At 37.9% G+C, this 72,089-nt stretch overlaps 1 protein-coding gene across 2 annotated transcripts; it reads right to left on the bottom strand.

Annotated features, from left to right (window-relative positions):
• Nucleotides 1–16,274: 16,274 nt before the first annotated feature.
• On the bottom strand, nucleotides 16,275–49,831 carry CD163 (CD163 molecule). 2 transcript variants are annotated; one of them, XM_066357783.1, is made up of 17 exons: nucleotides 49,698–49,831; nucleotides 48,470–48,556; nucleotides 46,700–47,020; nucleotides 43,083–43,397; nucleotides 38,163–38,483; nucleotides 37,332–37,655; nucleotides 34,658–34,972; nucleotides 34,231–34,545; nucleotides 33,757–33,849; nucleotides 33,361–33,675; nucleotides 32,485–32,805; nucleotides 24,137–24,445; nucleotides 23,642–23,674; nucleotides 23,328–23,435; nucleotides 21,545–21,655; nucleotides 20,600–20,652; nucleotides 16,275–16,475 (listed from the first exon to the last, which is right to left on the bottom strand). In XM_066357783.1, exons 1-16 carry the CDS (start codon nucleotides 49,726–49,728, stop codon nucleotides 20,630–20,632), a joined length of 3,342 nt encoding a protein of 1,113 aa, XP_066213880.1. In that variant the 5' UTR covers nucleotides 49,729–49,831; the 3' UTR covers nucleotides 16,275–16,475; nucleotides 20,600–20,629. The 2 variants fall into 2 exon arrangements, with proteins under 2 accessions (XP_066213880.1, XP_066213886.1); XM_066357789.1 differs by having other exon boundaries at nucleotides 21,545–21,640.
• Nucleotides 49,832–72,089: the final 22,258 nt, after the last annotated feature.

Here is a 72,089-nt window from a genome sequence, read left to right as displayed (position 1 = left end):
CATCACTTTTTCTGCTGCACAATGGGGTGGGAGCACCATCAGTCCTAGAGGTGGGAAGGGAAAACAGCACAGGCAGAAAAACAAAGTTCTGCCAAGTACCCAATTCTGGGGAAAACCACAGTAAAGCAGAAAAACATCTGAGCTGTGGATTGGTGGGGAAGATAAACTCAAAGTCAGGTTTAGACTGCAGGGTTATCTGGGGGTGTAATTATAGTTTATATTGGGAGGGCCTTCTTTATAGGCAGGAAGGTTTCCATATCTACCCTCATCTTATGCACACGCACAGTATCACCACCACTACGACCATTTCTACCACCAACTCAAGCAGTCTGGCTTAGAGAGTGTGAGTTCTATGGACTCCTGTATAAAAGGTTGATTTTCCCTAGGCAGATATATATATATAACATGCGCATACACATATACATATATATACACACACACACACATATATATCTCTATATATATTTTGGAGAGAGAGTGAGAGACAGAGAGTGTGAAGCATCAACTTATAGTTGCTTTCAATTTAGAACCTCAAGCTCAAGCCCAGCCAGTGACCGCTTGTTTAAGCCAGCGACCTTTCAGCTCAAGCCAGCAACCTTGGGCTTTTCATATCAGCGACCTTTGGGTTCATGTCATTGATCTCATGCTTAAGCCAGAGATCCTGAGCCCCACTCAAGGCCTGTGACCTTGGGGTTCTGAACCAGCAATCTCAGCATTCTGGGTCAATGTTCTATCCACTGCGCCACCACCAGTTTGGCTGGGCAGACATATTCTTGCTTACACAATTAGCCTTCACATACTCTTCAAACTGCCCCTCATTTATTTCTCACTCTGTATCTCTCCCATATACACATTTACACACAAATGCACACACACACACTCACTCTCTCTCTTTCTCTCTCTCTATTGGCTAAAAAAAGCAGAAACACCAAAATACAAGAAGGAGAGAAATAATACAAAATACAGGAAGAACAGATCAGAGACCCGGCCTGGGGTAGACCCTCAGCCATAATCCATGACAGAAGGCGATTTGAGCTTTTAGGTGTTGGAGACCAAAACACAGATTCAGGTGAATATGAGAACAAAGTTTACATTTCTGCAACATCTCACTTTTGCATTTGAAAAACAGAGTCCCCACAGGAGAAAAATCAACACTGACTGTCACTAAAGATGACATTTGGTGAAAGCCAAATGGTCAATAGAGGTGCATTGTCATTATAGTCCCAAGGATCATCTCTCCAGACTTTTAGAGCTAATTCAGTATCACTGATGATTTAAGAAGTGGGGCTATGCTTACCTTGAGTACTTGCTAGGACACTGAAGAGGAAAAAAGCAAGTCTTTGGAGGAAACAGTGCCCTTTCATGGTCGTTTTGATCCTCCTGTCTACAAGTAACAGTCTCACCATGCAAGGAATCCTCCTGGTTCTTAATAGGGGCTCCCTACAGTGGGAAGAGGATTATATTGTCGCATTCCCTGATTTTGCCATCTTCCAGAAGCCATTAGTAACCCTGCTTTACATCTTCCCTGCCATCAGAGACAATATAAAAGGAAACTTTCTGAAGTTCAAATACCAATTAGATGCCAAATCTTAAGTATCTCCTTATATGAGATACAAGGTTTTCTGACGTCAGATATTGCTCTGCCCCTCACCCCACAGGTCTGGCCCAATGGCTGGTTCAGTGTAGCTGGTGAGATCAGCCAGATGTACTGTTTCTGGAACAGTTCTAACATGCCACGGGATAAATAAATATGTTTTTAGTTAGGTCTAGATCTTCAATGTCACGCGTTGTGTCTGCAAAGAAAGAAGCATCTAACAGTAATGAAAAAAAAATTTAAGATTAGAAAGATAAAAACTCTCAGACAAATGATAAAAATGTGAGACAGACATCCACGGGACGTGATTATTGCCTTCTCACGGTGGGCCTGCCTTTCATTTTATTCCTCTTAAAGATACGGAGCTTCTGGTGACAGTAAGTAGAAAGTCTGTCTTTCCTTTCCTTCCTTCATATTGTGAAGGATTAACTAGTAACATTTCTTAGAAAGAAAAATAACCTGTCCCATAGAATTTAATCTTTGCTTTATGTCCTTCAAGGCATTAGTGCTCTGTAGATAAAGTTGAGGATATCTACAAGGCCATCACTGACGTCAAGCAAGTATACCTGGAGGGCATATCTGCATATCAGATCCTGACCACCTACACCCTACTATGCGACTAACTGCATGCTCAATAATAAATCACTAACCTTTCCAAAGATACATAAACCGGCCAGTCAGCTGAGACTCTTAAGGTAGTTTTTCAGACCTGAATTCCCCAGCCTTCTCAGGTTTTTGACAATTTGAATGAAAAACACTCTTTTTTCTTTTTTTAATGTTTTAATTCATTAATTGGAGAGAGGAAGGGAGAGAGGAAGGGAGAGAGGAAGGGAGAGAGTGAGAGACAGACAAAAACATTGATCTGTTTCTGCATGTGCCCTGATTGGGATTGAACCAGCAACCTGTGTGCTTGAGGACAATGCTCTATAACCAACTGAGCTATCCAGCTAGGGTTGAAAGACACTCGTATCCCTACTTGGTTCCTGTCTCTCATGAATTGGGCTTGAAGGGCGACAAGCAACACGAATCCTGGCTTGTTCCAGTAACAATATCACAGAGAATTTTCTGCCCCCAACACTACCATAAATCAGAATAAATACTTCACTTAGGAATAATTATAGTTTCCTGGAACATGGTGGGAGTACAGATTACAAATTAGTTAAAATATTAATTCCCACTTTATAATGTGGCAATCTGCACCTGACAGTCCAGTCTTTAGTAGTTAGAAAGTGCATGCCCTCCTACTTCTGGGTCCTTTTTTCAACATTTCTGTTCCTATGCATTCCCTTCTCCTGTTCATTTTAATAAAAAGCAGTTAGTCCATTTTCACATTCTTTTCAGGCCTCTTTGAATAAATAAATAAAGTGGATCTCATTAAAATGCTTGGAAACGGAATCAATTTTTACACAAATTGATTATCTCACCCTTGGTATCAGTAAACCAAGTACTGATGTTATCACTTAAAAATATTTTTTAAAGATATAATTGATATTTAACACTATGTAAATTTAAGGTGTACAATATGTTGATTTGATATATTTATATATTGTAAAATCCACCATAGCATTAACGAACACCTCTATCATGCCACATTATTATTGTTTCTTTTTTTGTGGTGGGAAAATGTAAGATGTAGTCTCTTAGCAACCTTGAGGTTTATAATACATTATTGTTGTCTGTAACCACCATGCTGTGAATTAGATATCCAGGATTTATTTATCTACTGGCTGCAAGTTTGTTCCTTTAAACAACATCTCCCAGTTCACCCAACCTAGCCCTTGGTAACTGCCTTTCTATTTCCTGTTTTGATTTTTTTTTATTTCACGTGTAGGTGATACCATACTGTATTTGTCTTTCTCTGTCTGATTTATCTCATCTAGCATAATCCCACTTAACATAATGTCATCCTACTTTGGGTAGAATGGACATTTTAACAATATTATGATAATTCTTTTAATACATGAACTTTGGGTATTTTCCTATTTTTATCTTTAATTTCTTTTTCAAAATTCTTGTAGTTTTTATTATATAGATATAATTTTGATTCATTTACACCATACAGGTGTTTATATGTTGTCTGTTATCATTTTTTAATTGGACAACCTAAGGGTAAAGTGCCCCTGACTAAATAGTCTGGTATTGCATGTTTTAAATATTCTTGCAGCACACTGGTTAAAAATTGCTGGTCTAATGTGTGGTTTAAGTCTAACATTTTCTTTCTGATTTTCTTTCTAGATGATCTATCCATTGCTGAAAGAGGGGAATTAAGTTTTCTTATTATTATTGTATTGCCTATTTTCCCTTTCAGATCAGTTAGTATTTGCTTAATATATTTAGTTGCTCCAGTGTTAGGTGTGTATGTTTATGATCATTATATCTTCTTAATAATCTTATGAAGTGATTACCCCAATAACTCCAGTATCCACCTGGCACCATAAATAGACATTACAATATTATTGACTATATTCCCTGTTCTGTACTTTACATCCCCACGACTGTTTTTATAACTGACAATTTGTATATCTTAATTCCTCCTCCAAAAATTGTAAACCTTTAGGGTAGGAGAGATATAATCTTACTGAAATATTTTGAGATTTGGTAAACATTTTCATGTTTTATGGGGATGATGTTACCAATTACCCAGAATACCTTTAATTATAGATTCTAGGATTTGCTACTTGACGGGATCACAGAGATTATATATGGTCAAATATTATTCCATAAATAAAGTAACTGAAAGTATATAACGTGACTTTTTCAGAAGTTTTTTTTTTTTTTTTTTCTGTATTTTTCTGAAGCCAGAAACGGGGAGAGACAGTCAGACAGACTCCCGCATGCGCCCAACCGGGATCCACCCGGCACGCCCACCAGGGGCGACGCTCTGCCCACCAGGGGGCGACGCTCTGCCCTTCCCTGGCGTCGCTCTGCCACGACCAGAGCCACTCCAGCGCCTGGGGCAGAGGCCAAGGAGCCATCCCCAGCGCCTGGGCCATCCCTGCTCCAATGGAGCCCTGGCTGGGGGAGGGGAAGAGAGAGACAGAGAGGAAGGGGGGGGGGAGAAGCAAATGGGCGCCTCCCCCATGCGCCCTGGCCAGGAATCGAACCTGGGTCCCCCGCACGCCAGGCCAACGCTCCACCGCTGAGCCAACCGGCCAGGGCCAACATGTGACTTTTTCAAAGCCACACAAAAAAGTCACTGTTAGATTTAGGATGACCCTTTCCTCATTCTCAGGGATGTACCTACTTTACCTAGGTACCTTCTATCTGAGAAAGATATTGCTGATAAAAGCAGAAGATAGGTGATCTAGAATGCAATTACAAAATGCAGGGTTTTCTGTGCCTGAAAGTCTTCCTGAAGTTGTTTTTATGTGAAATGGATGAGATGGACATGCTGAGGGCCATTTTCATAGGAAGGAGACCTGTGCAATTGCGACAGGTCCTCATGCTAATAAGGACTCAACTTCACACTTGGTTTATTGCTCTCCTGTCGCATCTTGAGCTTCTTGATAGTTTTTTGAACAAGAGACTTTGCATTTTATTTTGCACCAGACCCCATAAATTGTTTAGTCCACAAGTAGAGAAGTTTAATCTCTTGTAGTCTTAGTTTTATTTCCTGGGAAATAATTATATTTATTATATATTATATTTACTTTATATATGATATTTAAAATTTTTATGTACTATATTTTTAAAATTTAATTTTATATATGTTTAAATATAAAGAAATATCCTTATTTCCTACAAATCCTTCCTGCAAAGAAATTTTTTGAGTGGGTCCATATTTCTTAATTACAACCAGTATTTTCTGGTTTTTACAGAAATGTAAAAAATTATTTATGGTTTTTGTAGGTATCTTTAGGGAGAATGGGAATAACTAGATTTTGGGATCGGTACATTACTGCAGTTATAGCCACACATATATTTTTGATGCTGTGGCCTTATTTTCCCAATCACAACATACATTATTAAAAGATTTTTTTGGGGGGGTTACTTTAAGGTGCAACAAAGTGAGAAATATACTTAAAGTGACAAAACATTGATATCTATATATATATTAAAAAAATTAAATTCAGTGAGAAGAGAGGAAGCAGAGACAGACTCCCACACATGCCCCAACCAGAATCCACCAGGCAAGCCCACTAGGGGGTGATGCTCTCACCATTTGGGGCCATTGATATCTTGCTCCAATTGAGCTTTTCTTAGTGCCTGAGGCAGAGGCCATGGAGATGGAGCCATCCTCAGCACCTGGGGCCAACTTGCTCTAATTGAGCCATGGCTGCAGACGGGGGAGAGAGAGAGAGAGAGAGAGAGAGAGAGAGAGAGAGAGAGGCAAGAGGAGGAGGGATGGAGAATCAGATGAGTGCTTCTCTTGTGTGCCCTGATGGGGAATCAAACCTGGGACATCCACATACCTGGCTGATGCTCTACCACTGAGCCAATTGGCCAGGGCCTAGGCTATATTTTGATACTGTATAGTTACTAATATATTAAAATTACTCTGATAAATATATGTTCTCATGGGGACAGGTTTGGGGTGAAGGGTGAGATTATTTCATATATCCTTAAGATCCATAGAATGGACTAGTTTCATAATTTTCAAGGCTCAATGCAAAATGAAAACGTGGGTTCCTTGTTCAAAAATTATTAAGACTTTGAAGATGGTGACAGCATGAGTTTTGACCAACTGCATGAGTTGCATGTCCATGAGTCTGGCCCCAATCTACAGAATTTCAGAGTTGGAAGGCCCAATAAAACATCTGCTGCCATAGCCCATGTAAGGGGGGTGGGTCCCTTCGAGGAGAAAAACTATAGAAACTGAGGCAGCTATATCCATTTAAGGTTGTTAAGAACAGGCTGGGATTATTTTTGTAAAACATCCGAGAAGTCAGGATCTGGTCCTTAAGTGTCCTCATGGAATAGATAGTAATGGAATTATATCTTCCTGTCACAAAATTCCTATGATTTAGCCTAATCTTATTGGGAAAAATAGGATGTTTATAATTATTTCTTCCTCCAGTTTTATGTCCCTGCTGCTTGGATAGACTGCAAAATAGCTCTTCACAGAAGTTTTTAGTCTCTATTATAGGTATTTTCTAGACAATCATCTGAGACCAACGTTTTGTATCTAAATATAATTTTCCTGATGTGTTTTATGTTGTGCAGAAATGATCTCAATCTGGGGCCCTAGGAATGCTGTTTTCTCCTTGCTTAGGATTGTGATGCTTCTAGAGGACTCTGATTCATCTTCAAGTTCTAACCAAGCCCCGAATTTTCTATTGCAGTTTGGTTTTCACATTCCTCAAAGAAAGAAGATCTTGGAAAGGAGAAACTCCTGAAAGAGGAAGATGAGGTTGACTGTGAGGATTCTGAGCTTGGAGACAGAGGGATGACGTCTGAACAAATATGCCTCTACTGAAGCTTCTGTTACATTTTGGTTCATATTAGAGTTTTAGAAAATATCATTGTATATATTCAGATAGAATAAAGCTCTTTAAAAAAATTTGTTTTATATTTTATTTATTCATTTTTAGAGAGAGAGAAGGAGGAGGAGCAGGAAGCATCAACTCCCATATGTGCCTTGACCAGGCAAGCCCAGGGTTTCAAACCAGCAACCTCAGCATTCCATGCTTTATCTACTGCACCACCACAGGTCAGGTGGATAATGCTGTCTTGTGTTCCATATTCATATAAATTGTTCAACAATGGATACTTTGGCCCTTAAGACAAGTTCTGTGTTATTGAGAGAAATCTTTGTGACGAACTAAAGACAAACTGTTCTATAGACACAGTTTGTGTATGTGTCTGCAGTCCTAGACACTGTAACTCAAAGTGTATGTTTTCTTACCTGGGTGAAACCCTCGGTGAGTGATCTATCATCAGACTCAGAGAGATGGTGGGTCCAGATCCAGAGTTGAGATGTCTTTCCTCCCAAGATGACCTCACAGTAAAACACTTGAATATTTCAGAAATGTTCTTTTCTACCTACATCATCTTTCCTTACATAATTTTGGCTCTTTTTCTTATACATTCTGGAATTTGATTTCATGGACATAGATGTAAATGTGGCAGAACTTTCTTAAGACAAATAAACCTTTAAACTTTTCAGAGGCACATTCGGAATAAGGAAGTACAGAGTTACTTGGAAGCAGAATGATTTTATGTTAACTTTGTGGCTTTGGCTGTGAACATTCTTAGTCTTCAACTTATTTCAAAATCCAATTCTGTCTTTTCATGGTTGAGTTACTGGGTGTGGCACATAATGTATGCTGGGTGGTTACTTAATATGAAAATAATTTCTTATACCCTCAAGTACAGTGGTTTTTTGTTGTTGTTGCAGAGACAGAGAGCGAGATAGAGAGAGAGAGAGACAGGGACAGACAGACAGGAAGGGAGAGAGATGAGAAGCATTGATTCTTTGTTGCGGCACATTTATTGTTCATTGATTGCTTTCTCATATGTGCCTTGGTGGGGAGGGCTACAGCAGAACAAGTGGCCCCTTCCTTAAGACAGCGACCTTTGGGCTCAAGCCAGCGACCATAGCATCATGTCTATCATCCTACGCTCAAGCTGGTGACCTCAGGGTTTCAAACCTTGGTCCTCTGTGTCCCAGTCCGATGCTCTATCCACTGTGCCACCGCCTGGTCAGGCAAGTACAGTGATCTTTTAAAATAAATTATTTCAGGTTAGCCTATATTAGGGCTAGATTTTAGTTGGAAAAACAATTTTCGGCTTCTTGTTCTCCTTTGCTCTAGCTATAGAAAAAGTTCAGAAACTTAGTGTCTCTTGGAGGGTACAAGGAGTGCTGGAATCTGGATCAGGGTCAGGGTTAGTGATAACTCTTTAGAGTTGGGCCATTCTTGTTCCCTCAGCATGGCCATGGTGAATTTGAATAGTTTTCTCAACTCATATCCTGGACGATACTGCTGCATGACATGTTGGAAAATAGCTCTATTATAAGTATAGTTGGACTCTCTGTAAAATTACTCTCTACTCCACTATCTCTGAGTTGTTTACTTATTTTGAAGAAATGAAGTAGTTCCCTAGATCAAAGCTAAGAGTATAGGAAAGTAAAATGATAAATCCTTACAGACAAAATGTGCCTATATTTATCTCCAAATTTCATCCTAATATGTGCCTGTCAGTGGAAAGGGAAGGAAATGAGGTCTTTTTTATTTCTGAGCTGCTGTGTTAGGGCAAATAGGGTCACATATTAATAGACAGAATAGGATCTGACTTGCTAACCTTTTGAGCTTCCTGGGAAAATTATTAGAATTCACACATCTGATGGGAACAAATGTATCATCTATGTATAACATGTCCAAGTCCTCAAGTCCTTTGAATAATAAAAACTAAATGTGACTTGAATCATTAGCTCTGCATACTATCCCTAGTATTTCTAATGTCCTTGAGGGTGTTTGGGCTACCGTACTTCTATTGCCTCCTGAAAGTGTGTTTTTGTTGAATACTCTGTTTTCTTCCCTCTCCCCCATACATCTCCTGTCTTTCTCTGCCCCGTCACCATTTAACATGTAAACATTTCGCGGCTTCTTCCCCCTCCAAAAACATTGTTATCAAAAGATTATTTTATGTAGTCAACATTTATTGAAGTTTAGTGTTAAAGGGAGGGATGTGGAGAAAATATACTAGCTTGGCACAAGATGTAAAGATGTAAATAGAAAATTTGACTTAATCTTAATATCCCACTGTTGTTTTCTCCCTCACTTTGCTCAAGAGAATTTCTCTTTTCATTTTAACCCCAACTGTCACCATGACTTAGCACACATGCTCTGTCTCTCTCCTGACCCTTCCTAATTTCTCTCTCTCACAAGTTTGAAATGCCTCCTACAGGTCTCTTGAAACTGACCATCCTGCTTCAGGGAGGTAAGGGGAAAGTCAGTCCATAAAACATTCTTTCTCCAACTGAGACAAAGTAGAAGAATTTTTTCCACTTGATATTGTATGTTCGATTCATGGGCAAGGAAACAGAGAAAGGCTTTATTCTTCTAGCACTCACTGCCTGGCCAGCTTTGGTTCCCTGATTCTCATATATGAGGTATTTTGGTGCACAAACTGTCCCCACTAAACAGGGTTTGCTCATTCTGCCTATTTGGAGTTCAAATCAGCTTTATGCTTTGGTCTAGCAAGGTATTGCCTAAGTTTGTATATAAGAACATGACAGAGTTTTAGCACATAAGTAGATTATTCTAGTTAGTAGGTACTCATAGGAACCTTTTCCACATAGTAGACTTACTATAAAAAATCTGAGTCCAATTATAATCTTTAGACACTAGGCAGACCTCCCATAATAAAATACATACATAGAACATCAACTTTTACTACTATTACTCAAAACCCACCCCTCTTTCTGAATGCAAACACATCTGTTAGGTTATTATTATTTTCTTTGATATAGCAAAATTTTTCTTCCTGTTATATACCACAATGGTTATACACACAAATGGGCCTAATTATGAACAGAAAAACATTTTGCATCTTTGGTAGTTTCTGATTAACTGTAATGTCAGCGGCCTTGCTGATTTCTACTTGGCAGAAATTTGTGGCATACTTTGTATATCTTACAGTGATCTAAAAGATTTATAGTTAACTATAGAATTTATTAAAATAGCATTTTCACCATTGATCAATCATAGATATAAAGGGGCAATTAATTACCAAAACTTGAATTTGATATATTAATTGATAATATTTTTGTAGTTTGGTTCAAACATGACAAATATTTATGTTATGTTCTCAAAATATTTCTTCTTTAATGGGATCATCTTTTGTATATGTAATGACCATCTTTCCTTGCCAAAATGGTGAACCAACAGGGACTGCCAATTCCCAAAACCAACTCTGGAGGTACAATAGAGATAAAAGGAAAATAAGTCTAAAGAATAAACCATATCAGAGTGAGAACGTTTCCTGCAACCTAAATTGAACTGAAGAGTGGAGAGTGGTGGCCTGGCAGAGGTTGATGAAGGGCAGTCACCCGGGAAGAAAGCTGAAAGGGGAGAAGATGAAAGTCCAAACTGGAGACAATTTCTGATCTTGCATTGCCTCCTATTTATTTTATGATATGTCTTACAGCCACAGAAATCTGTGGTAGCAATCTAAGCTACTTGCTGTGTTCATGATTAATATGAGACAAGTTCAATAGTGCTACCAACCTGAGAAGTTAAAAAAAAATTAAGAAAAGAAATAGTAACATAAGTGTAGCTGAAGACAAAATTGGTGAGTTGGAATATTAATTTGATTAATTTTCCAGGAAGAGGAAAGAATAAAGATATAGAAAATATAAAATTCTTAAGAATATGGAGGACAGAAACTAGGCACCAGCAGATACTTAGTAATGGTCCCAAAAGTAAGAGACATAAATCTGGACAGGAAGATAGAGCTGAAGAACCAATAGATAGAAATTTAACAGAATTTAAAAAAGAGTTTGTCCTCTTTGGAGAAGTGTCTATTCATTTCTTTTGCCCATTTTTTGATTGGATTGTTTGTCTTCCTTGTGTTGAGTTTTACAAGTTCTTTATAAATTTTGGTTATTAACCCCTTATCAGACATATTGTTGAATATGTTCTCCCATTGTGTGGGTTGTCTTTTTATTTTGTTAATGGTGTCTTTTGCTGTGCAAAAACTTTTTAGTTTGATATAATCCCATTTGTTTATCCCAGACAGATGGCCAATAGGCATATGAAAAAATGCTCAACATCACTAATCATTAGAGAAATGTAAATTAAAACCACAATGAGATATCACCTCACACCAGTCAGAATGGTGCTCATCAACAAAACAACACAGAATAAGTGCTGGCGAGGATGTGGAGAAAAGGGAACCCTCCTGCACTGCTGGTGGGAATGCAGACTGGTGCAGCCACTGTAGAAAACAGTATGGAGATTCCTCAAAAAAATTAAAAATCAAACTGCCTTTTGACACAGCTATCCCACTTTTAGGAATATACCCTAAGAACACCAAAGCACTGTTCCAAAAGGAGAAATGCACCTTTGGCAGCATTGTTCACAATAGCGAAGATCTGGAAACAGCCCAAGTGTCCATCAGTGGATGAGTGGATTAAAAAGCTTTGGTACATATATACTATGGAATACTACTCAGCCATAAGAAATAATGACATCAGATCATTTACAATAACATGGATGGACCTTGATAACATTATACAGAGTGAAATAAGTAAATCAGAAAAAAACTAAGCACTATATGATTCCATACATAGATGGGACATAAAAATGAGACTCAGAGACATGAACAAGAGTGTGATGGTTAAGGGGGGGGGGGAGGAGCGGGGGAGGGGGAGAGGAGGGGTGTAAAGAAAACCAGATAGAAGGTGATGGAAGACAGTTTAACTTTGGGTGAAGGGTATGCTACATAATCAAATGTCAAAATAATCTGAGAGATGTTTTCTCTCAACATATGTACCCTGATTTATCAATGTCACCCCATTAAAATTAATAAAATAAAAGAGTATGTAAGGCTTACAAGTCATTGGGAAAGACTTGTAGATTGTCACTTAAGTAAGATAAGAAAAAATATTCACACCCAGACTAACTATAAATATTAACAAAATACCAAGTATCCAGAAAAAGGAGTATATCCTCTGTCACAAAAGAAGAATCAGATTGACTCTAAACTGCTCAATAGCAACATTCCTTTTTTTTTTAAATTGAACTTATTGGAGTGACATGGATTAATAAAATTATTCATGTTTTGAGTGTACAAGTCTATAATGCATCATCCATATATTGTATTGTGTGTTCATTTCTTATAAGACAAAACAATATCTTAAAAGAACCAAGAACATTGTATTTAGAATTGTATATAGAGCAAAAATATCATTTTTAAGTGAGAGGAAAATATATGACATAAGCCAAAATTTTATAAAAAATATGTAATGCTGCTGCTAACTTAAGAAGAACAGTGAAACTAAATTCAACAGTAAAAGTAATGGAATTTAAGTGTTATTCAAAGATCAATCTATTTAAAACAAAGGCCTAGATGGTTTTCTTGGTAAATCCATCAAACTCTCAAACAATAATTACTATTTTATACAAAAAAAGATATGTCTTAGAAAATATGAGTCCCAATTCATTTAAAAGACCTTGTATAATACTAATTTTACCTTTTATGGAGTTATAAACTTGCATAGAATTTCACAAATAATAAATGTATAACTCAAGAATTGTTACACATATCTATAGACCCATACATATATATTTTAGATAAAGAATATTTTCTGTGGCACTGAAGGCTTTCTCATATCTGCCTCTCCTATCACAACATTGAACTCTTATTATCCTAGATTAGTTCTGCCTCTTTTTTTGGTATTATTAATAAAAGTAAGAGGCGGGGAGGCAGGGAGGCAGAGAGACAGACTCCCGCATGTGCCCCAACTGGGATCCACCCAGCAAGCCCTCTACTGGGGCTATGCTGTGCCCGTCTGGGGCTGCTCTTCTATTGCTCGGCACCTGAGCTATTTTAGCACCTGAGGCAAGGCCATGTAGCCATCCTCAGTGCCTAGGGCCAACTTGCTCCAATTAAGCTATGGCTGCAGGAAGGAAAGAGAGAGAGAGAGGAAGAGAAGTGAGAGGAGGACAGGTGGAGAAACAGCTAGGTGCTTCCCTGTGTGCTCTGACTGGGAATCAAACCCAGGACATCCACATGTTGGGCTAATGCTCTACCTCTGAGCCAGTGAGCCAGGGCCTTAAAATTATTCTGAAATAAAATATTTATTTAAAAAATGAGAAGTGTACCTTTGTGAAAGCTATGCTTATAAGATGTTTGAGGACATAGGCAAATAGGCAAGCTCTCTTGTATCTGTGAATGCAAACATAGTCTAGTGGGAGGATTTATGATATTACTGCACATCACAGTAGTATGTATAACAGAAGTTTCTTAAATCATAATATAATCCTCTTTTTAAGGATATTTATATGAAGTTTTTGTAGTCCTGTTTAGTCACAAGTCAAGATTTATTTAAGGTGAATGAGAAGTTCTCTTTTCTTTCCCTATAATTTATGGCATTGTTATATAGATGGTGTTGCAGAAATTTAGGGTAAACTATATTGTGGTGAGAAAAAACAAGGAAGAGATATTAAAGGCCAGAGATATAAAAAATATTTGCTGGGTTTTAGAACTTTTCCTCCTAACTGGAAGATCCTTAGCAGAAAATAGAATAAATATATAAATAAGGCTGTGGATAATAGAAGTATTTACAATTTCTTTGGGCTACCAGTGGTACACATATTAGACATATATATATGTATATATGCATGTTCTCTACATACACATATGTGTATATATACACACATATACTATATACATGTGTACATATATGTATTTAGTACCTGACTTGTAATTAGGTAGTAAAAAGGGCAAGAATGGAGGGTGTGGTTAAGTGGGAGGATATAGCATTTGCTTCTGATTTGAGAGGCTGAGGAGAGATTGCAGAAGAGAAGAAGGAGCTAGAAGTACCTAGAAAACTCTACATGTTAGTCAGGAGAGGTCATAATTATTGACTGAGTTAGTATGGTCATAGAGTCAAAAGTAGCACCAAGCAGAAAGCATAGTCCTGTTTCACCCACCCAAGTAATGTCAACATTTGTATTTATGATTAACCCAACTCTAAATAAGTGCATTTGCCTATAATGGCCAGGTAAGTAATGTAGATACTTGGAACCAGCTAAGAGTAATAAAATGGCAAGTGCATGTTCTATTGAAAGGACAAAAAGTCTACTTCACTCCAGTTCACTGTTGTCATATTGGAATGATGGTCCAATGTTTCCAGATCTCCTCATTTATCAAGAGAATAAAAAGTTTGGATTATATTAACAATAACCCAGTTGAAAATGTGAAGAAAAAAGATATTTATCATGACAAAAAACACAAACTATATATTTAGGATTAAATTAGCAGGAAATATTAAGACTGTTATGTGTCATCTTACGAGAGAGAGGGAGAAAGAGGAAAAGAAGGAGAAGGAGCAGGAGAACATGGATGAGGTGGAGGAAAGAGAAACATACTCAGGCAGGTGGAGAGATTAATGAATGAATGCACTGAGTTCTTATTGGTTGACAGAGATGAGAATTTTGTAAAGAAGAGATAGAAAAAGAAATCTGAGAATTAAGAGGGAAAAGGTAAATATTTGCATTTCAAAAATAAGCCCTTTTCCAAAGAACATTATTTTTTGACTAGGTGATTTAAGCGGCTAAGTGATGCAGATGTGGAAGAAGATGAAAATTTAAACTAGACAGGACAAACTTAGAGTGGGAGACACAGGCAAAATTTAGGAGGACAATTTTGATAATATAAATTTAGTCATTTTCTCTGTTGAGGTGCCCCATGCTTCATTCTTGCTTTGTTTAAAAGTAAACAGGTTCTCTACAAATAGTAACAGTATCCCAAATTACACTGGGTATAAGTCAATGAATGTTGAGAATGTCTTAGCCCCATATAAACTGTATTTCATTTTGAAAGGTAACATATATTATATGATAGTTAGGAGTACTGCCCTTAGAGAACAGTGCCTTTAAGCAAGCCATTCAACTTCTCTGTCCTCTTAATATTATAACTCTTACTTTAATTACTACAACTCTTATTTATGTTTAAATAAAATATAGATAAGTAATTTTTAGTAAAATATAAACTTCCATTATAACAGTTATGTAGAAAAGAGAATTTATGCATTTATTTCAGCTTTGGTTTTACCATCTTAAGGATTGAGGAAGTGAACCATTGCGTCTTTGTTTCCATACCAGCTGTTGCTGTGCATGTTTTGTTAGTGACCAAAATTACAGTGACAAAAAACAATTAAAGAACCAATTAGAGTCATGTGTTGCAGAGGTAACCATATATTATTGACAAATCCTTCAATTATCACTAACTTTCCTTTTCTAAAAAAAGCAACAAACACTAAAGGACAAACAAATTTGTTTTGATTTAGTAATAATAAGAAAATTATTATTTACATGGGGGTGCATTTCTTTTTTTCAGTCGGTGATATGGTGTTCTTGGGATATATTCCTAAGTGGGATGGCTGGGTCAAAAGGCAGCTCTATTTTTAATTTTTTGAGGAATCTCCATACTGTTTTTCATAGTGGCTACATAAGTCTGCATTCCCACCAGCAGTGCAGGAGGGCCATGCCATGAAAAAGAAGGAAATATTACCTTTTCTGACAACATGGATGGACCTGGAAACTATTATCTTAAGTGAAATAAGCCAGGCAGAGAAAGAAAAATATCATATGACCTCACTCATTTGAGGACTCCAAGGAACAAGGAGAACTGAGGAACGAAATGGAGACAGAGGAGGGATCAAAGGGACCAGAGGAAAAGAGGACAGAGGGAAAGGGGATGATAGGATGGGATAAACCTAAAGGGAAGAGGGTATGGTGCTGTAGGGAGGGGGCCAAGGGAGTTGTTGGGGGGAATATGGGGGAGGGGAAATGCATTCAGGGTAACCCTAGAATCTATGTAAACACAATTAAATAAATAAACAAACAAATAAAAAAATTATTATTTAAACTAAACTATAAAATATGTATTAAATGAAAATGAAAACATTGTCAAATTAAAAGACATCACATTCTATTTATGAAACTCAAAAAAAGTCAGAAAGCACACTAAAAAATTCATAAAGTCAAGAATAAGGTAAGACAAGTTTAATTCAGCAATATCTATTTTATTTAATGCCCCTGAAAATCTTATATACAACTTTTAGTAGTCACATTTATTAATTAAATTTTTATAAATTCAGCAGCAGTCTTTGGAATATTAGGAAAAAAATGGACTGTATTATGATCTTCAGTGAATCAGGTGAATTCTCTCTCCATTCAATAGTTTAGGTCTTCATCAGATATCTTAAAGGCTGAATTAAAGCCATAAATAGAAAAACTGTTATATTCCTCTTCACATACACATGCTTAGAAAAATTACATTATAATGTATTACATTATCCCACACTCACATACATGCACATACATACACATACTCACTCACTCACATATATTAAAAAGCACACTACTGGCCCTGGCCGGTTGGCTCAGCGGTAGAGTGTCGGCCTGGCGTGAGGGGGACCCGGGTTCGATTCCCGGCCAGGGCACATAGGAGAAGCGCCCATTTGCTTCTCCACCCCCCCTCCCTCCTCTCTGTCTCTCTCTTCCCCTCCCGCAGCCAAGGGGAGCAAAGATGGCCCGGGCGATGGGGATGGCTCCTTGGCCTCTGCCCCAGGCGCTCGAGTGGCTCTGGTCGTGGCAGAGCGACACCCCGGAGGGCAGAGCATCGCCCCCTGGTGGGCAGAGCGTCACCCCTGGTGGGCATGCCGGGTGGATCCTGGTCGGGCGCATGCGGGAGTCTGTCTGACTGTCTCTCCCCGTTTCCAGCTTCAGAAAAATACAAAAAAAAAAAAAAGCACACTACTTTTCTGAACAGAAAACTTAAATGCTACAGTTTTCAAACTCTGTGCACATAAGAATTACTTTTATTTATTTATTATATTTATTTAAAAAAATTTAAAAATTTTTTATTTATTCATTTTAGAGAGGAGAGGGAGAGACAGAGAGAGAGAAGGGGGGGAGGAGCTAGAAGCATCAACTCCCATATGTGCCTTGACCAGGCAAGACCAGGGTTTCGAACCGGCGATCTCAGCATTTCCAGGTCGACGCTTTATCCACTGCGCCACCACAGGTCAGGCCAAGAATTACTTTTATTCCAAAGAACTACAGTGGTGCCCAGAAATGGTATTTTTAAACACACCCTCACATGACTCTGAAGCAGTTATTCAGCAGTGATTACTCTTTAAGGAAAAAGTAGTCTAAACATTATTTATTATACCAAAATAATATTCATTTGTATGAAATTATACATCAAAAGTTATTCATAGTCCTTTGCAGTTTGCAATAGTGTTAGAAATTTTAAATGTTTCTTAATACATATACATGTATAATTTTATAAATGTAAACACTGCATTTTATTATATTCAATAACATGACCATATAGATGAAATAATATTGCATATTTATGGATGATTTTTCCTTTTTCAGTTGTCTATACTGTGATTCTCTTGCCTCCACCTCACTGGTTGTCATTCACTTTCTTTCCAACTTTTGCCACTACTGACAACACTGTGAAAAAGAATCCTGGCCTGACATGTGGTGGTGCAGTGGATAAAGCGTTGACCTGGAATTCTGAGGTTGCTGTTCAAAACCCTGGGCTTCCCTGGACAAGGCACATATGGGAGTTGATGCTTCCTGCTCTTCCGCCTGTTCTCTTTCTCTCCCCTCTCTAAAATGAATCAAGTCTTTAAAAAAAAGTAAAAAAAAAAAAGATAACTCTTTACATACTAGTGTCTTTACATGGAAAAAAATCTCAGTGGTAGAATTCTTGGGTTAAATGATCTGTGAATTATTACTTTTTTTTTTTTTTGGTGATAGAGACAGAGAGAGGGTCAGATAGGGACAGATAGGAAAGGAAAGAGATGAGAAGCATCAATTCTTCATTGTGGCACCTTAGTTGTTCATTGATTGCTTTCTCATATGTGTCTTGACCAGGCTACAGCAGACTGAGTGACCCCTTGCTCAAGCCAGCGACCTTGGGCTCAAGCTGGTGAGCCTTGCTCAAACCAGATGAGCCTGTGCAAGCTGGCAACCTCAGGGTTTCGAACCTAGGTCCTCCGCGTCCCAGTCCAATGCTCTATCCACTGCGCCATCACCTGGTCAGGAAAGCATTACATTTTTTTTTTAAATAGAAGGTTCCAGGTTGCTTTCTCCAAAGGCTGCAACATTTTTAATTTCCAGTAACAGTGTTCAAAATTACATTTTCCTCTATATCTCCACCAGCAATAAACATTGGTGCTTTTAAATTTGTTTTGATCTGATTTATACAAAGTGACATATCATCATTAGTCATAATTTGAATTGCCCAGACATACTAGTGAATTTGAACATTTTAAAATGTCTATTTGTCATTTGAAAAATTTAAATTTATTGATTTTAGAGAGAAAGAAAGGGGGAGAGAGAGAGAGAGAGAGAGAGAGAAACACACTGATTTGCTATTCCAAAATTTTATGCATTTATTGGTTGATTCCTGTATGTTCTCTGACTGGAGATTGAACCTGCAACCATGGTGTATCATGACCGCCCTTTAACCAACAGAGCTACCTAGCCAGTGAAATGTATTTTTTATGAGTTGTCTTTTCATAGCTTTCCCAATTATCTATTAGATATAGTCCTTGTCTTAACAATTGATGAGATATATATGTGTGTGTGTGTGTGTGTGTGTAAAATTTATATATGTATATTTACCTTTTTCATAAAATATATGTTATAGGTGCTTTATGTATCTACATATGATATTAACACTTTGCATTCATATACTTCTAAGAGTTCCAACTTTTATCCTCAACCTGTATTTCTTCTATGTCATATATAAAATTTCTATAAAAACTTTACTTTTCCCTGGCCGGTTGGCTCAGTGGTAGAGCGTCGGCCTGGCGTGCAGAAGTCCCGGGTTCGATTCCCGGCCAGGGCACACAGGAGAAGCGCCCATTTGCTTCTCACCCCTCCCCCTCTCCTTCCTCTCTGTCTCTCTCTTCCCTTCCCCCAGCGAGGCTCCATTGGAGCAAAGATGGCCTGGGCGCTGGGATGGCTCCTTGGCCTCTGCCCCAGGCGCTAGAGTGGCTCTGGTCGCAACAGAGTGACACCCCGGAGGGGCAGAGCATCGCCCCCTGGTGGGCAGAGCGTCGCCCCCTGGTGGGCGTGCCAGGTGGATCCCGGTAGGGCGCATGTGGGAGTCTGTCTGACTGTCTCTCCCCGTTTCCAGCTTCAGAAAAAGAAAAAAAAAACCAAAAAACAAAACAAAAACAAACAAAAAAAACCTTTACTTTTGTTATATATTATTTCTGAATATATAGTTCTCCCAAAATATTTTTTTTTAAAAGAATAAAATATACCCACTCATTTCATCTTTTTTTTAATGTTAATTTAGCAAATTTCTTGCCATGTTAATTATTTTTGGTTGTTATACTTTCTTCATGAAAGCAAATTATAAAATGCAAATCTGATTGTGTCTTGCCCCAGCTTAATCTTCTCGCTGAGGTTGCATGTTCTAACCCCGGGCTTGCCTGGTCAAAGTACATTTGGGAGTTGATGGTTCCTGTTCCTACCCCTTCTCTCTCTTTCTCTAAAAATGGATAAATAAAATCTAAAAAAAAAAATCTTCCTAAGCCTACCACCTCCCCAAGAGTCCCTAAAATAAACATAAATATGAAATGCAGCAGGTAAGACATTCATGATAGGGCTCTATGCAGACTTTTCATCTTAGGTTCATATCACTTCCCCTCTTTTTACATAACCTTTCCATATTCTTGCCTATTTCATTAAATAATCTTGTCTTTGTCAGTAGTATTTTTAATTTTTGTATCTTCAGTGCTCAGAATACCACTTGTTAGCATAAATATATTCAATATATGTTTTTAATTTAAAAAGTATGTTTCCCAAAGGTATGCTTCTCTTCTGTGCCTCCATATTTTGTATATGATATATCCTTTTCTTAAAATGATCTTTCAGTCACTTCATGTTTAACTTGAACATTATATTTTCTTTAAAATCTCTCCAAACTTTCTATATTCCTATAATATTTTATACTTAGAGCATGCATTATATAACCATAAATATGTCTCATTTCTTTCCTAAAATGACCCCTGTAATATCATTAAAAGATTTATTTATATTTATTTACCCAGTTTGTCCTTAGCACCATGGTCTATCATTGTTATAGATCATGGGGCTAGAATATATATGTAACTGAAAAGGGAACAAGTCATAGTAAAAAAATATGTTATATATTCTGTATGTGAATATGCATACATAAACACATATGCATGTATATGGAAATATATGAGTTTATACATTCTTTCTAATACCAGAGGACTTCTCAATTTTCCAAAGGAATGTACTTGTTTAGAATGATAATGAAGAAATTTTCCTTACTCACCTCACTGGGTTATAATTCTCATTTTCCTATTCAGTGTATTTCAGAATGAGCCCCTAAATAGGAAGAGATTAGGACATGAACATTATTAGTCCAGCAGCATTAAACCCATCTGATTCACTGGGGTTTTCTGAAAGGAAGAAAATAATCCCCTAAAATGCCCTAGAAGCTTTCTGAACATTTAAAAACACTATCTACAATCAGGAAGGCAAACAGGTGTGATTTAGGGGGCACAGAAAGTCTTTCTTATGCCTTAAATATGTTCCTGACATAGGTGTAGCAAATACCAAATTCCTTGGACTGAAGAAGTGAGGCAGGTCCTGTCAGAGGTAAGGACTATTGAGAAGGTCTTGAGCCTTCACAGAGTAAGAAGGTATTGGTATATTTTTTTCAAACAGGCAGAGATATGCTTCCCAGAGGCAGAATTAGTGCACTGGTGCTAAATAAAAGTCAGAGGACAAAGAAAGAAGCATTATGTGATGGAAAATAAGGCTAATCCTATGAATAGTAATGGTCTCTGATGGGATAAAGATATAGAAAGTTCAAGCTTTTCAGTTTTTAGGAAAAATATGATAAATATCAAATTAGGAAAAGGAAAATAGCTAGAGTGGGAATGGAAGAAACTACAAAAAATATGTGAAAGTACTTTTTAGAAGATTAATTTATGTTTTAACAAAATGAGGTCCAGGTCATAATGACATAGATCTTTGTATCTCTGTCAAAAATACATATCTCTTCGCCAAAGGTCTCCCCAATATTGCAATTTTTATGTTCTCTGAGAATAATTTTCAGTTCATTCCTGTCTTCTTCCTTATATTCATCAGAAGCTTCTAATTACTACATGTTTGAGATTTTTTTTCCACTGCCATGCAAGTAGAATGCTTCAGCCTCAATTGCAGCTACTGCTCTGAACCCTAGGGCTTAGAGACCCTTAAAGAGCCCACACACCTGAAGAGTTCAGCAGGTCCAGATCATCAGCTTTCTGGCAAGAATTCATGTCCCGGTATTGAACTTTGTGGATAAAATTCATTCCTCCTAAAGAAACTGACCACAGATGTCTTAGGTCAGAAATCAGCAGAGAATAATAAACTACCTCTTCCTTTGTGTGCTTTTTAGTAACTCACATATGCAATTTTCATTCACATCCTTGTCTTTTTTCCATCCCATTCTTTTACTAAGCTAAAACTTTTGCCATTTTAGAACAAACCAGTTTCTTCCCCTAAATCAACCAGCAGGTTTTCAAATTTATTAGAGCTTTTTAAAAAATCTCACTAGAATCTATCTTCCTTCCATTCTCAATATAAAGTTCTTTTCATTTTTTCATCACAACTATTTCAAAATGCTATATCATTGTCAATAATGTGGTTCTTCTTTAAGCCCTCATACATCCTGTTTCCAAACAGAGCTTTCTAAAAGACTGCCTATTTCACTTTTCTGCATAATATTTTTTAATGATTATTCATCTTTTTACCATGGAATACAGAATGTCATAATTTCTTCCCTCTTCTTCAGCCTTATCAATAGCTTCTCTCTGTAAGCTCAGCTTTTACTTTCCTCTCAAAACAACAAATGTTGCATCTTTTAAGCTTCACTACACTTGTACATGCTTTTCTCTTTCCCTATAATGCACTTTACCCAGTTCTTTGAACTCTTATCTTCAAAATTTGTCTCAAATGCCTCCTAGAAGCCTCTTTCCCTTTCACTTAGTCAATTTTTTCTCTGTGCCACTTTTCTCCATATTCATATGAATGGATAATATTACATGGCATTTATTTGGTTACATCTATATCTCTTCCACTAAACTTGAAATTCCATGAAGACAAAAGCACTTAATTATCCACATCTGTATCATCAGATCCTAGGCACATTGTTTGACAGAAGAGTAAAATCGGTAATAAGTATAGAGTAAAAGCAAATAAATGTTCCAGCAATAAAAGATTCACCTTAAACCATATAAACTTATTTATTTTAAATGATCAATTCTATAATGTCTCAATTAAACATATAGATGGAGTACAGGAATCATCAGTACAGCCAAAGCTCCTTTTCTTTTCCGAAATCTTGTTCTCTCTTTTTGAGAAACTGTTTAACCCTCTTGTAGGCTCCATATTTCTGGCCATTTGATACTTAAATCTAATATATATATATATATTTTATTTTGTGCCCCCACAGCCAAAGCTCCTTTTCTTTTCCAAAATCTTGTTCTCTCTTTTTGAGAAACTGTTTAACCCTCTTGTAGGCTCCATATTTCTGGCCATTTGATACTTTAATATATATATATATATATATTTTATTTTGTGCCCCCTCATGCAAGAAAGAATGAGACAGATGCACACACACATACACAGGGAGGGAGAAAGATGAGAAGCATCAACCCATAGTTGAGGCACTTTAGCTGTTCATTGATTGCTTCTCATATGTGGCTTGACTGGGTAGAAGGGGCTTCAGCTGAGCCAGTGACCCCCCTTGCTCAAGCCAACAACACTGGGCTCAAGCCAGTGACCATGGGATCATGTCTATGATCCCATGCTCAAGCCAGTGACCCTGCGTTCTAGCTGGTAAATCTGTGCTCAAGCCGGCAACCTCAGGGTTTCAAACCTGTGTCCTCAGCATCCCAGGTTAATGTTCTATACACTGTGCCTCCACTAGTCAAGCTATGCTTTAAGTTTTTTTTACTCCAAGAACCTTCTTATCCCATAAAACATTGGAGAGACCATTATTTGGCTCAGACCTGTAAGTTGCTGTAGCTGTCTTCTTTTCCGGGTCCACAAGAAGTACGCAAGGAGAATGACCAACACAATAACCACAAGGACTCCAAACGCGACAAATAATCTGTGACCTAAGCACAAGTAAATATTACAAGCAATGATAATGTCTTAGCTAAAATAACTGGGTCCCTAGTTACTATCCCTCTGTTAGGGCATTTATAGGATTGCTGAGGTAAATTTTATATCCTCAGAACTTCTTCTATTTAAAGTCTCTTAACAGGAGGGATTTTAAATAACACAGACAATTGGTCTCCTGCTCATAAACCCCATGATATACCTGTAGAACTTGATGCCTCTTTGATTGCATTGCCTGTAGGAGAAAAGAGAAGAAGACTCAATTCTAAGAATAACATATAGACAAATATTTCTTCTTCTACACACTTGGAAGTTGTATAATGTTATTAACCAATGTTAACCTAATAAATTTAATTTAAAAACAAGAAGAAATTCAAACTGAATATTTGGATGGGTGGTGGTACCACTTCCTGGATTAAGGAATATAGATTTTATTTAGTTAATTTAAGTAATTACCTAAAATGATGGTCTCTTTTTTTTTCTCTCCGCATAAGGATACAGATAAGTAATATGCTTTTTCTTGGTGATGGCCAATGTATAACAAGTATTTTCACTGTTTCTTTAGACTGAAACATCATGATTCTCATTCCACTAGATCCCTATGTTGACATACCCAATCTTTATACAATGCACTTGAGTGCTCACCCCTTTCTTGCTGCCAGGGATTCCAAGATTAATCCAGTATCTTGGCACTCACCTGAGCATATCACAGCAGCATCTTCCTTGTGGCCACATTCACTGTGTCCCCAGGGATTGGCAGGACAATCCCACAAGGAAGACTCATTCCCCTTGCAGTTCACTTTATTGGACCATATGGGTCCAGTCCCCTGACCAAATGCAGCTTCTTTTAGTGCCTTCAAAGCTGAGCCACAGCCCAGCTGTTGACACACCACCTGTGCATCATCAAGGTCCCAGGAGTCATCACACACTGTCCCCCAGGAACCTTCGTGCCAGATCTCCACACGCCCAGAGCAAGTAGTGTTTCCTTCTTGAAGTCTTATTTTGTCTGAAAAATCAGAGATCCATAGGTCATTTCTGAGAAGATAAAAACTCACAAGAGGTCACAGGGGAAAAGAGAGATTTGAAACTTTTTAAAACTCTATTTTAAATGATGTCAGAGTAATGACAGTGTGAGAGATACGTGTTATCTCTCTATTTGAAATTTCAACAAATTGAACAGGTATAACATAGCAAAACAACCTTAGCTGGGTTTGTAGGCTTTCCTGAAAGATCCTCCCACCAAATGGACTAAAGGTGGGCATCAAATGTACTAAAGGTATGAAGGGTTGTAAAGGAGGCTGGAAGATAAAATGCACTTGCGGTTGGCTCTGGAGAGGAGAAAAGCCTGGAGTGACTGGGTCTCCTTCTGCTGGGAGCAGCAGAGAGACTGAGGGGTAGAGGGGGCACTACTAAACCCAAGCAGTGGCAGAATGAGGGGTCATGGCCAGTGTTCCTGTGGTCTGCTCACAGCCTGTACTTGGCATAGAGTCAGAGAAAACCCCAGTGTAGCCCTTCAGCTTCCCAGATACTGCCTTCCTTCCTTGGTGGGTACAGAGAGTCTCAGAGACAGACTCCACAGCTAATTCTCCAGAGCCACTCCCTCCCCTGAAGAATGAAGATGCTATGTATCTGGTCTGTTGAGACATGGGAGGAGGTTCTGAAGGCCTGAGATCAACATTGTTAAAGCCCTCACAACACGGCCCACCCAATATGACTGCAGTCTTGCCTACATCATTGTGACAGCAACATCTCAGGGGAGGTTAGCCCAGAAATATCATAGAGCTAAAACTTGTAATACAGCTTCACCTACTGGAAGAAATCAGCAACCTCTCAAAACTGAATTTTTTTTCCTTTTTTCCCTTTTTTTCTTTTGAATTTCATTTTCTTTAATTTTATACATTCTAGTCTTATTTTTGTGGGTATTTTGTTTGTTTTTTATTTTTTTGGTTTTTACTCTTTGTTTTTTGTGTTTTTTCCTTTTTACTTGTCATTATTTCTTAAATTTTTATATTTTTCAAGTTTTAGTTTTCATTTTTTTAGTTGTTTTGTGTTAGAGTTTTTAACAATACCACTCTCAAATTCCATCAAGGAAGAAGAAGTCAAATACCATGGCTACACAAGATAGAGAGATAGTTCAGAAAGAAAATGAAAAATCTCCAGAAAGAAATCTCAATCACATGGAAATCTTGGAGTTAATGATAGAGAATTTAAAATTGAAGTTCTGAAAATACTCAATGAAATGCAAGAAAATGCTGATAGATAATTTAATGAACTCAAAAAACAAACTAATGAACAAAATGAGTACTTCATTAAGGAGACTGAAACTTTACAAAAGAACCGAACAGAGATGAAGAACTCAGTACATAAACTGAAAAATGAGGTAGCAAGTTTAGCTAATAGAACAGGCCAGATAGAGGAGAGAATTAGTGACAATGAAGACAGACAATTAGAGATGATATAGAGGGAAGAATTAAAAGAAGTGAGATAGCTCTCTGAGAATTGTCTGACTCTATCAGAAAGAGAAATATAAGAACAATGGGTATATCAGAAGAAGAAGAGAGGGAGAAGAGAATGGAGAGCCTATTCAAACAAATAATTGATGAGAACTTCCCAAGCCTATAGAAAGAATTAGATCCTTGAATCAAAGAAGCAAACAGAATGCCAAGTTACCTCAACCCAAACAGAGCTTCTCCAAGACATATCATAATAAAATTGTCAAAAATCAATGACAAAGAAAGAATCCTCAAGGCAGCTAGGGAAAAGGAGAATATAACATATAAAGGAAGGCCCATTCAGTTAGTTATCATTGGACTTCTCAGTAGAAACTCTACAAGCCAGAAGAGAGTGGACCCAAACATTTAAAGCACTGAGAGAGAGGAACTACCAGCCAAGAATACTATATCCATCAAAGTTATCCTTTAAATATGAAGGAGAAATAAAAACTTTTGAAAATCAACAGAAGCTGAGGGAATTTATTACCAGAAAAAGCTACTGCAGCGAATACTCAAGGGGGTTATTTGACCACATACAAAGAACAAAACAAATCAAAACTATAAGTAAAAATGCCAACAAGGTTACAATAACAACCAGGAAAATCAGTGACAACAACAACATAAAATTGAAGAGAATAAAGATCTGCAATAACAAATGAGGATGGAGTGTATAAGCTCTAATATGACAAAGGACTCATACATATGAAAAAAATTTTTTTAATAACCTAATGGTAGCCATCCACAAAAAAGCCATTACTGAAACACATAACTTTAAAAAGAAGAAACAAGGGAAAGAAGTATGAAATACCACCAAACAAAAACAACTGACAGAAACAAACAAACAAAAAAGAACCAAAAAAGAAACAGAACTACCAGAAAACAAAACATGAAATGGTTATAGGAAATCCACAAGCATCAATAATTACCCTAAATGTAAATGGACTGAACTCACCAATAAAGACACAAAGTAGTAGATTGGATCAAGAACCATACCCAACTTGTATGCTGTCTTTGAGAGACACATCTAAGCTGCAAGGACAAAAGTAGACTCAAAATGAAAGACTGGAAAATAATTATCCAAGAAAATAATATCCAGCCTGACCAGGCAGTGGCGCAGTGGAAAGAGCGTTGGACTGGGATGCAGAGGACCCAGGTTCAAGACCCCAAGGTCGCCAGCTTGAGCGCGGGCTCATCTGGTTTGAGCAAAAGTCCACCAGCTTGAACCCAAGGTCGCTGGCTCCAACAAGGGGCTACTCGGTCTGCTGAAGGCCCGCGGTCAAGGCATATATGAGAGAGCAATCAATGAACAACTAAGGTGTTGCAATGCGCAATGAAAAACTAATGATTGATGCTTCTCATCTCTCTCCGTTCCTGTCTGTCTGTCCCTGTCTATCCCTATCTCTGACTCACTCTCTGTCTCTGAAAAAAAAAAAAAAGAAAAGAATATCCAAAGAAAAGCAGTATGGCCGTGCTCATATCTGACAATGCTAACTTTAAGACAATAAAAATAAAAAAAGACAAATATGGACATTTCATAATGATAAAAGGGACACTGTATCAAGAAGACATAACACTTCTTAATATATATTCACTGAACCAGGGAGTACCAAAATATATAAGACATCTTACTAACTGATCTAAAAATAGAAACAGACAAAAACATAATCATATTTGGAGATCTCAACACACCATTGATGGCTTTAGATAGATCATCCAAATAGAAAATTAATAAAGAAATACTGATCTTAAGCAACATATTGGAACAAATAGACATTTTCAGGACATTTTATCCCAGAACATCAGACTATACATTCTTTTCCAGTGTGCATAGAACATTCTCAAAGACAGACCATATGTTGGGCCACAAAACTAACATCAACTAATCCAGGATGATCGAAATTATACCAAGCACATTTTCTGACCAAAAGGCTTTGAAATTATAATTCAACTGCAAAAAGAAAGTAAAGAAACCCAGAAAAATGTGAAAATTAAACAACATACTTCTAAAAAATAACTGGGTCAATGAAGATATAAAAGTAGAGATCAAAAGATATATACAGACAAATGAAAATGACAACACAACATATCAAAATTTCTAGTATGCAGTGAAAGCAGTAATAAGAGAAAAATTTTATATCATTACAGACTTATATCAAGAAACAAGAGAGATCCCAAGTAAACAACCTAATATCACATCTTAAAGAACTAGCAAAAGAAGAATAAAGGCAACCCAAAGTAAGAAAAATAAAGAGAATAGTAAAAATTAGAGCAGACCTAATGAAATAGAGTACAACAACAATAAAAAAACTATGAAAAAATTTAATACAAGAAAAAGCTGGTTCTTTGAAAAGATAAATAAAATTGGCAAACCCCTGGCTAAATTCACTAAGAAAAAAAGAGAAAGGACTCATACAAACAAAATCAGAAATGAAAGAGGAGAAATTAACATCATAGATATACAAAGGATCATAGTAAAATACTATGAAAGATTATATGCCACCAAATTCAACAATCTAGAAGAAATGGATAAATTCCTAAAACGATATAATCTTTCTAGACTGAGTCGTGAAGAAGTTGAAAACCTAAATAAACTGATAAGCAAGGAAGAAATAGAAATAACTATCAAAAACCATCATTCCAAAATGTGCAGGACCAGATAGATGGCTACACTAGTTCATTCTATCAAACATTCAAAGAATTGGTACCTATCCTTTTCAAAATCTTCCAAAAAATAGAAGAAGAAGCAATACTTCTGAACACATTTTATGAGGCCAACATAATCCTCATATCAAAACCTGGCAAGGATAACTCAAAAAATAAAACTACAGACCAATATCTTTAATAGATACAGATGCAAAAATTCTAAACAAAAATACTAGCAAATTGAATGCATCAACACATTAAAAAATTAATACATCATGATCAAGTGGGCTTCATTCCAGGAGCACAATGATGGCTCAACATAAGTAAATCAATCAATGTAATACACCATCATCAACAAAACAAAGAACAAAAATCATATGACCCTATCAATACATGCAGAAAAGGCATTTGATAAGATACAATATCTTTTTATGTTTAAAACACTCAATAAAATGGGTATAAAGGCCCTGGCCGGTTGACTCAGTGGTAGAGTGTCGGCCTGGAGTGCAGGATTCCCGGGTTTGATTCCCGGCCAGGGCACACAGGAGAAGCGCCCATCTGCTTCTCCACCCCTCCCCCTCTCCTTCCTCTCTGTCTCTCTCTTCCTCTCCCGCAGCCAGGCTCCATTGGAGCAAAGTTTGCCTGGGCACTGAGGATGGCTCTGTGACCTCTGTCTCAGGTGCTAGAATGGCTCTGATTGCGGCGGAGCGACGCCCCAGATGGGCAGAGCATCGCCCCCTGGTGGGCATGCCGGGTAGATTGCAGTCGGGCGCATGCGGGAGTCTGTCTAACTGCCTCCCCGTTTCCAACTTCAGAAAAATACACACAAAAAAATGGGTATAGAAGGAAAGTACCTCAAAATAATGAAGACTATATATGACAAACCATCAGTTAACATTATACTAAATGGTGAAATAACGAAGGTTTTTCCTCTAAAATCAGAAACAAGACAAGGATGTCCACTCTCTCTATTCTTATTCAACATAGTTGTGAAAGTTTTAACCAGAGCAATCAGGCAAGAGAAAGAAATAAAAGGCATCTATTTCAGGAAAGAAGAAGTAAAGGTATCACTTTTTGCAGATGACATGATCCTATATATAGAAAAGCCCAAAGACTCCATTGAAAAACTATTAGAAACAATATACCAATCCCGTAAAATTGCAGTATATAAAAACAATATTTAAAAGTCTATTGTTTTGCAATATGTAAATATGAAACTTTGGAAAATGAACTAAAAAACCCCCAATTCATTTTACAATTGCAATAGCAACAACAAAAATACCTAGAAATAAACTTAACAAAGAATGTGATGGACTTATATACTGAAAACTACAAAGCAATCCTAAAATTGAAAAAGACATAATGAAATGGAAAAATATTCCATGTTCATAAATTGGAAGAACCAACATAGTTAAAATGGCCATATTACCCAAAGCAATATATAAATTTAATGCATATTCATTAAAATCCCAATGTCATTTTTTAAAGAAACAGAACAACAACAAAAAATTACCAGGTTTGTATGGAAACATAAAAAACCCTTAATAGCCAAAGCAGTCAGCAGTCATGAGAAAAAAGAACAAAGCCAGTGGTATCACACTACCTGACTTCAAATTATACTTTAGAGCCACGATAATCAGAACAGCATGGTACTGGCAGAAAAACAGAAATACTGACCAACAGAACAAAATCAAGAGCCCAGAAATAAAACCACATATATAGAGACAAATAATATTTGACAAAAGAGCCAAAAACACACAATGAAAAAAAGAAAGCCTCTTCAATAAATGGTGCTGGTAAAATTGGAAAGCCACATGCAAAAAAAATGAAACTTGACTATAGTTTGTCTTCCTGCATAAAAATTAATTCAAAATGGACCAAAATCCTGACTAGGCAGTGACACAGTGGATAGAGCATTGGACTAGGATCAGAGGACGCAGGTTTGAAACCCTGAAGTAGCTGGCTTGAGCTTGGGCTCATCTGGCTTGAGTGCAGGCTCACCAGATTGAGCGCGGGTTGCTGGCTTGAGTGTGGGATCATAGACATTACCCCGTGGTCCCTGGCTTGAGCCCAAAGGTCACTGGCTTGAAGCCAAGGTTACTGGCATGAGCTCAAGGTCACTGGCTTTAGCAAGGGGTCACTCACCCTGCTGTAGCCCCCAGGTCAAGGCACATATAAAAAAGCAATCAATGAACAACTAAGGTGCTGCAATGAAGAATTGATGCTTCTCATCTCTCACCCTTTCTGTCTGTCTGTCCCTCTCTCTGACTCTCTTTGTTTCTGTCACACACACATACAAAATGGATCAAAGACTTAAACATAAATTATATAGAAGAAAACATAGGTACTAAACTCATGGATCTTGATGGAAGAGAACAATTTATGAATTTGACTCCTAAGGCAAGGGAGGTAAAGGCAAAAGTAAATGAATGGTACTATTTCAAACTAAAAAGCTTCTGCACAACAAAAGAAACTGACAACAAAACAAATAGGCAGCCAATCAAGTGGGAGATGATCTTTGCAAACAACAGCTCTGATAAGGGGTTAATATCCAAAATAGATAAAGAACTCACAAAGCTCAGCAACAAGCAAGCAAACAAGCCAATTAGAAAATGGGAAGAAGACCTGAACAGACACTTCTCCCAAAAACATACAAATGGCCAACAGATATATGAAAAAATGCTCATCTTTATTAGCTATTCAAGAAATGCAAATCAAAACTACAATGAGATGCTACCTGTTATCTCATTGAGATAACACCTGTTAGATTGGCTATTATCAACAAGACAGGTAATAAGTTCGAAGAGGCTGTGGAGAAAAAGGAACCTTTACTCACTGCTGGTGGTAATGTAAACTAGTACAACCATTATGGAAGAAAGTATGGTAGTTCCTCAAAAAATTAGGAATAGAATTACCATGTGACTCAGCAATCCCTCTGCTGGGTATCTATCTCTAAAACTTGAAAACATTGGTATGTAAAGATACATGCATCCCTATGTTCATCACAGCATTATTCACAGTGGCTAAGACATAGAAACCACCACCATGTTCTTTGATAGAGGATTGGATAAAGAAGATGTGTTATAGATATACAATGGAATACTACTCAGCTGTAAGAAATGATGACATAGTGACATTTATGACAACATGGATGGACCTTGAGAACATTGTACTGAGTGAAAGAAGTCAATCAGAAAAAGCTAAGAGCTGTATGATTTCACACATAGGTGGGATATAAAACTGAGACTCATGGACATAGATAAAAGTGAAGTGGTTAACAGGGGGATATAGGGGAGGGGTTGGCGAAGGAGTAAAGAGAGACAATTATAGGGTGATGGAAAATGATTTGACTTTGGGTGATGAGTATACAACATAATCAACAGTTCAAATGCTATTGAAATGTTTATCTGAACTCTATGTACTCTTATTGATTAATTTCACTTTGTTAAATTTAATTTTCTAAATTAAAAAAAAAGCTGATAATCTTGGGAGATTATCAGGTACATAGAAATCTGCAAGTTTAAGAAGATAGAGAAGGTAGTAATACATTAAGATTGACATTTATGACTCTTCTTTCTTTATATTAGTACAGGAAGATAATATTTGAAAGAAAAATTGGAAAGATAAGGTAGACTATTATTCAGTAGTCAAATACTGAATCACATTCTCTGTTCCTAATTTGTTCACAAAGAAAACAATTGAATAAAACTTTCATGAAGACCATGGAAAGTATAATATTCTTTGGAAAAATAATCTCTGAACCTGAAAACATGTTGTTTAAATTAAAAAAACCAATTATGCCACACAAGTAATATAGGTATTAACTAGAGTTTACTTATTGCTACTTAATGAGATCAGATGGTAGTGGAGTCACAGAATGGAATATTCATATAGGCCAACAAATACTTACTAGCACATGTGATCCAGGTCTCCTCTGAGGGGCTTGCCAGTCTCTGCTCCCATGGAGATGATGGACACTTCCATAATGTGTCAGGTCCTTTAGGACACTGAATGTTGTCCACCCACATGTACTTGGGCATTGTCTTTGCTACAGATACAGGGCTAATAGTCCCTTCATCTGCACAGCCCAGCTGCCTGCATACCACTCCCACAGTAGTTGCAGACATGTTAGTCTTGCCAATGCTGCCCCAAGCTCCATTGTAAAAAAGTTCCAGACGTCCTGCACAGGTCTTTGTGCTGGTTTCATCGCTCAGCCTAAGAGACATGAACTCTGGGGTGAAATACAAAGTTAGTAGTTTCACGTCTTCTCTGAAAATTCATAGGACTCCCTTCTTTTAATACAAAAAAAGATCAGTGGCCTTTATGCTAATTTTTGCTGCTATGAAAAATACATCTAATTTGTCTGTTATGAAAAGTTGCTTGGACATAGTAAGTATCTTTTTCTCTGTAGAATGTAGCTCTGAGGTCTTTCTTCTTGTCCCTTTCAATCTACTTCTTTATCGATACAGTGATTATTAAGTGGTGCATTGAATCCTTACCCAATATCCAGCTCCACATATATTTATAAAAAAAAACTTCTCATTGTTGGTTTTGTCATCATTTTCATGATATGCAAGCTCATTTATGACTATTTCTCCTTCTGACTTTATACTACCTTGCACAGGAAGTAGCACTAATTCATCAAACCTATACTTCTGGGATCCTGACTCTTGCAATAGTTCCCTCTATACCTGCTTTTTAGGGAATCTCTCAGATTAATACCCCCACTGCCTTACTTCAGTCCTTTCTTATGGAATTATGACCAGAGGTTATGTGCATAACTTACCTGAGCAGATTACTCCTGCATCTTCCTTATGCCTGCAATTGTGCCGTCCCCAGCCATGTGAATGGCATTGCCAGATATGAGCTTCGTTTCCCATACAGTTTATCTCATCCAGAAAGATGGGCCCTGTTCCTTCCCCAAAATAAGCAGAACTAGTGGCATTAATGGCCACTCCGCAGCTCAGCTGCCTGCACAACACATGGGCATCATTTAGGTCCCAGCTGTCATCACAGATGGTCCCCCAGGAGCCCTCGTGATAGACCTCTATTCTTCCAGCACAACGACCACCTCCATTTACCAGGCGAACTTGATCACTCTCTGTAAATAGAAAGTAAAATATTAATAAAACACACTCCAAAGGACTGAAGTCATTTTTATAGATTGGTCACTGATTCTCACCTATGCAAGGAACAGAACTTTCTTCTGAAATGGTAGAGCTTGTTGGGTTCAAAGATGATGAGTTGCACGGGGATAGTGTCTGACTCTGGTTTCCTGCAAACAGCAAACTGCTCAGTCATACAAGATTCAAACAGGAAGGTGAGGAAGGGAGGCCAGATGAAGTATTAGACAGATGGGCTGAGGACAAACAAAGGTTTAGAGAGAAAGGGGGATGGGTCAACCAGGCAGAAAATTATTCAGGTGCTTGGAGAAGGGCTGGTACATGGTAAGCACTAAATAACTATGAGCTCCATAAAAATTAAGTTTACACTTTCTCTAAAAAAAGACAAATGAAGTTACCATTCTGGTACTTTTCTCATGACCCCTCAAAATAGACCTTTCCCTTTTACTTTTGTTCTTCCCTACAGGTACACCTGCTCTTCAGGCACACCACCAAGGGGGAGGCTGCTCATTGACTGCTCTTGATCCTCTTACCTGAGCAGATTACAGAGGCCACTTGCTCCGCAGAACATAGCGGTGCACCCAGAGCAGTTACAGGGCAGTCTCCCACGTGCTGCTCAGTTCCAGTGCAGTGAAACATGTGCCTCCAGACCTGACCATTTCCTTTCCCAAAATGTGCTCCTTCGGGGATGGAAAGAGCAACTCCACATTTGAGTTGCTGGCACAAGACATGGGCATCTTTTATGTCCCAGTGAGAGCTGCAGAGAGATCCCCAGGTCCCTAGAACTTTGAGCTCCACTCTTCCTTCACATCCGGACTTGCCATTCACCAAGCGGATGTTTGTATATCCTGGAAGGAAAAGGGGATTTAAAAAGATGTCTATGATTACCTACCCCTACTTTCTTTACTGTAAAAAAAAAAAACCCCAAAAAACAAATTGAATGTGTTCTTTTCATCTTACTTGAGCAGACTACTCCAACGTCTCTGCTGTGGCTGCAAGTCCCTTCTTGACGGGGTGCTACAGGGCAAAGGGCAAGATGGGACTCGTGCCCTTCACACTGGATTTCATCAGTCCAGATCTGTCCACTTCCGTTTCCAAAGTAAGCTCCCCCCAGCAGAGAGATGACTGTGCCACATTCTAATTCCCTGCACAGCACACTGGCAGCTTCCAGAGAGAAGTCAGAGTCACAGACAGTGCCCCATGTATCGCCATGTTTTATTTCAACACGACCAGAGCAAGGAATGTCCCCTCCAGCCAGTCTGGGTTTCCTGTGGTCTGAAAAAATAATATTTCAAGTGAGAGATAACATAATTGCAAGATTTTTCCTTCAGATGGAAGTAAGGAAAGGAGTAAAGAGTGAGAAAGGGAGGCCAGGGTGTTTAATGATTTTTTTTCACACTCATTCCTCTTGGTCTTTCTGCCTAGAAGTGGGCATAGCAAATTCTAGATCTGCCCATGCCTCATTAGACAATTTCATCCGAATTCTGAAAATCTAAATTCTGAAACTTTGCCTCCTGGAGGAAGCCACTCCCGGAGGCATGACAACTTTTTCCTTCCTTTATCTTCTTATGTTGTTCATAACATTGGAGACCACAGATAATGTGTATTTTAGCCCTCTGTCTTTTAGCCCTATACTCAATTCTCTACCTACTGAACTTTGGGGTTTGCCTCAACCTTTTGAAATGGTTTTATGTAAAGGTTTTCAGTGCACCTTCTGTTTTCAAAATGAACATCAGACCTCTTTTTCTCTTTGATATCTGTAGCAGTTGTTACATAAGACTTTCTCCGGTTTTCTCCTTTTTCCTGCCTGGCAGAACTTTTCATGAATTCCCTGGCTGAAGGTTCTATCCTCAACTTACCTATCTTATCAATGGGCATCTCTTATCTGCCAATAAATGTATTCATCTATATTTTTTTCTTTAAATTTATATTTATAAACATATTTACTTGGACATCTGGAACTGAAAGTGTTCAAAATTGAATGAATTTTGTATTGACAAGCCCACTGTAATCTTACCCAATTTATGATAACTAGACAAAATTAGAATGACCTGGAATTGAGCCCCTTCTTTATCCACTATAAATGTAATAATGATAGTAGTGAACATTAAGTGAATGAACACCTCTTCTATAATGGCACTTTATTAAGTATTTAACAAACATTATTTTGTCTTTGAAATTGCCTTAGGGAATAATTATTAATATTATACTCATTTACAAATAAGAAAACTGAAACATAGAGAGGTGTAGTAACTTGCTAAGGTTATATAGCAAATAGTGAAGGGCTGGGATTTAAAACTAGGCAGCATATTCCAGAGCCTAGAATCTTGCCCCTCACAATACACTGCACATGTGGAAAGTCACCAATCTCTGTCAGTCTTCCAACGTATTTCTTTTGCATATTTTTTGCTATTGCTTTAATGTAATTTATCATATGTCATATAGTCCTTTGCAATATTTTCCTAAGTGGTGTCCTTGCTTCTAAGTTATTTTTCTAACAAATCAATGACATGGTCACAAATATCAACTGCATTTCAAATATTTTTACATTAATTTTGTCTTCAAGATAATTCAATGTTTCTATATTATTTATATAATAATTCATCCTTTCAATAAATATTATTAAGCACTTACAATGGATGGGTTTAAAAGTCTATCAGAGCCCTGGCCTGTCAGTTGGTTAAGAACATCATCCCAAAACAACAAGGTTGCAGGGGGGGGGGTTGTTTGTTTTTTAAAACTTTATTTAGAAAGTGAATAAATTTAACAGGGTGACATTGGTCAGTAAGAGTACATAGGGTTCAGGTAAACATTTCTATAGCATTTGAATTGTTGATTATGTTGTGTACCCATCACCTAAAGTCAAATCATTTTCCATCACCTCATTTTTATCCCTCTTTACACCCTCCCTCCCCCCAAGGTTGCAGGTTTGATCCTGGTCAGAGCACACATGGAAAGCAACCAAAAAATGCATGACTGAGTGGAACAACAAATGCTTCCCTTTCTGCTCTCTCTCCCTTTCTCTCTCTTTCTTTAAAAATCAATAAAAATAAAGCCCTGGCCAGATAGCTTGGTTGGTTGGAGCACTGTCCCAGACTATGAAGGTCAGTGGTTCAATTTCCCAGTCAGGGCACATATAGGAGCACTTCAATGTGCCTGCCTCTCTCTCTCCCTACCTCTTAAATAAATAAATAAATAGGTCTATCACAAAGATTAATCAGTGAAGATAGGTAGTACTAATGCTACTATTAATAATCATAACAAATTATTGATCACTTGATGTGTAATTCCTGTGAGGTAATTGTTTTTGTTACCACCACTTTTTTTTTTTGAGGAAATTGCAGCACAGAGAGCTTTGGTAGATTCCTCAATATCACCTATCTACTAAAAATAAGAACAAATGATAAACATTAAGTTAGCATACTTTAAAATATTCTATCATGGTACCTTAAAGGCCTTAATACCTATTACTCTTATCAATCATACCTGATTCTTCAGCCTGAAGTTGTCCGGGGATACTGTGCTTTTCCATGATTCTGTTGATCCTGTGCATTTGCAGAAACTTTTCTCTCTACTTATAATGTATTTCCCAACCTTAAATCAAACTTCTTAATACATTGATTGAAAGTCTTACCTGAGCAGGTAACTCTTGCTTCTTTAGACATAACACAGTCAGATTCACCCCATTGCCAATCCTTGCAGTGCCAAATAGAAGTCTCATTTCCATTACAGCTTTTTGATAAAATCAGCCATATGTTTGTTGGCTTAATTTTGGAATAAACATGATAGGATGTGTCGAGTGCAGATCCACATTCCAGCTGCCTGCATGCCACATCAGCAGCTGTCAGTTCCCATCTTCTCTCACACACTCTTCCTACTAGATTCTGAATTTCTACCTCCACTGTCCCAGCACAGCGGCTGTCTGCTCCTACGAGTCTCAGTTTCAAATCTGATCCATCTGCAAAGCAAACATAAACTTAGGCTATAGATACATGTGGAGGTTAACTTACAAAGAATTTTTTTAAATCTTGCTCCTCCCAAGATACTGAGAAACAGGAAATTATGGTTTTCCCATCTCATGTCTTTTCTTGCAGCCAGTATAGATAATACATTTGATTAAAATTGAGGTTATAGTTTCAAAGGTTAATAAAAATTGTCAATGGCAGAAAAAGTGAACAAGATAGGTATTTAAAAAAAGAAATATATCATTATATATTTCAGAGCTCCAGGAATATTTAGAACCTAATAGCCATCAGAATAATTATTACAGAAAATTGAGTCAGACAACTCTCCAAATTAGTCAAATAAAGAACATGTTAAAAATTCATCACACACACAAAAAGATTCATCACAACTGTAGAAGAATTCCCAACATAGAAATTATTAGATATTTCTGTCTCTGAGACCTCATACCTATTCTTACTTCTAAAGAACACAAATCCTACGTTTTCTGTTTTTAACTTACCAGAACATGTGACACCAGTATCTTCAGCATGATCGCAATAATGCTTTCCCCAACCATTGTGTCTACATTGCCAGATGGCAGATTCATGTCCTTGGCAGCCAACTTGGTCAAACCAAATAGGTCCAGTTCCCTCACTGGCATTAACTCGACCAATACCAGTGATGTTAGTGGGGCATCCCAGTTGTTTACACGCCACAGCAGCATCATCACTATTCCAGCCATCATCACACACGGTTCCCCATTCTCCTTGGAATTTCGCTTCTAATCTTCCTGAACAATTACTGACTCCATCTACCACTCTCAGGCCCAGGTCTGATCCATCTGTAAGAAGGACACAAAATAAATCAGTGATAAAGAAACAATAAGAGACTTCTGGTCAAGGTTGTAGAGTAGATAAACTCTGTGCTCACTTCCTCCCACAACCACATCAAAATAATAAATAAATTAAAGAATAGCCCTCATTGAAAAACACCTGAAGACTAGCTGAACAGAATTTCTATAACTAAGGATATAAATAAATAGCCATGTGAAGATTGGTAGGAGGGGTGGAGACACAGAATGGCAGGTCCCACATTCACAGTGGGGCAGTTAAGAATCCAGAAGAGAATTTTGGCTGCAGAGGTCCCCCTGAGGAGCAAAAGTTCCCAGCCCCACTTTGTGCTCCCCAACCCAGAGCATCAGTGCTGGGAAGAGGAGTCCTCACAACCTTTGGCTATGAAAACCAGTGGGAATTGTGTTCAAGAAAGACAAAGAACTTCTAGAGCTTGAGGTACTACAGGTCATAAAGGGACTGTGAGACTGAGACTCATTCACTCACAGTCTCCCTTGATCTAAGCTCCAGTGCAGAGGAAGCATCTTGAAAAGCTCCAGGGACATTTGAGGAGAAACTAAATTGAATAACTTCAGAGTGAAAGGTGGAGGGGCAGAGGTTGGGGCAACTCTCTGGAAATGGACATTCCTTTGCTGAACTCTTCCCACCCTGCCAGCCATACAGATGGGAAATCTGTGCTCTCTGTTTATCTGGCTAACAACATTCTGTACCCTGGTAATTCCCTGAGACCCTGCCCTGCTCAATTCACTCCTTTGACCTGAAACTCTTCCAATGGCTCTTCCACACAAGTGGCCTTCCATTGTCTTGCACTGCGGATTTTCTCCAAATCTCTTAAAGATCCACACACCCCAAAGAAGCAGCAGCTAGCCTCAGTTTGCTAAGTGTTCCCAAGCTCAGCACAAGTGGCGACTGATCTCAACTTGCATTGTAACTCTCATCAGGTGGCCCCAAGCCTGGTAATGGTGATAGCCAGTTGTGGCCTATAATGTTGCTTCAACTAAGTGGCCACAAGCCTGGCACAAGTGGCAGTTGGTCTCAATTTGCAGTGTAGACCCTCCAAAACCTCTGAGTCCAGCACAAGTTGCAATCAAGTAACAGATCACTTGTAGGTTCTATCAAGAGGTCTCAAGAGAGGCATCCAAATTGGAAAAGAAGAAGTAAAATTATCATTATTTGCTGATGACATAATACTGTACATAGAAAACCCTAAAGTCTCAGTAAAAAAACTACTAGACCTGATAAATGAATTCAGCAAGGTGACAGGATATAAAATTAATACTCAGAAATCAAGGGCATTTTTATACACTGACAATGAACTGTCTGAAAGAGAAATTATGAAAACAATCCTTTTCACTCCTGCAACAAAAAAAGTAAAGTACCTAGGAGTGAATTTAACCAAGGAGGTTAAAGACTTGTATTTGAAAAATTATAAAACGTTGATAAAAGATATTAAGGAAGATACAAACAAGTGGAAGCATATACCGTGTTCATGGGTAGGAAGAATAAACATCCTTAAAATGTCTATATTACCCAAAGCAATCTATAAATTCAATGCAATTCTTATTAAAATACCAATGGCATACTTCAAACACATAGAAAAACTATTCCAAATATTTATATGGAACCAAGAAAGAACACGAATAGCCTCAGCAATCTTGAAAAAGAAGAATAAAGTGGATGGTATCACACTTCCTAATATCAAGTTATACTACAAGGTCATTGTACGCAATACAGCTTGTACTGGCATAAGAACAGGCATACAGATCAATGGAACAGAACAGAGAACCCAGAAATAAACCCACACCTTTATGGTCAATTGATATTTGACAAAGAAAGTAAGAGCGTACAATGGAGTAAAGACAGTCTCTTTAACAAATGGTGTTGGGAAAATTGGACAGGTACTTGAAAAAAAATGAAACTAGAACACCAACTTACACCATTTACAAAAATAAACTCAAAATGGATAAAAGCCTTAAATGTAAGTCATGAAAGCATAATCATCTTGGAAGAAAACATAGGCAGTAAGTTCTCCGACATCTCTCGCAGCAATGTTTTTGCTGATTTATTTCCATGGGCAAGTGAAATAATGGACAGAATGAACACATGGAACTATATCAAACTGAAAATCTTTTGCACAGCTAAAGACAATATGAAAGAATAAAAAGACAAACCACACAATGGAAGAACATATTCGACAATATGTCTGATAAGGGGTTAATAACCAAAATTTATAAAGAACTTGTAAAACTCAACACCAGGAAGATAAACAATCCAATCGAGAAATGGGCAAAAGAAATGAACAGACACTTCTCCAAAGAGGACATACAGATGGCCAATAGGCATATGAAAAAATGTTCAATATCACTAATCGTTACAGCAATGCAAATTAAAACCACAATGAGATACCTCCTCACACCTGTCAGAATGGCACTCATTAACAAAACAATACATAATAAGTGCTAGTGAGGATGTGTAGAAAAGGGAACCCTCCAGCATTGCTGGTGGGGATGCAGACTGGTGCAGCCACTGTGGAAAACAGAATGGAGATTCCTCAAAAAATTAAAAATCAAACTGCCTTTGACCCAGCTATTCCACTTTTAGGAATATATCCTAAGAATACCAAATCACTGATTCAAAAGAAAAAATGTACCCCATGTTTATTGCAGCATTGTTTACAATAGCCATGATCTGGAAACAGCCCAAGTTTCCCGTGGATGAGTTGATTAAAAAGCAGTGGTATATATACACAATGGAATACTACGCAGCCATGAAAATGAAGAAAATCTGACCTTTTGCGACAACATGGATGGACCTGGAGACTATTATGCTAAGTGAAATAAGCCAGGTAGAGAAAAAAAAATTTCATATGACCTCACTCATTGAAGAATCTAATGAACAGTATAAACTGAGGAACGGAATAGAGGCAGAGGCAGGATCAAAGGGACCATAGGGGAAGCGGTCAGAGTGAAAGAGGATGAGAGGATTAGATCAAAGAAGGGAAAGAGATTAGTGAAATTATATATACATAACAGCATTATAGAGAGCAGGACTGCAAATCCTGGAGGAAGGGGTGAAAGCGTTGGGGGAGGTTTAAAGGGGGTTGAGGGCAACAAGGGGGTGGGGGGGAGATATATTGGTGGGACATTTGAATCTATGTAAACACAATAAATTAAAATAAATAAATATTTTTAAAAAGGAAATATAAAGAAACAAATAAACATTACAAAAAAGTTCATCCTTACTATTGCTATAAACGCAAAATAAAACGATATTTTTGCCCAAAGTTAAAAAAGAAGAAATAATAACTCAAGTGCAAAAAAGTAAATGTCATCCTGGTACATACAAATCTCTGTCCCCTGTCCCCTAATCAAGTATAGAAGTATAGAACATAAAAGTTTATAGACAGATACAGTGCCACATTTTCACCAGTACTTTCTATTGTCAATATTAATTTTAGCCATTCAGTACCTATATAGTGGCATCTCACTGTGATTTTTATTTACATTTCCTTATGCCTCGTGATGTTGATCATTTTTAAAATTTGTTTTTTGGTCATTTGTATATCTTCTTTTGAAAAATGTCTGTTTAGATGTTTTGCTCATTTTTAAATGTAGTTATTGAGTCATAGGAGTGCTTTATATATTTTGGATGCAAGTGCTTTATTAAAAATATTTCAAATATTTTCTCAAAAAGTACCATAGTAGTAGCATAATGAGAATTTAATAGGAAACCAACAATTTGTTTAATCATTTGATTCTGTAAATTTGGACTAATAGTTTGGGAAGGGGTGGGTTAGTGCAGCTAAAAAGGGAAGGAACTTCTGTAAATAGAGGGTGATCAGAAGGGCAAGGGAGGGTATGTGATTTGCTTTTAAACTCATCCAGAAAGCAAAAGTTGCTAGTTAAGCCATTTCTATTTTTCTTTTCTTTCTTGCTTTTTTTTTTTTTTTTTTTGGTATCAAACTATTCTTTAAACACCTCCTTCAATCCTCATTATTTGAATCTCAATTGCACTGTTCATCCTTCCTTCCTAATCTATCTTAATATCCACAGGTAGCCCGACCAAGTGGTGGTGCAGTGGATAGATCATCAATCTGGGATGCTAAGGACTCACGTTCAAAACCCTGAGGTTTCTGGCTTGAGTGCAAGCCCATGAGCTTGAGCTCCAGGATCCTGGCTTGAGTGTGGGATCATAGACATGACCCCACAGTTGCTGGCTTGAAGCTTAAGGTCACTGGCTTGAGCCCAAGGTCACTGGTTTGAGCAAGGGATCAGTGGCTTGGCTAGAGCCCCCCCGGGCACATATGCAAAAGCAATGAATAACTAAAGTGCTGCAACTACAAGTTGATGCTTCTCATCTCTCTCTCTTCCTGTCTGTCAGTCTGTCTCACACTAAAAAAAGTTTTTGCACAGGTCAAATGTTACAGGTATCAGAACTGGAACCTGAAATTAGGTAACAATAAAGTGACAAAGGAAGTAAATGTCATGGTGAATTTAAGAGTTGGAATTTTTAAGACTTTTACCCGTACCATCTTTTTCTTCTTTTTTGTCCTCTTTTGGAGAATAGAAGAAATCCAGATTAGTCCTTACCTAAGCAAAACACTCCAGCATCTTCAGAATGATCACAATTATGCTTTCCCCATCCTTGGTGTTTGCAGTTCCAGAGAGCTGACTCATTTCCATTGCATACAAGATCATCAAACCAGATTGGTCCAGAACCGTCTAGGAAATTGTTAGTGAAACTGACAGCACTTCCACAATTAAGTTGTTCACAAACTACCGTAGCATGTTTTATGTTGAAGTTATCATCACACACTGTTCCCCACTGTCCTTGGAATTTGATCTCTACTCTTCCTGAACACCGGTTTTGTCCATTCACCAGCCTCATCTCCAAATCGGATCCATCTAGAGCAGAGAAAGACCAAATTCAAAGTGATATTAACTCAGAAGTAATTTTAGAAAATAAGATTTCTCAGGACACTTAAGGATTTTATGCTTTCCTTAAGATAGTGACTCATTTTGGATATTGCCCATCTTTGCATATTGGACACTTTTAATCTTTTAAAAACTAACAATGAGGATTTTTATCTACATCTACTTACCAATGAAAATGTTTTACAGATTAAATTTACTTTCTGGGTTTTATTTTTGTTTGTTTGTTTGTTTGTTTTATTAAGACAGAGTAAATATTTTTATGTAAAATAGATAAAATGGACTCAAAGTAATTATTTTAAAAAACTAGAAAAAAATTGGTCCACAACACAAAATAGTAAAAATGACAAACTGGTAATTTGTTGAACATTTAAAGTCTTTATTTTAATCTCTATTACAAACAATCCAGATCATGAATAATTGAAGTTGAACTTGAAATCAGAAAACAGAAAAAAGCAAAAATAAAATGCATAAGAATGCATAATATTTTATAAGAACACCCTATGCCAAATTATTAAAAATTAAGGACAAAAATTAAAGTTAATTTGTTTCTTATCTTGATAACATTATACGGAGTGAAATAAGTAAATCTGAAAAAACCAGGAACTGCATTATTCCATACGTAGATGGGACATAAAAGTGAGACCAAGAGACATTGATAAGAGTGTGGTGGTTATGGGGGGAGTGGGGAGAGGGAGAAGGAAGGGGGAGGGGGAGGGGCACAAAGAGAACTAGACAGAAGGTGACAGAGGACAATCTGACTTTAGGTGATGGGTATGCAACATAATTGAAAGACAAGATAACCTGGACATGTAAATTTGAATATATGTATCCTGATTTACTGATGTCACCCCATTAAAAAAAATAAATAAATAAAATTTAATCAAAAAAAAATTTCCTGTTTAAATTAAAGATTTTTTCTCCATACCCAAAGTATCTGGTACCATTTCTAGCAAAGAACAACTTTTTTATTAAGAAAATTTTCTCTATACACTTTCTGTTAGATTTTCTATTAGGGCTAAAATACCAGAGAAAAGATTTGAGATGAAAATTTGGGATATTTGATAAACAAGAACTGTTGGTTTTTGAACAAAATGTTTAGAAGTCACTCTTTGAAAAAAAATCATTCAATCTTAAAAGCTCTAAACTCCAGGCAAAGACCTCTATTTAACAAGATTTTTTTATTATAAATAATTAGTAATAGTTCACAATTAAAATATGCATATGCTAGTCCAAGCATCAGATATATTCTCTTCTTTAGTCTTCACAACTTTAAGCATTATGTGTTATTACCATGATTCCTTCTTGACAGTTAAGCAAATGGAGGTTAAATAATTGGCACAGGACCAAATACCTAGGATGGGGGGGGGGGGGAATGCAGTGTAACACCAATCTATTCTCTGTACTATTATGCTATATTGTTGCATGTGATAATAATAAAATCTCCTAAGAGCCAGAGGCTCTGAGGATTGAACATTAATCAGGGTGGAGAAGCTCAGAAATTCAGTCTCTGAAACCCCATGAAATTAGTAAATTAAGTGGCTATGCATTCTTTTTATTGTGCATCTATTGGAGCTTTAGCTGTGTAAGTTGTAAAAGCAAGTTTGATTAACTCCATATTGAGACATAAAAAAATACAAAACAAGAGTTAAAAGTACTACGAGCCATTTCTTAGCTTAAAAAAATGAACTCTAGAGATAGCAATAAATATGGTGAGGGCCTGGCAAGATTTATTATGACTTTTAACTTTTCTGTAGATGTTTGATAAACATGATACTATTGCTTTTCCCTGAATAATGATCAACATAAAAGACAAGAAGAAAGAGGAGGAAAGGGAGGTTTGGGAAGAGGGAGGAGGGAGTAAGGGGGGGAAGAGGGGAAAAGAGAGAGAGAAGAGGACTGAGTTGTCATGGTAATGAAAAACAGTGAGCCACGAGGAAATTAATTTTAACTTTTAACACCTATTACATACCAGACAGTGTATCAGTAGGTTTATATGTATTCTATCATCGAGTTCTCAGGAACTGAAGTTTACAAAGATTTAACAAATTGCACAAAATAATAGTATTAATGAGAGACTGAGCTAGAATATAGTCCAGCATTTTCCTGGATACTAGCTTGTGTTGCCCCCCTTACACTACAATGCCGGGGTGGAGATAAGTTCTTTCTACAATTAGTCCTACTGTCTCTAAAAGATAGGCTGGGAGGCTGGGAGATGAGAAGGCTGCATAAGAGGTCAATAAAGTGAGCAAGGAGAAATGAGAAGCCCAGGAATCTGAACTGGGTCAGAAATTTGACCTTACGATTTGTCAGCAAAAAGGTCTGACATATGATTTTCTGAGTTATTGTAAAAAGGTCAACTGAGATAAAATTTACAAAATGTTTTATAAATTAAAACAACTACATAAATAAAATACATAGCATTGTACATTGGAAAACATAATTATACTTTGTGATACACCCTTCCTCCATAAAGAAGAATTAGTACTAAGAATATTTATTTCTTAAGGCCCTGGCTGGTTGGCTCAGTGGTAAAGCATCAGCTGGCGTGTGGATGTCTTGGGTTCGATTCCTGGTCAGGGCACACAGGAGAAGCGAACATCTGTATCTCTTCCCCTTCCCCTCTCCCTTCTCTCTCTCTATTTCTTTCTTTTCCTCCTGTGGCTATGGCTCTGTTGGAGCAAGTTGGCCTTGGGCACTAAGGATGGCTCCCTGGCTGCCTCAGGCTAAAATAGCTGGGTTGCCGAGCAACAGAGCAAGGCCCCTAATGGGCAGAGCATCGCCTCATAGTGGGTTTGCTGGATGGATCCTTGTCAGGGCGCATGCAGGATTCTGTCTCTCTGTCTCCCCGCTTTTCACTTAAGAAAAAAAATGAAGAAGATTTCTTGATTCAGTGAGTTGATTAACAGTGGACAAAATGTATATGTTATAGGTCAATGCATGAAAGCAGCATGTCACTAGGAAAGGGGACAATTAATTAACTTAGATATAATGATTTTTTTTTATGTAGAAGTAGGAGGTTGTGGTAAGATTACTGAATATAAAATTGAAGCTAGTTATTCCTCATGGATAGATATGTTCAGAATCTCTTTTGATTTATTTTTTAATGTAGGCTTTCCCATGTGTTTTCTGGTCTTTTAGCCATGGATTGGGTAATTTTATAGATGAACTTGATTACCTACGAAAACTTGGTTCCTTTTTTGTTTTGAACCCATCTACTTATTTCTTCCCACAAAGCATTTTCATGTCAAAGGTTTAACTTATGTAGGTTTTACCTGAGCAGGTTACGCCAGCATCTTGTTGGTGAGTGCAGTTTTGTTTTCCCCATCCATTATGTTTGCAGTCCCAGATGGCTGATTCATTTCCTTGACAAGAAATGTGATCCATCCAAATGCGTCCAGAGCCTGCACTGAAATTAGTCCATCTAGGGGTTTTGATAACAGTTGGACATCCTAGCTGCCTACAAATCACAGAGACTGCATTCTCGTCCCAGCCATGACTACACACAGTTCCCCACTCCTCTTGATATTTCACCTCCACTCTCCCAGAACAGTTGTTTACACCAGCCACGAGTCTCAGGTCCTTGTTTGTTCCTCCTGCAACAATGGGCCAAGACAGCAGTTGGTCAAGATCCAAAGAGCAAGGAGAAAATTACTATTCTTTAAACTTTCTGTTTATTTCCAAAACCCAGGTTTGAGAAACATTCCTGATCCATCCATAGTACAATAGGAGAATGTTATTTCATAAGAATTCAAATACAAATATTGGTGTCACAGGCTTCAAATTGAACAATGGCATAAACCAGTAAAGCTAAGTAATACAATACTATATAATATCTTTATTTTAGGGCTGATATTTTTTATAATGTCAATTTATATCATCTTCATGGAGAATTTACTCTTTAAAACTATTTATTTAAAGGGATAAGCTACATAAATTTCTCCAAAATCCCAAGATCTATAGAAACAAGGATGATAGTGAAAATGAAAGAAACAATTACAAGGACTTTTACACCTATTTCATAGATATGTAAAATACCATGATATATTTTTAAAAAATACTAGTTGAAGTCTAACAGAAATGTATTTACTTAAATAAAAGTTTAGATGAAGATACTTTCCTGTTATCTTCTACTATAAAATAAATCCCTTCTCCCCTACACTCCTTCCAAATGTTTCAGCCACCATCTCACAATTATTATTATTATTTTTTTTTTCTCTTTTTTTTTTTTTTTCATTTTTTTTTTCTGAAGCTGGAAACAGGGAGAGACAGTCAGACAGACTCCCGCATGCGCCCGACCGGGATCCACCCGGCACGCCCACCAGGGGCGATGCTCTGCCCACCAGGGGGCGATGCTCTGCCCATCCTGGGCGTCGCCATGTTGCGACCAGAGCCACTCTAGCGCCTGAGGCAGAGGCCACAGAGCCATCCCCAGCGCCCGGGCCATCTTTGCTCCAATGGAGCCTTGGCTGCGGGAGGGGAAGAGAGAGACAGAGAGGAAAGTGCGGCGGAGGGGTGGAGAAGCAAATGGGCGCTTCTCCTGTGTGCCCTGGCCGGGAATCGAACCCGGGTCCTCCACACACTAGGCCGACGCTCTACCGCTAAGCCAACCGGCCAGGGCCATCTCACAATTATTTTAGCTAACAGAGAAATCTGTGTTCTATGTACATCTTGCCTCCAAATTTTAGATAAGTTTTGGCATTTGAAGTTATTATAGTGTTCCTAAGATTTTCTTTATCCCAATAATTCTGAGGTTTCTCTTCCTCTGTATTATTTCCTATATTTTAGTTAAACATTTAAAAATTTTAAGAAAATGCAGTTTTTAATGAGAGTTTATTTTAATTTAAGAGAAACTATGCTACTGTTTTGTTCATTTTTGTGTGTGTTGCATGGCTCATTTCTTATTTTGTGTGTTTCATATCTGATCCTTTGAAACCATGTTGTATGTTTTTAGATGCTATCTGACCTTCAGGAGAATTATTTGCTTTTCAGTGATTCTTGTCAGAGTGAGCTAAGGCTGCAAGTAGATTTGGCAAAGTACTCACCAAGAGAACCAGTGATCAAACAGGTACTAAGAACTGAGACCACAGCAATAGTGAAGGGACTCAAGTGGACAAAGCATCTTCTAAAGTCTGAGAAAAAAAGAAAAAGGGAAAAAGTGGAGTCTTCCCCCAAAGAGACTTTGGAGAAGGCAGATGCTTTCAGAGATTTGAGATTTACAAAAAGGGTCACAACAAGACAGAAAACCCTTTCTTCTAAATGGCAAGGCAAACAGAAAAAAATCATATCAAATAGCTTTTAAAATGTTCATGTTTATAGGCAACCTACAGGTAAGTTATTATAAGAAAATTGGGGATGGAAAAGAATTGCAAGAGCAGCCTTAAAACCTGGAAAATTGAAAAGGCATTAATGAAATTTAGAAGTGGATAGTTCTACCTAAAGGCACAGAATAATATTCAACTAATGTTCCCCTCTCCGAGTCTACTGGATCCACATTGTTAGATGGCAAGTTCCATGAGGGAATAGATTATTTCTATCAAGTTCACCATAATTTCACTGGTACCTGGCACAGAGTCTGCTAAATACTAACTGAATACTACATTAATGGAATAAACCAAGAATGGTTATACTGGAAAATCCCAAATATTGAAGCTTATCTCCAGATACAGCATACAATGTTCTTTAAAGCTGGTGGCATCCTCATTTCTTTTTTCTTTATAACCTAACACTAATTTAAAAGTAACAATGCTGTGGTGACCACATAGGAGCACTTACTATAAGATAAGTCACTGAACTTTATGCTTACGATTTGTGCTTTCATGTAATGTTATACTTCAATTAAAAAAAAAAGACTTAAAAAAGTAAAAATCCAAAATGAGTTTAACACATTCATTTAAATCATAAAGTAGATTTTAACATTTAGGAGGATTATTCTACATATCTTCTAGGTAATCAACTTTTAATTAATGTTCAATCTTACATGTTCTATCTTTTCTAACAATAATTGTTTTTATACCCAGTACAGTTCAATTAATTTCAGTTCTTTACTTAATCTCACTTCAGCAGTATTACAAAACTGATGGCAAATTTAATCCTTATTTCACATCTTTATTTAAAGTCTATGGCAGATAAGAGGTACTGCCATATCACCTTAATGCTCTTTTCCTATTCCTTACTGTCCAGATGCCAATCACTATTAAATCACATCCATTGGCTATCAGAATAATGTTATGCTCCATTAAATAAAATGTAGAATAAACAAGAAACTTTTACCAGGAGATCCAGAGTTTTCATGTGGCATCATTCTGAGTTTGTCCCTTCCAAAGTCTTGTGATTTCTAAATCTTCTTGTATTGTTCCCTAGAAATGTTCTCCTAATGAAGAGCGCCACTAAAAATTCTAAAAATCATCTTACTTATGCACAAAAAAACCAGAAGGCTACATAATAGAGGAGGAGTCAACCAAAAAAGGGAAGTCATTAAAAGAGTAAGGTTCCCTTTTATACTCTTGTTTTCTTTACTGTAGGGCATAAAACAACCAAAGGAAATTGAGAAAAGTTCACTTTAGATTTACAAAATTAAGGGAAAATATTAACTCATGTATTGCTGTTGAACTGAATATTTTAAATTTCTGCACTCTGTTTTAGACCAGCAATTTTCAACCTTTTTTATCTCATGGCACACATAAAATAATTACCAAAATTCTGCAGCACACCAAAAAATATGGTATTTTTTGCCAATCTGACAAAAACATAGGTATAATTATGTTTCATTCATACTGGACTGCTATTGTTGTGTTGGCTGTTGTCATTTAAACAAAATTGACAATCTAAGGGAAAAGAGATCAGTGTTCCTGACCCTAGGGGTGTGGGGATAGGCACCTTCAGAGAGGAGAAGTGAGACAAAGGGGAAAAAAGAACCAGCTGCCTCTTCCTAAGGGTGTTGTGACATGACCAGAACCATGGGAGAAAAGCTGTGAACCCCCATGAGTCCCAGGTTTTGATGTAGACTCCTTTTAATTCTATCACTATGGAAGTGGTAGGCATAAACTTGAAGTTTAGTATAGTTGTTTCAGTCTCAGATAAATATTATCAGGTGTTAGTGGTGGGCCAGAACTGGGGAATTAAAGAAGCTTTTCTAATCTTCCAAGGAGACATTCATTATGATTCATTCAACAAGGGCACAATAACTTCCTTGCATTTCTTGGCTATGCTAAATCCCTTATGCACATTGTTCCTTTTGTGTGTACTGCATCCTCATCACTATTTTTCACTGAGCTAACTCATATATATATTCACACACACACACACACACACACATATATGTCTCTGTTAAACACCACTTCTCTAGGAAAAATAACTCTTAATTATTTCAGAAAATATGTGTTATGGTAATCTGTACTTTGAAGATTGTACCTCATTCTTTTAATAATTATTGATTGTTCATCTTACTTGCTAGTCTTAATAATCCAAGGATAAGAACTGTGTCTTCTTTTTCAACAAAACATCCACCATTTCCTGCCAAATAATAGACAATTTTTTTGTTGTTGTATTAAGTGGTTTTAAAAAAAGAGTATCGCCCTGGCCAGTTGGCTCAGTGGTCGAGCGTCAGCCTGGCGTGCGGAAGTCCCGGGTTCGATTCCCGGCCAGGGCACACAGGAGAAGCGCCCATCTGCTTCTCCACCCCTCCCCTTCTCCTTCCTCTCTGTCTCTCTCTTCCCCTCCCGCAGCCGAGGATCCATTGGAGCAAAAGATTGCCCAGGCGCTGGGGATGGCTCCTTGGCCTCTGCCCCAGGCACTAGAGTGGCTCTGGTCGCGACCGAGCGACGCCCTGGATGGGCAGAACAATCCCCCCCCCCCCCCCGTGGGCATGCCGGGTGGATCCCAGTCGGGCGCATGCGGGAGTCTGTCTGACTGCCTCCCCGTTTCCAGCTTCAGAAAAATACAAAAAAAAAAAAGAGTATCAATATGGTTTGTGTTTTACCTGTCTTACCTTGGTGGCAATATTGAGGATAATTGTAGGCAGGGGTGAAAATAAAAATGAAAGCATGAGTAAATGCAATGAAACTAGAATGCTATCTCAAAAATCTACTAAAAGTATAAGAACAACTTAATTAAAAAAATAGTAGGAGGGCCTGACCAGGCAGTGGCGCAATGGATAGAGCATCAGACTGGGATGTGGAGGACCCAGGTTCAAGACCCCCAGGTCTCCAGCTTGAGTGTGGCCTCATCTGGTTTGACCAACTTGGTCCCAACTTGGACCCAAGGTCGCTGGTTTGAGCAAGGGGTTACTTGTTCTGCTGTAAGGCACATATGAGAAAGCAATCAATGAACAACTCAAGTGCCACAATGAAAAACTGATGATTGATGCTTCTCATTTCTCTCCGTTTCTGTCTGTCTGTCCCTATCTATCCCTCTTTCTGACTCTCTCTGTCCCTGTAAAAAAAAAAATAGTAGGAGATACAAAATAAAAATCCTAGCAAAAAATTTCTACTTCCATTAAAGATGAAGAAAAAGGTAATGTATTTACTCTCCCACCTGAAACAACTGAAAAACAGACAAAATATGTAAAATAACGATTTTAAGACGCTGACTATCAGACAACAAAGAGTAGTTATCTATGAAAATGAGAAACTAACAAGTTGAGTCCCATGACTGCTTTAGTTTACTGCCTTCGCAGGACTTGGAATATGGAACCCAGACAGTAATTTGAAGAGTCCTTGAGTTGGGAACAAAAAGCTGAGAATTTAAGACAGTAGTTCTCAAACTTTTTGAAGCCAGGGCGCATTTAAAATCCTACAAATAATTGTAGGCACACTATATACAAATTTCTGAGAAATATGTTATAATAATTAAGCCAAATATTAAAGAAAAAATATAAAGTCCAAGCATGCTTTTATGGTAATTAAATGAAATAAATATGACAAAATTAAATTTATTCTGACATTAAAAAACATTTTTAGCCCTGGCCGGTTGGCTCAGTGGTAGAGTGTTGGCCTGGCGTGCAGAGGTCCCGGGTTCAATTCCCGGCCAAGGCACACAGGAGAAACGCCCATCTGCTTCTCCACCACTCCCCCTCTCCTTCCTCTCTGTCTCTCTCTTCCCCTCCAGCAGCCGAGGCTCCATTGGAGCAAAGATGGCCTGGGCGCTGGGGATGGCTCCTTGGCCACTGCCCCAGGCGCTAGAGTGGCTCTGGTCGCAACAGAGCAATGCCCCGGAGGGGCAGAGCGTCGCCCCCTGGTGGGCAGAGCGTCGCACCCTGGTGGGTGTGACGGGTGGATCCCAGTCGGGCACATGCGGGAGTCTGTCTGACTGTCTCTCCCCATTTCCAGCTTCAGAAAAATACAAAAAAAAACAAAAAAACATTTTTATGTTACATTTTTTGAGTTATGCTTTTTAGAATTCATAAAAAAGAGGTGTTAAAAAATAAAAAAACGACAAAAAAGTTATCATTTTACATATATAGATACATTCTTAGTAAGATTTAGTAAATTTGGCAGGTCCTGGAGCAAATGTATTAAGTAATTTCATTTTTGTGTTTATGAGAAACATGAGCCTGATGTGTCCTAGCTATTTCTTCAATGTTTGGGCATATATTTGAAAGGGAAACTCTCATTTCCTCATCAATACATTGAAGAATTCCTGTCTTTTTACTCTTAATTGTGTTGAGTACAGAAAACCCCACCATACATATCATCTTAACTTTAACACCAAGAAAGAAGAAACTTGCCTCCAGTCTTTCTGGGGAACATGGGGGGTAGTGTAAACAATCCAGCACCACAGCTTAACAGCCTTTTGCAATCTAATCAGGCAAGTGAGGTGGGGGGTTGGGCAGACTGTCAGCTTACAGCCAATTTCTCAAATCTCTGTCCCCCAAAAATCTAAACTCCAAAAGCCCTGTTGGTTTTTTGGTCCCCAACAGGCACATATTTCTCTGGAATACCATAGGGCGCACCTGGAAATCTAGGGTGCACCAGTGCACCCTGGCACACACTTTGAGAACCACTGATTTAAGAGATGGAGGTGGCAAGAAAGAGCCCAGAAATGTGTTCACTAGAGAGAGAGCTAGGAGAGAAAGATGGAAAATGGGATTGAGAGGGTAAGAAAGATGAAGTAAGAGAGAGAAAGCAGTGCACTAGAACTCTGTAGAGGTCCCTTTTGAGTATTCAGTTGAGTATTGAGTCTGGGGAAAGAACAATGAAAAGATTAGAGTCAACACTGCCCAGTACTCAAACAGGTCTAAGCAGGGCCAGCAAGAATAACTTTTCCCTTCATTCAACACAGAAAACTTACAATCAACAACAAATTATAAATTTAAATTGAAAATATAAATTCTATTTGTAATATCACAATTATACAAAACACTTAGTGATAAATCTGATAAAAATATGGACATTCTACATACTCTAAACTACCTAATATTGCTAAGGTAAATTAAAGAGAACTTAAAAATTGGAGAGCTATACTGTGTTCTTGGGTTAGAAGATACTATTTTTAATATGCCAATGCTACCTAAATTGACATATAAATTCAATGAAACCAAAATTAGTATCTCAGTAGACAGTTTTGTAAAAATTGGCAAATTGGTTTTAAAATTTATTTGGAAATGCAAATAAATGTAGAAACCAAAACAATTTGAAACAATGAACAATTTGAAATAGTAACACTAATTTATTTCAAGATTTCTAAAATAAAGCTACCATAATAAAGATGCTGTTGTATTAGCATAATCAACACATATATGGATGACTAAGTTTTGATAAAAGATAAAAATATTTTCGATAAATGGCACTAAAACATTGGTTATTTACATGCAGTAAGTTGAACTTCAATCTTTACATCAGATGCAAAAATCACTTAAAATGGGAGATCCAAGATGGCAGGGGAGTGGGTGGGACCTACACTCACCTCCTTCCAGGACCAGACTGTAATTATAACTAAACTATAGAACAATCATCCTGAATAATCAACTAAAGACTAGATGAAGAGAAGTCTTATAATCAAGGATTTACATAAGAAGCCACATCGAGACAGGTATTAAGGGCAGAGATGTGAAAAGGGCTGGCCAGGCTGCCACAGACAGGTGGTAGTTGAGGTTCTGCAGGGATATCTTAGCTGCTGGGGGTTTCCCCTGAGAAACAAGGGGACTAAACCCTAAGGTGGCTCCCTATATCAGACAGAGCACCAGAGCTGGGAAGAATTGTGCACATAACATCTGGTTGTGAAAAGCAGTGGGGTTTCTGTCCACCAGGGAGAGATGAAACCCATTAGAGAAACAAGCACCCTCTTAAAGAGCTAACAAAAAAAAAAATTTTTTTTTTCTGTATTTTTCTGAAGCCGGAAATGGGAAAGACAGTCAGACAGACTCCCGCATGCGCCCGACTGGGATCCACCAGGCATGCCCACCAGGGGGCGACGCTCTGCCCACCAGGGGGCGACGCTCTGCCCCTCCAGGGCGTTGCTCTGTTGCGAACAGAGCCACTCTAGCGCCTGGGGCAGAGACCAAGGAGCCCTCCCTAGCGCCCGGGCCATCTTTGCTCCAGTGGAGCCTTGGTTGCGGGAGGGGAAGAGAGAGACAGAGAGGAAGGAGAGGGGGAGGGGTGGAGAAGCAGATGGGCGCTTCTCCTGTGTGCCCTGGCCGGGAATCGAACCCGGGACTTCTGCACGCCAGGCCAACGCTCCACCACTGAGCCAACTGGCCAGGGCCAAAAAAATTTTTTTTTCACAGCCACTAACCCTGGACTCTGTTGGAGGGAAAACAGAGCACACTAGAGTTCATTGGGGAAAGTCTGGGGTTTGTGACTCTGAGAATAAAGCTGAAAGGACAATTACCAGAATCCCTGTGCTGAGTCACTGTACTAGACTGGAGACATCATCTTTCTTAGGTAGAGAACTCCCTGTCCTGTGACATCAGCTTAGGGGAAAGCTATAGCTACACCCTCAGGACTTCCTCTTTCCCCACATTGCAAAGCGTATGTGCTGCTGAGGAGTATAGGCAAAGGCTCTTCCAGTGACTGAGCCTAACAGGGAGCTGGCAGGTGGAGGCAAGTAGAGGTGGATTATGGGTGCCTCTTTAGCTGACCTGCCCCTGGCCTTGTGCTGCAAATGCTGGCTTTGGTGTTTAGCTTGGTCCTTCCAGCATGCACCCAGGCCTAGTAGAGGTAGCCATAAACTGTGGCTTGCTAGTAGCTCCAAATAGGTTGCCAAGGGCCAGTTATGAGCAGAGTCTGAAATTGGCCTCCACCTGAGTCTCCCAAGAGGCCCAGAATCAAGACACCCAGTAGCTAGCTTAAGACAACATCAGAACAAGATCCAATAAGCTTCACAAGCAGCATATCCAGATGGAGATCTTGACAGGCACCACATCCTGCTGAGATAAATTCTGCTTTGTGTAGTAAGAACTGACACAGCAGCTTACTCACCATGGTTGAGGTTAAGCCTTACAGTCAGTCAGCTTGCAGGTTGCTTCCATGCACAAATGCACCAATAGCAATCAAGACTCAATTACAACAGGATGGCCCACATGACACATACAAAATAGATTCCTCAAACACCCAGGTGATCAAATAGACTGCACCACTAGACCCCAAGGACACCTACTACATAATGTTACCTCATGAAGACTGTGACTCATAGCAGACCTATCTAATACATAGGAACAAACAAAAAGAGGCATCTAAAATTGTGAGAAAAAGAAACAGGCCCCCAACATCACACAATGGAGAAAAGAAAGCCTCTTCAATAAATGGTGCTGGGAAAACTGGAAAGCCACATGCAAAAGAATGAAACTGGACTACAGTTTGTCCCCCTGTACTAAAATTAACTCAAAATGGATCAAAGATCTAAACATAAGACCTGAAATAATAAAGTACATAGAAGAAGACATAGGTACTAAACTCATGGACCTGGGTTTTAAAGAGCATTTTATGAATTTGACTTCAAAGGCAAGAGAAGTGAAGGCAAAAATTAATGAATGGGACTACATCAGACTAAGAAGTTTTTGCTCAGCAAGAGAAACTGATAACAAAATAAACAGAAAGCCAACTAAATGGGAAATGATATTTTCAAACAACAGCTCAGATAAGGGCCTAATATCCAAAATATACAAAGAACTCATAAAACTCAACAACAAACAATCCAATAAAAAAATAGGAAGAGGACATGAACAGACAATTCTCCCAGGAAGAAATACAAATGGCCAACAGATATATGAAAAGATGCTCATCTTCGTTAGTTATTAGAGAAATGCAAATCAAAACTGCAATGAGATACCACCTCACACCTGTTAGATTAGCTATTATTAACAAGACAGGTAATAGCAAATGTTGGAGAGGCTGTGGAGAAAAAGGAACCCTCATACACTGTTGGTGGGAATGTAAAGTAGTACAACCATTATGGAAGAAAGTATGGTGGTTCCTCAAAAAACTGAAAATAGAACTACCTTATGACCCAGCAATCCCTCTACTGGGTATATACCCCCAAAACTTAGAAACATTGATACGTAAAGACACATGCAGCCCATGGCCTGACCTGTGGTGGCGCAGTGGGTGGGGTGTCGACCTGGAAATGCTGAGGTCGCCAGTTTGAAACCCTGGGCTTGCCTGGTCAGGGCGCATGTGGGAGTTGGTGCTTCCAGCTCCTCCTCACCTTCTCTCTCTCTCCCTCTCTGTCTCTCTCTCTCCCTAAAAAAAAAAAAAAAAAAAAAAAAAGAAAGACACATGCAGCCCCATGTTCATTGCAGCATTGTTCACAGTGGCCAGGACATGGAAACAACCAAAAGCCCATCAATAGATGACTGGATAAAGAAGATGTGGCACATATATACTATGGAATACTACTCAGCCATAAGAAATGATGACATTGGATCATTTACAGCAAAATGGTGGAATCTTGATAACATTATAGGAAGTGAAATAAGTAAATCAGAAAAAACCAGGAACTGCATTATTCCATACATAGGTGGGACATAAAAGTGAGACTAAGAGACATTGATAAGAGTGTGGTGGTTACGGGAGGAGTGGGGAGAGGGAGAGGGAAAGGAGGAGAGGGGGAGGAAAAGGGGGCGGGGGAGGGGCACAAAGAAAACTAGATAGAAGGTGACAGAGGACAATCTGACTTTGGGTGATGGGTATGCAACATAATTGAATGACAAGATAACCTGGACATGTTATCTTTGAATATACGTATACTGATTTATTGATGTTGCCCCATTAAATAAATAAATAAATAAATAAAATTTTAAAAAAATGGTCAGAGAACCTGAACAGACACCTGTTCTACTGGGATTTATTCTGGGGGTGCAAGGTTGGCACAATATCCTCAAATCAATAAATGTGATACACCACATAACAAAGTGAGGGCTAAAAACCACATTATTGCCTGACCTGTGGTGGTGTAGTGGATAAAGTATCGACTTGCAATGCTGAGATTGCTGTTTCAAAATGCTGGGCTTGCCTGGTTAAGGCACAAGTGAAAAGCAACTACTAGGAGTTGATGCTCTTGCTCCTCCCTGCCTTCTCTCTTTCTCTCTTTCTCCTTTCCAAATCAATAAATAAAATCTTAAGTTAAAAAAATAAAAACCATATTATCGTATTTATAGATGCAGAAAAGAATTTGATAAAATTCAGCACCCATTTAAAATTCTCAGCCAAGTGGGAATAAATGGAACATAGCATATCTCTTTTAAAAACATTTTTTTTTTCTTTTTCTTAAGAAGCGGGAGGCAGAGAGACATTCCCACATGTGCTCCAAACAGGATCCACCCAGCCAGCCCCCTATTGGGCAATGCTCTCTCTGTCTGTGTGGGGCCATTGCTCCATTGTTCAGCTGCTCAGCAACCAAGCTATTTTAGCACCTGAGGTGAGGCCTTGGAGCCATCCTCAGCATCCAGGGCCAACTTGCTCCAACCTAGCCATAGCTGCAGGACAGGAAAAAGAGACAGAGAAAGAGAGAAGGGAGAGCAGGAGGGGTGGAGAAGCAGATGGTCACTTCTCTTGTCTGCCCTGACCGGGAATCAAACCCAGGACATCCACATGCAGGATTAGTGCTCTACCACTGAGTCAACCGGTCAGGGCTGAGAAAAAATGAAGATGTGGAAAACTTGAGTGGGTATGTAAGTGAGAAGATACTTTGTGTGGAAATCTGACTTTTTTTTCATTGGCCTGAAAATGGCCAAGAAAAAGAATGAAGAGGAATAGAAAAGGGGGTGGAGGTACCAGATTTTGAAATTGTGTTGGATTTTGCAACAGATTTTGGGCTTGTGAGTTAAGTCATTATCCCCATAATTGCAATATACCCCTTCTCTAAATGAAGTTGTCAACTTTGTCAGAATTACCTAGTGTTTTTCAAATAAAATGAGTTTCTTTATTGCTATGTTAAAAGTTTTTACTTAATTGCTGGGTTACAGTGTTATTTTATAAATCATAGAACAAATCATGCCTTTTTCTTACTCAGTCTTCTACTACCCAACCATAGAGAATATTTGTGTTTTATTTCTAATTTGCCAAAAATATAGTCTCTGTAATGCTGAGCAGACTCAAATTCAGTAACTCAACATTTTCTCTTTTATTAGATTATTTTCCCTTAATATGTTGGCATTTTCAGTATAAATTTAAACTACACACAGGGAGGAGCAAAATCCTCATTTATGCTGAATGTATAAAGTGTGGATCTTTGCATTATATAGTACAGAGTTGGTTTCATATAAATAGTGTGTTGTAGGCTGTTTGTTGACTAATAGTTGGTTTGGGTTTCATCATACTTGAATTTTTTTCCCATTTCTAGTAATTAGACTTCTGGTTTGTTCTTATCTTGTGAAACATAGCTTTTGTCAGGAAACAGTGTCAGCAATTTATTCCTATATCTACTTATGTTTCACTTACTATCTTAATTATCTCTCCAAATCAGTGAGTGCTTCAAGACCAGGGTCTTGACTTCCAAAGGATATTTATGAGAGAGAAACAAGATATTCTCTTTATACTGTTTTATCACCAGGCAGAGAATGGGTGGCTTTTTCTTTCTCCAACAATTGCTATGGCTATTACCTAATATAACAGCATTATGGTTTGCAACTGGTTTTGTTTATTTCTTTACTGAGTGTAAGTTGTTTTTCTATACCAGGTAATATTATAAATTCCCTTACACATTTATGATTTCCCCCAAAATTATCATTTTCCAGCCTTTCATTTGCTCTTAAGCTAGTCAAACACAATCACACTCTGTACACAGCACCTATTGAATAACTGTAATGGATAATGCCATATTTCTTTCTTCCTATTTTCTATCTTCTTTTGCTCTTTCCTTACATTTTCTGTAATGTAAACTTTGCTCTAAATCTAGATTCTGATTATATCCATTGTAGCTTAGATTTCATGTGAGTACGTGACATCCTCAGCATTTAATATTTGAGTTCCCCAGGGTTCTTCAGCATAGACTTGCAACTCTAGCTGTTTTTTATTTTAGAGATCTTTTGAGAAAGCAGATTATACCCACATTTTTCTTTTTCTTTCACCCAACGAAGCTCAATACAATATGGTTTCTACTCTATATTTTATATTTTTGCATTTAATAAACAAATATATTAAAATGTCTACTCAGGTCAAGAACTCTGTTAGTTTCTTTGAATACACTAGACACTACTTTATACAAAGCTTCTAATCTCATTAAACATGCAGTCTAGAAGGACTAATAGACATAAACATGTGAATAAAGTATTCTATGTAATATAGAGATGAAGGGATGTAATGGTGCATTTATCAGTGTTTAATTATTACTAATGATAAATGACTGGCTAAAGATGTAAATAAGGTATATACATGCATAAATCATGACAATATGCCATAGTTCAAGAAATATAACTGGTTCAGTTATACCTACTTGAGATCCAAGAATACAGGAAGAAGAAAACAAGTAGATATGGACAAAATATACTCTGGTAGTCTAAAAGATAGACTTTGATGATTGACGATGAAGGGGTAATGGAATTCAAGATTATGGATTGAACAATTGATAAGGTTATCACTAACTATGGCAAGAAACAGTGGAGGAGGGTAAGATTTGTAATGAAAGGCAGTGAGTTAAAGACTGGACACATGACATTTGAAGTTTCTTTGAGACTTGCAAGAGGAGACAGTATGTAAACAGTAAGCAATTAGTAATCATGGAGGAGAAATCTGGACTGGAGAGACAAGTTTGGGAATATGAAGATGAGGGTTGAAGACAGAAATCAGAGAGATCAATCACCACAGAACATGGGTAATAATGACATCTAAGGAACTCCAACATGGAATGGTTGCAAGAGGGAAAAAGTTTTTAAAAGAAACAGAAAAGGGGGAATAAAGATGGCGACAGAGTAGGCAGATGTTCCAACTGCCACCTTCCAAGACTAAATTGGATTACAACTTAATTTAAGAACAATCATCTTGAAAAACTAATTTTGTACTAAACTAAGAAGATTCTATAACCAAGGATCACCAAAGAAGCCACACCAAGACTGGTAGGAAGGGCAGAGATGCAGAAAGTTCTGCACTGCTCCTCCAGGAGCAAGCAGTGTCCTGGAGGGACTCTCACATCAAGGTGGGTTGGCCTGAGAGGTGTGTGGGTCCTCAGCCCCAGGCCCAGAGCCCCAGAACCTAGAAGAGGCACCCACACGGCATTTAGCTGTGAAAAGAGCCAGGTTTCTGTTTGCGAGAAAGAGACAGAGCTCTCAGATGCAGACTCTGTTTAAAGAGCTTGTGCAGAAAACCTTGTTCACAGCCACTTACCCGGGGCTCTGGCAGGGGAGAGCCGAAAGGACTGGAGTTGTGTGAGGAGAGTGTAAAGTTGGAAGCCCAGGGACAGACACTGTGGGAGACAGCCACTGGAACCCCTGTGTGAGTCATTCTCCAATACTGCAGTAGCCATCTTTCTTGGGTGGAGTGTCCCCTCTGTGTGGCACCAGCCTGGGAATAAGCAACTGCTCCACCCTTGAGAGTCTCTCCTACCCCAGTTATGGCGATGGGTCATTTTGAGAGGCCAGGAAGCAGGGGTCACATCAGTGATTCAGCTTTCTGGTGTTAAGACCAGAACTTTCCCCCACATGCTCACTCCTGACTCTAAGACTGGTGCTTTCACCTCACAGGAGACTCAGTAGAAATTGTACAGAGAGAGGACTAGATTGCTTGAGGAGAGTGTAAAGCTGGAAGCCCAGGGAGAGATACTGTGAGGGATGGCCAATAGAACCCCTGTGCTGAGTGATTCTCCAAAACTGCAGTCACCATTTTTCTTGGGTGTAGCAATTCTCTCTGAGTGGCATCAGCCTGGGGAAAAGCAACTGCCCCCACTCTTGGGAGTCTCTCCTGCTCCAGTCAGGGCGAAGGGTCATTTTGAGAGGCCAGGAATCAAGGGCACATCAGTGACTCAGTTTTCTGGTGTTGAGGCCAGAGTGACCCCCCCCCCCCACACACACACACTCCTGAGTCTAAGACTAGTGCCTCCACCTCATGGGAGACTCAGTTGAAACTGTCCAGAGAGTGGGCAGACCACACCTCTGGATCCTAGAGGCCACACCCACCAGGCTCCTGGGGCCATACCTCACTGAGGTCTGTGAAAAATGTCTGGACAGACTGACACTTGGGACAAAGGGGCAGAGCCCCACCCACCACCCTTCCTAATCCCTGAAGTGCTACAGGCTCTAGACCAGGGGTCCCCAAACTTTTTACACAGGGGGCCAGTTCACTGTTCCTCAGACTGTTGGAGAGCCAGACTATAAAAAAAAACTATGAACAAATCCCTATGCACACTGCACATATCTTATTTTAAAGTAAAAAAACCCAAAACCGGAACAAATACAATATTTAAAATAAAGAACAAGTAAATTTAAATCAACAAACTGACCAGTATTTCAATGGGAACTATGGGCCTGCTTTTTGCTAATGAGATGGTCAATGTGCTCCTCTCACTGACCACCAATGAAAGAGGTGCCCCTTCCGGAAGTGCAGCGGGGGCCAGATAAATGGCCTCAGGGGGCCGCATGCGGCCCGTGGGCTGTAGTTTGGGGACCCCTGCTCTAGACTTTAGCAGAGCTTTATTCAATGGCAGAGCACAACAAGTAGCCAGCAGACAGATGCTTCAGGAGGCAGGACTCAGGGAAACTTGGCCTTTTAAGTGGACCTACCCTCAGTCCCAGTGTGGGTAAAAGCCAGCCGAGGTGTGCAGCTTAGTTTTTTCATGTACACCTGGGCCCAGCAGAGGGAGCCACAAACTCTGAATTTCTTGTAGCTCCAAGAAGGTTGATGAGGGCCAGTCAAGGGCAGTGTCTCCCACTGGTCTGCACCGGGTCCATGCTTGGAAGGCCTAGGGCTGGCACATCCAGGGGCAAGTTGTGGAAAGCATTGGTTCAGGACCTAACAATCCTTGCTAGAGTAGTAGCCTAAGGAAAGGCTCCTTACACCTGGCCCAGCTGAGGCGAGTTCTACTCTATGTGATCAGCACCGGCAAAGCAGCTCATGTGCATTGGACATGGTGGAGCTGCACAGTCAGCTGGCCTGGGCACTGGATATTCTGCCCTGCTGGGCTATATTCCACAGGGGAAGGGAGAGAGAGGCTTGGAGCATGGACATTTAATGTGTGGGTCCCTGTATGTCTATTGTTGGATCTGATTGAGGGGCTTAGCCACCTTCAGGAGGGGCACAGTCAGCCCCAGGAGAAAACTCTCTCAGTCTTCCTCCCTGAGACTGTGGCTGAGGGATTAAGCTTTGGAGTAAGGGCCACATTCCCTGTTCTCAACTCCTGACCAAGAGACCCCTGAAGTAGGGGCTCCCACTAACGTTGTACTCACAACCTCAGCTGCCCTAACCCAGCAAGCATGCAACTTGTAGAGGGTTTGGTTGGGTGAGACCAGTATGAGCCAACACTACAGTCTTACTACAGAAGACTCTGTGGGAAGACCGGGCAGCTGCAAGAGGCAGAGGAGCAGCTGAAAAGTGGAGACAAATATTACAGAGCTTGAGACTTTTACAGAGCTGCTGTCATCCCTAAGCAGGAGGAAACTGATCTTTATACACAGGTTGGCCCCTGCCATGCTACCCAGGCACAGAAAACACAGACACAAACAGTGAAAAGTGCAGTAGCTGTAGACAGGTAGTCCAAAGCAGGTTATAAACAATAGCTGACACCAACCCAAGAAGATCTAGAGCCAACACAATGAGCAGTGGGTGGCAGACAGCACCAACCCTAGACTCAGCTACCCACACTAACAGCACACCCAGAGGTGGAGTATAATAGGCACCAGATACTGGAGAATAAATATGCCCAACAGGAGAGACATTGCACAGTGTGTAATAAACACAGTCAAGAGCCAGCCAGCCTGAAGGGATAATCGTACCTATGAAAGGACCAACTGCATTTAATACTCACATACAAGAGGGAAAAAAAATACCCTCAAGAAGCATTCCTAGAACAAGAAAAACAGGTGGCCTGGAGGTCAATACCAATGAGCCCTTTATCTTTATAAAAACACCACAAAATTTCAAAGTCAGACAGCACTATCTAATACACAAACAAAATGAGCAGATAGAGAAATGTGACCTAAATGAATCAACAAGAGAAATCCTCAGAAAAAGAACTGAATGAGATGAAAGTAACCAAACTACCAGATGCAGAGTTTAAAATAATGATTTTTAGGATGCTCAAGAATCTTAGAGCAACAATGGATGGACATAATAAGCAAATAATTAAAGAAATAGCAAGCATCAGAAAGGACATAGAAATAATAATAAAAATAACAGTCATAAATGACAAATACAATATCAGAAATGAAGACTGCACTAGAAGGAATCAAAAGCAGACTGGATGAAACAGAGGATCGAATCAGTGATTTAGAAGACAAGATCAATGAAAGCATGGAAACAGAGCAGCAAAAAGAAAAGAGGCTTAAAACCACTGAGGAAACTCTAAGAGAGCTCTGTGACAACAGGAAGAGAAACAACATTTGCATTATATATGTTCCTGAAGGAGAAGAGAAAGAACAAGGGATAGACAACCTGTTTGAAGAAATCATAGCTGAAAACTTCTCTAGATTGATGAAGGAAAAAGTCACACAAGTTCAAGAAGCACAGAAAGTCCCATTAAAGAGGAACCCAAGGAGGCCTACACCAAGACATCATAATTAAAGTGCCAAAGTTAAGAGACAAAGAAACAATACTAAAAGGAGAAAAGCAGTTAATTAACTACAGAGGAGCCCCCATAAGGGTGACATCCAATTTCTCAACAGAAACAATTGAACCTAGAAGAGATTGGCAAGAAATATTCAAAGTGATGCAAAACAAAAACCTACAACCAAGACTTATTTATCCAGCAAGGCTATCATTTAAAATTAAAGGAGAAATAAAAAGCTTCCCAGACAAAAAATAAACAAACAAAAAAAAATCTCAAGATATTCATTACAACCAAACCAGTACTACAAGAAATGTTAAAAGGTCTGCTGTAAAAAGAGCGAAAGAAAAAAAATCTAGAAAAAGAAGATTGTAGATTTAAAAAATAGAATGGCAATAAACAAATACATATCAATAATAACCTTAAATATAAATGGATTAAATCCTCCAATCAAAGGACATAGGGTAGGTGCATGGATAAGAAAATAAAACCTGTACATATGTTGTCTACAAGAGACCCACTTCAGAACAAAAGATAGACATAGACTGAAAGGGAAGGGATGGAAAAAAGTATTTCATGCAAATAGAAGGAAAAAAAAAGCTGGGGTAGCAATACATATATCTGACAAAATAGTCTTTAAAAAAAGGATATAAAAAAGGATAAAGAAGGTCACTACATAATGATAAAGGTAGCTGTCCAACAGGAGGATATAACCATTGTAAATATTTATGTGCCTAATATAGGAGCACCTAAATATATAAGCAGATTTTGATGGAATAAAGGGCAAAATCAACAGCAATAATATAATAGTAGAGGATTTTAATACCCTACTAACATCAATGGATAGATCCTCCAAACAGAAAATTAACCAGGAAAAAGCAGACTTAAAGGACACACTAAATAAGCTGGGTTTAATAGATATCTTCAGAATCTTTCAACCCAAAGCAGCAGACTATACATTCTTTTCAAGTGCTCATGGTACATTCTCTAGGATAGACCACATGTTAGAACACAAAATGAGTCTCAGTAAATTAAGAAGATTGAAATCATATCAAGCATCTTCTCTGATCACAATGGCATAAAATTAGAAATCAACTACAGTAGAAAAACTGAAAAACATTCAAACACTGGAGGCTAAATAGCATGTTATTAAATTATGAATGAGTTAACAACATGATCAAGAAAGAAATAAAAATATTTCCTTGAAACAAATGAAAATGAAAGTACAACTCAAAATTTATAGGACACAGCAAAAGCAATCCTGAGAGAGAAGTTCATAGCATTACAGGCATACTTTAAGAAGGAAAAAAAAAAAAAGCTCAAATAAACAATTTAACCCTGCATGTAAAAGAACTAGAAAAGGAACAACAAATTTACCCAGACGAAGTAGAAGGAAGGAAATAAAAAAGATCAGAGTGGAAATAAATGACATAGAGGCTAAAAAAAAAATACAAAAGATCAATGAAACCAAGAGCTGGTTCTTTGAAAAGGTAAGCAGGATTGATGACCATTTAACCAGATTCATTAAGAAAAAAAGAGAGAGGACTCAAATAAATAAAATTAGAAATGAAAGTAGAGAACTAACAACTGATACCACAGAAATACAAAGGATTGTAAGAAAATACTATGAAGATCTGTTTGCCAAAAAATTGGACAACCTTGGTGAAATGGATAAATTCATAGAAACAGAGTCTTTCAAAACTCAACCTGGAAGAGTCAGAAAACCTAAACAGACCTATTACAACAAATGAAATTGAAACAATTATCAAAAAACTCCCAGCAAACAGAGATCTTGAACTGGAAGGCTTCACAGGTGAATTTACCAGACATTCAAAGAAGAACTAACACCTATCCTTCTCAAGCTATTTCAAAAAATTCAAGAAGAAGGAAGACTTCTAAGCTCCTTTTATGAGACATGCATAATACTGATTCCAAAACCAGGTAAAGACAACACAAAAAAAGAAAACTATAGCCCAATATTCGTAATGAACATAGATGCTAAAATTCTCAACAAAATATTAGCAAACCGGATCCAGGAATACATGAAAAAAAACATACATTATGATCAAGTGGAATTTATTCTGGGGAGGCAAGGTTGGTACAATATTAGCAAATCAATCAATGTGATTCATCACATAAACAAAAGGTAGATAAAAATCACATGATTATATCAATAGATGCTAAAAAAGCACTTGATAATATCCAGAACCCATTTATGATCAAAACTCTCAGCAAGTGGAAATACAGGGAACATACCTCAACATGATAAAGGCCATCTATGACAAACTGAGAGCCAACATCATAAATGGGCAAAAATAAAAAGCAATCCCCGTAAGATCAGGAACAAGACAGCAGTGCCCCCTTCCACCACTCTTATTTAACATAGTTCTGGAAGTCCTAGCCACAGCAATCAGACAAGAAGAAAAAATAAAAGACATCCAAATTAGAAAAGAAGAAGTAAAACTATCATTATTTGCTGACATAATATTGTACGTAGAAAACACTAAAGTCTCAGTCAAAATACTACTAGCCCTGATAAATGAATTCGGCAAGGTGGCGGGATATAAAATCAATATTCAGAAATCAGTGGCATTTTTATACACCAACAATAAACTGTCTGAAAGAGAAATTTAGGAAGCAATCCCCTTCACTATTGCAACAACAAAAAAATAAAGTACCTAGGAGTAAATTTAACCAAGGAGGCAAAATACTTGTACTTGGAAAATTATTAAAGAAATCAAGGAAGATACAAACAAGTGGAAGCATATACCGTGTTCATGGATAGAAAAAATAAACATCATTAAAATGTCTATATTACCCAAAGCAATTTATAAATTCAATGCAATTTCTATCAAAATACCCATGGCATACTTCAAAGATATAGAACAAATACTCCAAAAATTTATATGGAACCAAAAAGAACTCATATAGCCTCAGTAATCTTGAAAATGAAGAATAAAGTGGAAAATATCACACTTCACACTTTCTGATATCAAGTTATACTATAAAGCTATTGTAATCAAAGCAACTTGGTACTGACATAAGAACAGGCATACAGATCAATGAAACAGAACAGAGAACCCAGAAATAAACCCATGCCTTTATTGTCAATTGATACTTGACAAAGAAGGTAATATGAAATAAAGACAGTCTCTTTAATAAATGGTGTTGGGGAAACTGGACAGGTACATGTGAAAAAATGAAACTAGACCACCAACTTACACCATTCACAAAAATAAACTCAAAATGGATAAAAGACTTAAATGTAAGTCGTGAAACCATAAACATCTTGGAAGAAAACATAGGCAGTAAACTCTCCAATTACTCTTGTAGCTATATTTTTGTTGATATATTTCCACAGGCAAGTGGAATAAAGGACAAAATAAACAAATGGCACTGTGTCAGACTAAAGAATTTTTGTACAGCAAAAGATGCTATGAACAAAATTAAAAGACAACCCACACATGGGAGAACATATTTGCCAGTACGTCTGATAAGGGTTTAATAACCAAAATTTATAAAGAACTTCTAAAATAAACACCAGGAAGGTAAACAATCCAATTAAAAAATGGGCAAAAGAACTGAACAGACACTTCTTCAAAGAGGACATACAGATGGCCAATAGGCATATGAAAAAATGTTCAACATCGGATAAATGCAAATTAAAACCACAATCAGATACCACCGCACACCTGTCAAAATGGTGCTCATTAACAAATCAACACACAATAAGTGCTGGTGAGGATGTGGAGAAAAGGGAACCCTCCTGCACTGCTGGTGGGAATGCAGACTTGTGCAGCCGCTGTGGAAAACTATATGGAGTTTCCTCAAAGAAATAAAAATGGAACTGCATTTTGACTGAGCTATCCCACTTTTAGGAATATATCCTAAGAATACCAAATCACTGATTCAAAAGAAGATATGCACCCCCATGTCTATCCCAGCATTGTTTACAATAGCGAAGATCTGGAAACAGCCCAAGTTTCCGTCAGTGGATGAGTGGATTAAAAGCAGTGGTACACATACACAATGGAATACTATGTGGCCATGAAAAAAGAAGGAAATCTTACCTTTTGTGACAGCATGGATGGACCTGGGATTATTATGCTAAGTGAAATAAGCCAAGCAGAGAAAGACAAATATCATACGAACTCACTTATATTGGAATCTAATAAACAAAGTGAACTGAGGAACGAAATAGAGCCCACGGTGGGGTCACAGGGACCAGAGGGACAGCTGTCAGAGGGAAGAGGGGATGGGATTAGAGAAGGTGAAGGGAGTAATGGAATTATATATACATAACACAGAGATATAGATAACAGGAGAGCAAATTCCAGAGATAAGGGTGGAGGGGTTTAGGGAGTGGTGGGCAAAAGGGGTATAAATAGGGACAGGGGGTGGGGGTGAGAATGTTATATTCAGTGGGACACTTGATTCCATGTTAATACAATAAATTAAAATTAATTTTAAAAAGTGATTTGGTTACCAAGGGAAGAGGATGGGCAGAAGGGTGTGAGGGGAAGGGAGTAAAGAGGGACAAATACACAGTCACGGAAAATGATTTGACTTTGGGTGATCGGTATACAATATAATCAACAGTTCAAATGCAATAAAAAATGTTTAGCTGAAACCTATGTACTCTTATTGATCAATGTCACCCTGTTAAATTTAATTAAAAAAAAGATTTTATTTATTCATTTTAGAGAGGGGAGAAAAAGAGAGAGAGAGAGAAGGGGTTGAGAAGCAGGAAGCATCAACTCCCGTATGTGCCTTGATCAGGCAAGCCCAGGGTTTCAAACCGGTGACCTCAGCATTCCAGGTTGATGCTTCATCCATAGTGCCATCACAGGTCAGGCTAAATTTAATTTTCTAAATAAAAATACTTTAAAATCCCAGAAATCCTTAAAGTAAGAGAAAGCAAATTGCACAGTGAGTTTCTATTGTGACCAATACAACCTCAGAGACAGAAACTTTCATATAGGCTGAAGAAGTTTAAAAGAAGAGGCCATCTTAACTCTAAGCAAGACCTAAATTCTTAGAAAACTATCAGTACAAATGGGCAAATATAATTTTGAGTATCTGTATCATTTTTTTTATTGTTAATGCTCCTGTTTTAAGGATGTTGTCACCTATTTATGGTAAAAAGAATTTTTCCTCATTTTCTCTAGAAAGAAAAAGTAATGTTAGATAACAACCAAATTTATTTTTCTACTGAATTCTAAAAGTGGTATGTGAACTCTATGTTCATTCTTGTAAAATTGACTTATATTTTGTCAGCATAAAGATGAATATTTTCATAAATGGATTATTTTAGGAGTGCAATGTTCTTCCCTTTTTGAAAGCAGCTGTTTGTGAAAACCAGGAACAGTTACTGGCTGGAAACCTCAGCCTTTTATATCCATTGTAAGAATTGAGTACAAAATGTACACAGTACAGACTTTCCCCCATGTGTTTACAATTAAATCCTTAAAGTCAAAGGTACTTAAGAATTTACTTATAGGCACAGATCCTAAGGAAACAAGAATACAAATTAAATACCCAGTTATTTAGTATAGTGAAAAATTTAAAACAAGAATGTGTCCAATAAAAGAAGAAAGTTATCAATAAAATTTATAGCATTCACTCAATGGAATACTATACAGCTGCTGAAAAGTCACTTTCTATGTGCTGACTTGGAAAATCCATGCTATTTTATAAGCGAGAAAAGTTGGATACTGAATATTATAATATGATTACATTTTATAAATATCTGCAAATATTTATATTTCTATATATATCTATGAATGCAATAAAGTTCTGAAGTAACCAAAAATTTAACTGTACTTTATTTATGACTGATCAATACTATATATTTTATTTTTATATTAAAAGTAAAAGAGTATCTTTTTAAAACAGTCTCTGGTTCTCTGACTACTCTAGTATTTATGCTAATACTATATTTACTGAACATCCAGTAGATGCTAGTCTCCGGGCTAGATGATATAAGTTTATAGGTGGACAAGACACCATAAACAAGAAAATCAACAATTACAACAGTGTGACATAGATTTTGATGGTAGTGCATGTGGATACTTTGAGAACATAAATAATAATATCCTAACTAAGCATAAAAGGGGTCAAGAAAGCTCTGTCTTGGGCTAAATCTGGAACAGTATCAATAGTAGTCATGCAGATAAGGGAGGAAATATTTCAGTCATGGATAATAACTGGTGCAAAGGCTTGGAGGCATGTGAAAATGTGACACACTTGGAAATTTAGAAGTATTTAAATAAAATAGAAGTTATCTAAAGATGTAGAAGAATTTACATTTAGAAGTTTAAAAAGAGACAGGCAAGGAGTCTTGACTTTGTATAAAAGATAATGTGAAATTAATGAAAGAATCCAGACAGAAAATATGATTCTATTTGAGAGATAGAAAACTCAGAAACAGAATAAAGAAAAATATGGAGCAGAACATGTTTTCCAATTGGCCAAAATATCTCCACACATCTAAGCTCAATATTTGTTTTACTACTCAAACATCTTTATTTTTTTAATTTAGAAAATTAAATTCAACAGGGTGACATTGATCAACAAGTGTACATAGATTCCAGGCAAACATCACTACATCATTTGAATAATTATGTTGTATACCCATTCCCCAAAGTCAAATCATTTTCTGTCACCTTTTATATTATATAAATATTTGTCCTTCTTTATGCCATTCCCCCCACACCCTCAGACTCCCCCTCCTCCCAAAGCACCCCTCGATAGAGGATTGGATAGAGAAGATACAGTATATATATATCATATATATACAATGGAATACTACTCAGCCATAAGAAATGACAACATAGGGTCATTTACGACAACATGGGTGGATCTTGAAAACATTATACTGAGCGAAATAAGTAAATCGTGGTCAAACATCTTTACCTATGCATTTACCTGTAGTCCTGTAAGGAATTCAGTCTCTGCCTAAAATTTCTGAAACTCTCCAGTGGATATTTACATGTCTTGATTACTTCTCAAATTACCCTGCCCACTTTCTTTAAGATTATCTCTGTTCTCTTGTCCATGCTTCTTCCTAATATTACTGCTTATAGTTATTAATAAAAATTTAAATAAATTATTGGGAAACAAAACACAAGATTTTAAATTGCATATTAGCCAGCGCTTGACCTTGTGCCCAGTAACCCTGTCCTGTCACACGGATTTCCTCAACATTCTGCTATGTTTCTGGAACTAGTTTCTACTCAAATCAGAGGACTGTCTTTACTATTACTTCTCTAATTAGGTCCTAGACTTCCTAAGAGTAAGAAAAATAAAATAATAATAATAATCCATCATCATTTAACCAAATAATAATCTTGACATCTATTAAAGATAATTCTTTTGCTTTATTTGCAAAGCTTTTCCTTACTAGTTTTATGTGAATGTCTTTAACTTTCACAATCAAAGAGTAAGTAATGTTTTTTCTTTCTCCAAACAAATGAGTTCCTAAAGATAACTTCTGAGATTCTTAGAATGTTGAAGTAACTACAGACAGCTTTTATG

This window comes from Saccopteryx leptura, chromosome 1 (genome assembly GCF_036850995.1).
Source record: "Saccopteryx leptura isolate mSacLep1 chromosome 1, mSacLep1_pri_phased_curated, whole genome shotgun sequence".
NCBI classification, from domain to species: Eukaryota; Metazoa; Chordata; class Mammalia; order Chiroptera; family Emballonuridae; genus Saccopteryx; species Saccopteryx leptura.
This window is presented reverse-complemented; position numbering and strand designations above follow the sequence as displayed.

Excerpts from the sequence above, each read along its gene's own strand:
- CD163 (XM_066357783.1), bottom strand. The coding sequence starts at position 49,728 with ATGATGCCACATGAAAACTCTGGATCTCCTG. Across the intron at positions 23,436-23,641 it reads AGAGGCATCAAGTTCTACAG|GTCACAGATTATTTGTCGCG; the intron begins GTATATCATGGG and ends ACTTGTGCTTAG. Across the intron at positions 20,653-21,544 it reads GGACCTGCTGAACTCTTCAG|GGGCTCATTCTGAAATACAC; the intron begins GTGTGTGGGCTC and ends CTTCCTATTTAG.